Source organism: Boleophthalmus pectinirostris, unplaced genomic scaffold, assembly GCF_026225935.1.
Source record: "Boleophthalmus pectinirostris isolate CB_2022bp ecotype Guang Dong unplaced genomic scaffold, ASM2622593v1 HiC_scaffold_16, whole genome shotgun sequence".
NCBI lineage: Eukaryota > Metazoa > Chordata > Actinopteri > Gobiiformes > Gobiidae > Boleophthalmus > Boleophthalmus pectinirostris.
In genome coordinates, this window is record NW_026571095.1 from 5,424,426 (window position 1) to 5,496,514 (window position 72,089).

Here is a 72,089-nt window from a genome sequence, read left to right on the forward strand (position 1 = left end):
ACAGATGCTCGAAGTGGAGTGGAAGGAAATAAGATTTATTTGTAGCGTTGGCAAAGTTTGTAAAAAGTGAGTCACACGTCTTTGCCCAAATTACTGTTAAATCGTTCGCCTTATGATAAAAGCTAGAAGTTACAGGCCTGTGTGACTATTTAATCTTACTCTAACAGGGTCAAACTGCAAATGTTTTTATTTGTATTTAATATTTATTGCACTGAAAATGTATTTTTTATATTTGACTATGTGACACGATCAACAGTTGATTTAAATTACAATATTTCCCCAGAATATGAAGTTAAAGATGCAGTGGAGCTTTTAAGGTGGAGCGTCCGCTGTTTGCTTTTCTCCATGGAGATGTTAGTTCTTAGCAGGAAATGTTCCACAGTACGGCATTAAACATATCTGCCTTGCTTTTATTCAATTACAGGTGTTTTATAGCTCAAAGTTACCTTGAAAAAACATGAATTATTTACTTTGTGCAGGCTTGCTTCTCCACAGATCTGACCATTAACTTCTGCGTTGTGATAACCAATTTATTTTCATGTTGTGGAATAATCAAATCAAAGCTGTAACATCTCCATGGAGACAAGCAGGCAGTAGAGCCTCGCCCAGAAAAGTTACACAATGCACTTTTAAGTTGTGATAAAGTTAATAAATTATCTTTTCACTTTTGTAAAAAATAATTACAAATGTCTTTTATTTATATAATATTTTAAAGGGACAGTTCAGAATTTTGGACATAGGGCCTCATTTCCTCATGAATCCAGAGTGTTGGAGACGTGTGGAGACACTTTTTGAAATCTTCCATCCAGTCCTTGTATTTGCAGAGGTCACTGGTGTTAGACTAGTGCATGTCAATGGTCATAGTTCTCCTGCCACTAAAAACAGTCTTACCCACTCCACAAAACACCCCAAACAAATCTATTATTACACCAGACTGTCCATGTCAATGTCTGTGTCCATAGAATAATGTTTGAAATAAAACTAACCTTGCATCACATGAATCGTCGCATGTTGAGGGACTATTTTCTCATATATCAGTCCGCCGCTGTCGAGATTTCTATCAGGAAGAACAACTCACTGCTGCTCAGACAGAAATCCTTCAAATACAAAGTTAGTTTTATTTCAAACATTATTCTATCAACACAGACATTCACATGGACAGTCTGGTGTAATAATAGATTTTCCTCTGGTGATTTGTGGACAGTGTTGGGGAGTAACAGATTACATGTACCGGAGTTACGTAATCAGAGTACAAATTATGAGTAACTGTATTCAGTTACAGTTACTGTTTCAATGAGTGGTAATTGGATTACAGTTACTTTGTTGAAATAAATGGATTACATGGCAGTATTTTCCTGTTTTCACATTTTGGGATAAACCAGGACTAAACTAGAACAAAAGCAGGTCTAAACAATATGACACTAACAGTAGGTGGACATCATTTAAGGCAGCAGTGATCTCATATAAAAATCATTTTTCTATCAATAATATTTTTAATCTGGTTAAGGAAAGACTGGGCTTTTTATTTTCTTTTAGCAGATAAAACTTTTTGTGTTAAGATCTTAGTCTTTGCTTCTCTACAGTAAACACAGGTCTGTTCATGGAGACTTGGGCTCAACAGACAATTTGAAGAAAACAATCAAGAATTTTCAGGATGTGGTTGGTGCATAAAAAAAAAAAAAAAAAAAAGACATTACAATATCAAGTAATCCAAAGTATTCAGATTACGTTACTCACTGTAAGTAATTTAATGGATTATGTTACAAACTACATTTTGGGATATGTAATCTGTAATCTGTAGGGGAATACATTTTAAAAGTCAACCTTCCCAACACTGATTGTGGAGTGGGTAAGAGTGTTTTTAGCAGCAGGAGAACTATGACCATTGACATGCACTAGTCTAACACCAGTGACCTCTGCAAATACAAGGACTGGATGGAATATTTCAAAAAGTGTCTCCACACGTCTCCAACACTCTGGATCACGAGGAAATGAGGCCCTATGTCCAAAATTCTGAACTGTCCCTTTAATGTTCTTGAATGTGAACACAGTTTCCTTTTGAGATTCACGGCTTTTCTTTTGTCATTGGAAGTAGAACAAAAACATTAAAAGCCCAGTATCAGTGATCAGTGATTTTCTGATAACAGTTTAAGAAAATGTATCACCATTCTACTTCAGTTATAGTAAATAAATACAAAAAAAACATATACTTTTTCATTTCTGTTTTGTGCAACTCAGACAAGAACACAGGCTGAAAATATTCCCACTAGTGTTTTGGATTCATCACGTGGCCTTATTGCGTGTACAGTATATACATATATTTACTGAGTACTTCTGGAGGACAGTTTGGACTTGAACTTGCTCAGCTCCAAATTTCTGATGTACAAAAGGAAACCAGCTTCTCCCTCTCCACAAGACGGCCTTGCAGAGGAGAAAATATAACACAGCACTTCTAAAATATTGTGTTTTGTTTTGTGAAAATCAGTCGCTGTTACTTTTCTCTGTGGTGTGTTTTTGTGTGTTTTTTGTGTTTCCTCTGCAGTTGTTCAAGAGGAGAGTTGAACTAAAATAAAATACTGTCCTTTTATATTTAGTCTTTGATTCGAAATAAACTTTTTGTAAAAATGCTCATGTTGTTTATTGGAAAGTAGTTTCTTCACGATACTGAAATAGACTCGATACTCAATACTGATTTTGATAACGCTATGATAATAAAAACTTTCTTTAACCAACAGAATGTGGTTTTGAGCATTAGATAAAAGTACTTTAGTCTTTATCATTCCCATGTGGTCTTATATTTAAACTGGAAATCACACATAAATAAAATTTGAAAAAAGTTATCCAAAGTGATCGCAATTCTATACAAATATAGATATATTCTAGATTTTAAAAAAGTATTTTTATTATATACAACTCGCTGGTAATGCCCTACATAACCTACGGTATTGAGATTTGGGCCAATACATATAAGACTAACACAAATCCAGTCTTTACCTTGCAAAAAAAGGCAATAAGAGCTTCACATTATCATCTTAAAATGAGCCAACAATGCATTATTTATAAACCTTCAAACTCTGACATTTTATGATTTAGTCGACCTTTATACTCTGAAAATCATGTTCAAAGTAAACAACAATCTCCTGTCAAAATCTTTACAGAACATGTTCAAAATCCGAAAGAGCCAATATGAGCTCAGAGGCACGACCATGTTTATCAAAAAGAAAATTAGAACAAACATTATGAAATTTAGTAAATCTGTTAAAGGGCTGGAGCTCTGGAAGAATGTATAGAAAACCTCAAATTGTGCACCAGTCTCTTCCATTTTATAAAGAAGTTTAAATGTTTATCTCTGGACAGATACATGAATTATGAGACTTAGTTTGTGCTGTAGTACTTTGTTGTTCTGTTTCTGGTTTGTTTTGTTTGCTCTCACTGTATTTATGAAGATGAACTGGTGTCAAGACGCTCTGATAAAGGAATAAAGGGTAAAAGGCAGCCTCCACCCTTTCGGTCTGTGTATGTTAAATATGACTAATGTCAAAATATACCTGTGACCAAAATAAATAAATAAATAAATAATAATTGTGTAATCCCTCAATCATTCTTGGGTGAAAAGCTGTTCACGAAAGGCTCATCTCTGTCCTGGGAACGTGACTTTTTTAGTGTTGATACTTTGATATTAGTATCAGTATCGATTAGCAGCTGATTTTTGATACTGTTGACAACCCTTTTAGAACAAGAAAGAGAATAACTGCAAAATAAAACACACATTTAAATATTTATTCAGCTCCGCCCATTTTTGCCTCTAAAAAATTTAAGCTGCAGTGTGTAACTTTTCTGGTGGAGGGTCTGTCAAATGCTTGTCTCCATGGAGATGTTCTTGCTTTGTCTGGAATGTTCCACAGTATGGTATTAAACCTTTCTATCTTCATGTTGACCAGACCAGACAGTTAGAGGTCAGATCTGTGGAGAGGCGACCCTGCTCACAGCCAGAATCCCTGTTTTTGTAAGTATTTTGAGCTATAAAACCACCTATAATTGAATAAATGTAGGTAGAGGTGTTTAATGTCACACTGTGGAACATTCCAGACAGAGCAATGACATCTCCATGGAAACAAGCAGGTGATGGACCCCTAATAAAACGTTACACAGTGAACCTTTAAAATTGAATATGAACTGAGTTGATTTGTGTAAAATGAACTGAAAGGTTTTCATTCTGCACTCTTCTCTCTCATTTAATGCCTCTCTCTTTTTTATTTTAATTTTATGATGATCATTATTATTTCTGTTTTGATGTGTTTGTGTTCAGATTTGAATAATGTCTTTCTTATTCTGTAAAACACTTTGAATCAAATAAAACTGTCTTGCCTTAAAATGCACATGAACAAGTCTGCAACGCACTGATTCTCTGGGACGCTTTAAAAGAGCTGTGCAGTCTGTATTCTTCTTATTCTGGAAAGAAGCTGCTGTGGATTGCACCATTATATTATTATTTTGCATGGGGCTGCTGATCTCGACAGACAGTAAGTTCTATATCAGGGTGGGCAGTTCTTTTTTTCCATGGGGCCACATGCGAAACACAAAATACTGTGGAGGCCAAAATGCTTCACTCAGTTCTGAATATTAATAGTATTTCTTTATAAAAAGCAGTAAATATCAATGTTTAGATGAGCTGCTCAGACTGATAAGAGCTTATGTTCTGACTAAGCAACATGACCTTGCTCAGATTGTGACCTTACAAACATGTCATTAAAAAAAAAACACCTTTAAAATAAAAGCAATGCAGCTTTAGTCCATGCATGAGGTAAAATGATAAAATATGTTTATTTGTAATTCCAAATGATCTTAAACGGGCCGGTCAGAGTCAGTGTCGACCAAAGGGCCGTATGTGGCCCAGGAGCTGGATAATCTCCAGGTCTGCTCTATATGGACTAACCTCCTGCAGATGTTTTACCTGGAATGTTCCAATCCATAGCAAAGCAAAACTAAAGATGAGATCTTATTTATGTCACATTTACATCTCCTAGATATAATTGAGCACTACCCAAGACCAAAGTGGTTTTCTCATTCTTCTCAAATGTCTCTGCTGAGAAATAAGTAAGTCTCTCAGTGAGCGTTGTATGAGTCTCTAAATTCTCTCACAGCGTCTCTGTTCTTGAGCTCAGCTAAGAGAAAAATCTAATATATTGTGCTGCTTTCAAATATGTCTCAATTTGATATCCTTATTTTTTTTGTCTCATAATGACACGGTCGATAGGTGTCTCGCACTCATGCCTCTCAGCAGGAAAGTTCTGGGTTTGATCCTGGGTTGGGCCTTTCTGTGTGAAGTTTGCATGTTTCTGCCCAGGTGTGTGTGGGTTTCCTGTGCTCCGGTTTCCCCCATCAACCCAAAACATGCTACAGGTCTCCAGAAAGAAGAGCTGAACACTAAGGTCAATTAAAAACAATTAATCAATGAACCTGCCCAGGGACGACAGGTACAAAGCATCTCTCTTGTTAGTGTATATTATATATACGTACATATATTGTGCATTGTCTCTGTCTCATTAAATAAATAAACATATACTGTAATAATAAAAGTCTCAGATTCATCTTCATGTTATTCTCTTTAATTCTCCTTCAAAATAACCAAGACATAACTGAGATCAGGAGCAAATAATGATGAGATCTGCTCTGTTTCCTCTCACTTCTCAAGTGTTGCTCACCTGATGATCTCAGCTCAGCCTCCTTTGTCTTAGTGATGTCTTCTTTCTTTTTATCTTATCCCTTGCTCCTCAGGGACCCTTAGAAGAAGTAACCCAGAAACAAAAGATCACAGAATGATACGAATATGAAAAGCTCTAAGTGATCTCAAGAGATTAAACAGCAAATGAGCAACACATTTTTCCTCTGGGAAAATGTCAAAAGACTTTAAATCTCCACAACTATCTGACTTTTACTGGAATCCAAAACTTTGCATGTAATTCAAAAGCTTCTATGGAGTATTCAGACAAAGCAATACCATCATGAGACCAGCAGGTGGCGCACCCTCCAACAGAAAAGTGTCACAGTGCAACTTTAGAGGTACACTGTGTAACTTTCTAGTGGAGGGTCCATCACCTGCTTGTCTTCATGGACATGATATTGTTCCACCATAGCAAAGAAACGGAACTATCTAAAGGGACGCAACTACAGGCTACACAGTGTTGGGGAGTAACAGATTACATGTACCAGAGTTACGTAATCAGAGTACAAATGATGAGTAACTGTATTCAGTTACAGTTACTGTGTCAGTGAGTAGTAATTGGATTACAGTTACTTTGTTGAAATAAATGGATTACATGGCGGTATTTTCCTGTTTTCACATTTTGGGCTAAAGCAGGACTAAACTAGAACTAAAACCAGGACTAAACCAGGACTAAACCAGGTCTAAACCAGGTCTAAACCAGGACTAAACCAGGACTAAACCAAGGACTAAACCAGGACTAAACCAGGACTCAACCAGGACTAAACCAGAACTAAAACCAGGACTAAACCAGGTCTAAACCAGGACTAAACCAGGACTCAACCAGGTCTAAACCAGGTCTAAACCAGGACTAAACCAGGACTAAAACCAGGACTAAACCAGGACTAAACCACAACTAAACCAGGTCTAAACCAAGTCTAGAAGCAGGTCTAAACCAGATCTAAACCAGGACTAAACCAGGACTAAACCAGGACTAAACCAGAACTAAACCAGGACTAAACCAGGACTAAACCAGGACTAAACCAGGTCTAAACCAGGACTAAACCAGGTCTAAACCAGGACTAAACCAGGTCTAAACCAGGACTAAACCAGGTCTAAACCAAGTCTAGAAGCAGGTCTAAACCAGAACTAAACCAGGACTAAACCAGGTCTAAACCAGGACTAAAACCAGGACTAAACCAGGTCTAGACCAAGTCTAGAAGCAGGTCTAAACCAGGTCTAAACCAGGACTAAACCAGGACTCAACCAGGACTAAACCAGAACTAAAACCAGGACTAAACCAGGTCTAAACCACAACTAAACCAGGTCTAAACCAGGACTAAACCAGGACTAAACCAGGTCTAAACCAGGACTAAACCAGAACTAAACCAGGACTAAACCAAGTCTAAACCAGGTCTAAACCAGGACTAAACCAGGAGACCTAACAGTAGGTGAACATAATTTCAGGCAGCAGTGTCTCATATAAAAATAATTTCTCTATCAATAATATTTTTAATATGGTTAAAGTAAAGTCTGGGCTTTTTATTTTCTTTTATCAGATAAAACAAAACTTCTTATGTTCAGATCCTCGTCTTTGCTTCTCTACAGTAAAACAAAAGTCTGTTCATGGAGACTTGGGCTCAACAGACAATTTGAAGAAAACAAACATGAATTTTCAGGATGTGGTTGTTACATTCATGTAGTTTTAAAAAACATGACAATATCAAGTAATCCAAAGTATTCAGATTACATTACTCACTTTAAGTACTTTAATGGATTATGTTACAAACTACATTGTGGGGGATGTAATCTGTAATCTGTAGGGGATTACATTTTAAAAGTCACCTTCCCAACACTGATTACAGGTCAGACCTGTGAAGAGGCGACCCTCTTCACAGAGAGAATGATTGTATTTCTGAGCAATAGAAAAGCCCATAATGAATAAATACTAGACAGATGTGTTTAATATGAAGAGTGTTTGAAGAGCAGACAATCAAACCAAGACTCCTCGTGGTGAGTTCAAGTGCGTTTAATTGCATCGTCCCAGTACATTCTACCACCGATTCATGTAGTAAAATAATTCAATAGAAAAAACTGAAAATTTAAGAAAAATAGATTCTTTTCATGGTCACAGTGCGTATATATATTTGGACCTATTGCAGAAGAATTAAAATGGCTTCCTAAAAGTGCAAAGATAAAGATAACAAGATGGACAGGAGATAACATGCAGAGACCACATGCACCACCACTGAACTCAGCCAGCCTCGAAGCACGACTCTCATCACTGCTGACGCTCTCACACTTTTACCCATACTGTGGTCTGGAAACGTTATTTGGAAATGGAAGAAGCTTTAGGATGCTGCATTTTCCCAACTTTTTCTGGGTTGCTGTTCCTTTTGCCTTTGTACCTCTACCTTGAATTTGGTGTGTGTTTTCTTTCAGAGTTTTCACAAAAACACTGTTAAGATTGTTAGATTTAAGATTTAACTAAAAATATGACTTTTCTTTTCCCAATTTGGCCATTTTTTAGGTTTAAAATGCTGCTTCCTAGTTGGAAATCGTGACATGACTCTTGGGAATTCCATAACTTTAACCTAACAACCATACTGTAATGTACACTGAGCCAAAACTGCTCTAAAGTGCACAGATATTATTATTTAATGAATAAAAATGCAACAAAACACCTTTATTTTGTTGAAATTGTGTTTAAAGTAACTGAAAGCTGAAAAGTGATTCTTATGTGTACACTGTGCCGAATTTTTGTATAAAATTGTTCAGATTTTTCAACATCTTTTTCAACTTTTCTTCGCAAATTGCTTCTTGACTTGTGTAAAACTATCATTTTTATTTGCATATATTTATATTCATATTATTCAACCAAATGAAGTAGAACTGAGAGAATCATAAACATCTGTAATACACATTTTAAAGCCTATTTAATGTTCAGTTTGGGAAACTGATGTGTTTTTCACAATTAAAGACCCTGTACCAGATTTTTTTTCATGTATTTGAGCAAAATTTGTCTCGCTGCAGTATAGAAGTGGTGGATGAAGTAAAAGTATAACATGAAAAATCTACTAATCTAAAAGTATTGAAGTACATGTTTAAAAATGTACTTTAGGAGTAAAAAGTAAAAGTATTTTGTACTTGTATTTTTTAGAACAATTAAAGCATCAAATATAATGATTTTGATAAAGAATTTGGCACATTTTAAGGGATTCAATTGATTTCTTAATTGTTTTTAGATGTTTTTAGATGTTTTTGTGTTTTTGTGCGTTTGATTTGCTCAAAGTTGGGACGTTAACTCAGATTAAATGCACTAAAACTCCCTCTCAAATATAAATGTGCTAAAACTCTCTCTAAAGTCTCAGCCTTTTCAGCAGGTCTCACGTCATAAAGAAAAGTACCAGATCTAAAATGTAGTGGAGAAAGTACAGATACTTGTTTTCAAATGTAGTGAAGTAAACATAAGTATCCACTGTAAAATGTACTTAAGTAAAGCACAGATATCTAAAAATTGCACATAAGTATTATACTTTTACTTTTGTACTGGCTACATTCCCTCTATTGTATGAGCAGCTCTCGAGATCAAAACAAATCTGCTGTGTGCTGTCTACATCTAGTCAAAAAGCTTTTTATTGTCCGATAATCAGGAAGGGCGTGTTAGCATGCTCAGAGATCTCATCAAGGTGAATAATTTTTTAAAGTTTTTCACATTTCAAATCATATACAGAGACTTTAAAGGCGCCATATTATGTAAAACACACTTCAGAGTCACTTTTAAACAAGAAATCTATGGACCTGTTTCAATTATTAAGCCGTTTTAGATCAATATTAGAATTCAAAATGACCAAAACATATAGTAATGACCTATGTGTGTTATATTTGAAAACTAAATACCCCAGGAAATGCATTATTATGTTTTTATGTCTTATCCGCTTTTTACTACAAGGAACTCAATACTATAGTACATTTGGTTTGTTTAAGTTTCATTCTGTTATTAAGTCTTTAAACAAAACATGACCATTTCCAAATCAGCACTGCAAATTGTGTTAAATGTTAGTTTTTGTTATTACAATTTTGCAGTGTAACTCTATTATCAAGTAAAAAAATATAATAATCCAGCTGAAGAAATCGAAATGTCTGAAGATCTTAAAGTGTGACAGTCGTGCTTCGAGGCTAACACATGTAAAACAACCACATGAGAAGCAGTTTTCTACGTAAAAACATGGTAAAAACGTGACATTCGTCGGAGAAGCCTGCAGGGGGCGTCATGCAGCGTTCCATTCAGACGTACACTTTCTGTAGCTGTAACTGTACACGAGTGAGAGCGGTGAGCACAGAGCAGGAGATGGGGAGAGTTCTTTTCACACATTTGACAGTGTTTTTGCTCTCTGTCAGGAAGTATTAGAGGAAAAAGGTCGGCTTGTGTTTGCGATATGTTTAAATCAAATAATAAATAAAAGATTCTGTTCAGAGTGCACATTGTTAACAACTCCCAAAGTGTTAACTGAAGTGAATAACAAGTCTAAACTACAAGTACTGGTGGAGCGTCCGTCAGCTTCTTGTTTCTATAGATACAAATATATTTCCCTTCTTTGAATGTTCCACAGTGTGACATTAAATAAATCTACTTTACATTCATTCTATTAAAAGTTGTTTTATAGCTCAAAATACCTAGAAAAACAAACATTGTTACTGTGAGTGGGGTTGCCTCTCCACAGATCTGACCTGTAGCTTGGTCTGATTTGGTCTCCATGATGATAGAAGCATTAATGCCATACTGTGAAACATTTCAGACAAAGCAATTGAGGATTTGCGTGTGATGTGGCAGTCATGTGATTTAATGTTTTGGCGGTCATGCTGGAGGTCAGGATTTGGGTTGATCCGGACGGTGTTATTCAGTTTATTTCAAGATGATCATGTCGACTTTAAACAGCGCAAACGACATAAAACTGTCCAAAATCTCCAGCTCGTTAGATCAGCGTCATTAGAAAAGTATAAAGCTAAAGTCGTCCTCCTGGGTTGTGGAATAGATCCTGATCTAAATCCGATGGACGCTTTGCTAGTTTAATGAACACTCGCTCTGTGTCCAATCTCCAGTATGTGTTTTTTCATGTTAGATCTTCTTTCATATGAAATAAGCCAACGTGTTGCTTTGTCATTCACTGGCGATGGATCTACAAGAATAATGATGGGACGTCCATCCATTCATCCATTTTTTTCGCTTTACCTGGGCCGGGTAGCGGAGGCAGCAGTCTAAGCAGGGACTCCCAGACTTCCCTTTCCACACACACGTCCTCCAGCTCTTCTGGGGGTTCCCCGAGGTGTTCCCAGGCCAGCCCAGAGACACAGTCCCTCCAGTGTGTCCTGGGTCTTCCCCGGGGCCTCCTCCCTGTGGGACATGCCCAGAACACCTCCCGAGGGAGGCGTCCAGGAGGCATCCGGAACAGATGCCCGAGCCACAACTGGCTCCTCTCGACGTGAAGGAGCAGTGGCTCTACTCCGAGCTCCTCCCGTGTGACTGAGCTCCTCACCCTATCGGGAGCGCCCAGACACCTTGCGGAGGAAACTCATTTCGAGCGCTTGTATCCACGATCTCGTCCTTTCGGTCATTACCCAAAGCTCATGATCATAGGTGAGGGGAGGAACGTAGATGGTCGTATGGTCATGATGGGACGTAATCTGGTGAAAGTGGGTTATCATTCTTCATGCCTACGAGAGAAAAGCTTTTGGTATATATCATTTCATTTAGTGTAAATCCCTTCTTCGTTTGTGTGGAGCTGGTCCCTCACCAGAAATGAAATGTTGACTGCACAGACGACTGAACTCAGTGGCTCCATCCCTCTGTTTTTATGTCCACGATCTTTATCAGCCAGGATCTGACAGAAAGATACTTTGACCTCCTTCTTTTGTTATTCCTCCTTCCATTGTTATTCGATTCAAATGTTATCGCACACAAATACTACGCGTTGGTCCAAATGGATAGTTTGACTCCAATATGACGACATCAACACCAGCTCACGTGGTTTTGTGATGTAGACGCAAAACCTTAATAACATGAGAGATGGAGAAAAGCATTTGACGGACGCTCCACCAGAAAGTTACACAATGCACCTTAAAAAAAAACAACAAAAAATAAATAAGTACATCAAAAACACGACATTTGTTAAAACTTTCAATTGTGTTTTAAGTGTGCAGCCCTGTTTCAGTCATTTCAGCTCGTGTCTACATCCAGTCCTCTGTCAGTAAAAGCAGACGTTAGAGGAAGACTTTTGTGGTTTGTTTGTTTTGTGGCCACGATTCAAATCTGCAGTGTTTATGTTCAGGAATTATACGCTCAAAGCCATTTGATCTGTTTCTAATGATAAAACTGAATCCAAAATCGTGACCAGCCAATACAAAGAAAAAAGTTTTGATGTACCTTTTTTGTCATAGCTCCTGATTCTACAACGAGGCAACAAAATGCACAACATAAAGAACAATAAGAAACAGTCTAGTAAAGTAAAGTATATTTGTATCAGTAAATAAAGACGCACTATAAGCGGGAACTCACATTATGTAAAAAAATATCCGCTGTAATCAGTTTGTGTACAGGAAATCAGACCTTAGATATTTTGATTTTCATTTTTTTGATTATCTATAATGTAGGGCTGCAGGCTTTTATTCGATTAGTCAATTAATCGGTTGAATATTAGTCAACCAAAATGTATTAGACTAATCAAAGAAGTTATATGTGACAACAGCAGAACGAGAAGGTAGTGTATGGAAGATAATTTGTTCCATCAGATTTTGAATTTCAAATACCACTGAATTTCTCACTTTGATTTTTTTTACTCTGAAAAAAGATGTTTGAATTATTTTTATTCTGAATTTTAGTGGCTGAAATTTGAAGTTTACTTTCAATAAAAAAAACAACAAACAAAAAAACAAACAAACAAAACAATCACTACAGATATTTTCAAGCCCTCAAATTCAACATTTGAAATTCAGAATGGAAAAATTACACAGCAAAAATCCAAGATGCCAAGGCAGAAGCAATTGATCATGTGAGTTAGGAGGACAGAGGCTGCTTCCTATAGGCGAGTTTTAGCTGACATCATTGTTATTAAAAGCCCGCGTTGCATGCTGGGAAATATTTTGTCAGAGGCAAGAAACACGGTAGTGGTCAAACACAGTGCGTAACCTCGCGTATTTATCCCTGATAATGGTAAATTCCTGCTGCATTATCGGATGCACAAATAGAAGCACGGAAGAAGGAAAATGTCTTTTTCATATTCTGAGTGAAAAGAACCACTAACGGTGAATTAAACGACTTTCAAACATCCGCAGAGCAAACGTAGAAGATCCTAACAAACTGTGGACTCCAACAAGTTCAACAACACATCGAGACTCTTGGAGGTTTTCATCTTTTCTGCTGTGAATGGCCCAGGAGTTTCCACCAAGTCATTGTGGATATCGCCCAAGTGAATATTTGTCCAGGTAGTTGGTGATTCTGACCAGAAATTTGGTTTGGTCCACCTTTTGTCGGGGTTGAAAAGGGTGATTTGGCGTCCGTCGATGCTTATGACCAATTTCTGGTCAAATGGTCTTGGGTCCTCTGCCGTTAGAGTGGATAAATAACTGGGATCAATATTCTTTACGTGCTTTCTCATTCCGTCCGTCATGTTGAATTAGTGTTTCTTGCCGCCGACCAAAATAATTCCCAGCATGCAACGCGCGCTTTTGTCAACAATGAAACTCGCCTATTGGCTGTTCTCATCTGTGGGCGGGGTTTACACTTAAGAAATCAAAAGATGAAGTTACGATGAGGCGAATTCTGACCAATCAGATCGCTTCACTGCACCATTTCCTGTTTGTTACTAAGTTAGATCGGATCACTTTGGATCGATTGCTTCTGCCTTGGCATCTTGGATCTTTGCTGTGAATTTTACACTCTGAATTTTGACAGTTGAATTTGAGGTTTTGAAAATATTTGTGCTGAATATTTAAATGGTGATTTTTTTGTATTGAATTTTACACACTTTGAAAATGTACACAACTAAAATTCATAGTAAAAATAATTCAAACATGTTTTTCAGAGTAAAACATTTCAAAGTGAGAATTTCAACAGCATTTAAAATTCAAAATCTAATGAAACAAATTATTTTCCATAGTTGTGAGTGTGTGAGTTGAAGATTTAGTATTTTTTGGTAGATTAAACTCATGATTCTTTATATAAATACATAAATTTTTTCAACATAAATAGTAGTTTTTGCATGAGCTCCCCCTGCAGGTGTAGTTTTGTGAGTGCAGTCTGGGTCAGATACACAGAGATGGAAGTTTTTGCATTCCCCCTTTTAGAACGAGAATCCCTTTAGTCGACTACAGCCCCACTCTGCTGTATTTTTTATTGCTCTTCGCTGCTGCTTTTCTTAAATATAAGCTTTCAAAACCGTTTGGGAAGTCTTCATGGAGAAGCTGGAAGTTTGCACGTTTACAATCATCAGGACAAAGAACGCACTGGTAACCGGTCAGACTTGGCACACACTTTTTTTGTTTTCAAACCTGTGGAGAGTGTAAACGCACTATTGGAGCGAAACCAAACCGCCAGTCCTTGCGCCCCCTGCTGGCGACCACATTGGACATAGGGCCTCATTTCCTTGTGATCCAGAGTGTTGGAGACATGTGGAGACACTTTTTGAATTATTCCATCCAGTCCTTGTATTTGCAGAGGTCACTGGTGCATGTCAATGGTCATAGTTCTCCTGCCACTAAAAACAGTCTTACCCACTCCACAAAACACCCCAAACAAATCTATTATTACACCAGACTGTCCATGTGCAGGTCTGTGTTGATAGAATCATTTTAGAAGTAAAACCTAAAACCAAGGCTGTAGTACATTTGGTTCGTCTTTAAGTCTTTAAACAAAAACATGACCATTTCCAAATCAGCACTGCAAATTGTGTTAAATGTTAGTTTTTGTTATTACAATTTTCCAAAGTAACTCTCTATGATCAAGTAAAACATTTAATAACACAGATGAAGAAATAGAAATGATTGAAAAAGTGTGACACTAAACACAAACCACCCGAAACAAATCGATCTGTCGATAGAATCATTTCAGAAGTAAAACCAATCTTGCATTTGAAGGATTTGTGTGTGAGCAGCAGCAGTGAGTTGTTCTTCCTGATAGAAATCTCAGCAGCGGTGGACTGATATCACCCAAAACCTATCTTACTGGCAAAGTAAAATTTAACTGTTGCTGAGAAAATAGTCCCTCAACATGCGATGATTCATGTGATGCAAGGTTAGTTTTATTTCAAACATTATTCTATCGACACATTGACATTTAATAATGCCTCAGTTTTATATAGCGCTTTTTTGGACACTCAAAGACTTTACAGAGCATTATTCATTCACTCCAGACCTGGTCGTGGTAAACTACTACTACTACTACAGGTCCCTCTGACCACCACCATCACACACACACACACCACTTTCATACTAAGCACTGAGGGTGAAGTGTCTTGCCTAAGGACACAATGACCGTTTTTACGACTGGTGCCCCCTGGTGGCTCCTGATTTTCCCAGTGTCTCCATCCAAGTACTAACCAGACCACTGAGCTCTGCCGGGATCAGACTTTGACCAACAGGTATGGCCACATACATGGACAGTCTGGTGTAATAATAGATTTGTTTGGTGTGTTTTGTGGAGTGGGTAAGACTGTTTTTAGAGGCAGGAGAACTATGACCATTGACATGCACTAGTCTAACACCAGTGACCTCTGCAAATACAAGGACTGGATGGAAGATTTCAAAAAGTGTCTCCACACGTCTCCAACACTCTGGATCACTAGAAAATGAGGCCCTATGTCCAAAATTCTGACTGTCCCTTTAAAGGTGTAATATGTAACTTTTTCTGGCGAGGTTTCACCATCATGCTTATTTACAAGTCAGATTTATGGAGAAGCTACCCTTTTGTTGCCAACAAAATGTATGAAATTTTGCAATTAATAAACGCAAGATACACTTAAAGTTATTTGTGCATGTGTTTGTTCCTTCAATTACATGCACTTTAAATTTTAATGAAGGTAGCACGCTCTGACAGTTACTTTTTAAGTTACTCTTAGTAGTAGTAGTAGTAGTAGTAGTAGTAGTAGTAGTAGTAGTAGTAGTTTTCCCAAATATTTTCTCTTGTACCACCAATTTGAGTAAAGTTATTTTGAAGTCACATGTAATCTTTGGCTTTGTTCGTGGAACATTCTATGAAATCATGCGTTCACTTCTACATGGAGTTAAGTTGGTGTCAGATTCCCCCACCAGAAAAGTGACACAGTGCACCTTTATGTCTCCAAACGTTCAAAACTACTGACAGTGCCCCATCTTCTGCTCTGTCTGTGTTTGTGGTGAGGATGAGTTTGTGCGCAGCGTTTGCATCCCGAGCGTCTCTTACATACAAGCTTCTATTAACTCTTAGTCCCCGTGCTGTCTGTGTCTGCTCCTCTGTCCGACTCGTTGGACGGCAGCTCCTCTTGAGTCTGGCCCTGCCCCTGCGCGCCCCCGTTCGCGCACACCACGCTCCCCTCGGACTTGCTAAAGCTGAACAGTTTCCCCGGGCTAAATGTCCTGTTGGGAGACTGCGACCTCTCCTGGCTGGACGAAGGAAATGTGGAACTGGACGAGGAGCTTGGACACGCCCCCGTCGCTGTTGCCGTTGATGATGCTACCGCTGGCTCTTTCTTCACTTCTGGAGATTTTAGGAACTTCAAAAACCCCGGGAGCTTCGCCTCTCCTCCCGTGGGCGACTGGGCGGGAGACTTGGAGCCGCTGGAGGAGAACTTGCCCTGCAGCGGGATGATCTGTTTGAGTTTCATGACGTTGTTGTTGCCCAGGAGGGAGCTGGGTCTCTTGGGCTTGTCTCCGGACTTGCCCCCCGTGCTCTTGTCGTGGTGGTGGGGGTGAGAGGAGTCGTTTCGGGGGCAGTCGGGGTCGTGGGCGCGGGCTTCGGCCTGGAGTTCCGCCTGCCGTTGAAGCTCTTCCTCCTCGCGGCGTCGTCGGAGCTGCTGCTGGAAGTGCTGCTGGGCCTGGAGCTCGTGTTTCTGAGAGGAGAGAGAGGAGCAGGTCAGGACGAGAAGAAATCATTGCAAAAGAAGAACATAAAAGCATGTTGTTTGTTATTTCATTTTGGTTGCAGGCTTGCATTTCCACAAACCTCAATCGTATTTGACCTAGAGGAGGGCCTGTTTATTTCCATGTAGTTCTTTGGGTTATAATGATCCACAGTATGATGTAAAACTTATCTATCTCCATGGAGAATGTTTTAAAGTATGATTTGAACCTTGTGTTTGTTTATCTGATGATTATTTCATGAACACTGCCCCCTGCCCTTCAGGTCCTGCTTACACAGATCTATCCATGACTTTTAAAATAAAAACACATTGTGAACATTGAATATTTAAACAATATATCATAGATTAAAAACAATATTTGAATGGTCAAAATGGCACACAGTTTTATATATAAGCTTTATAAAGACAACAGCCAAATCTCAGTGGCACCACAGCTCCAGTTGTTTGTTGAAGTGTATGATGGTTTTTCATCCCTCCAAAGTAAAAAACTTAAAACATAATAAGAGAAAGAAATCTTCTGAATGGCCAAAAGTCATAATAACATCGGCTCTAAACAACAACCTGAAGCCCATGTAGTGTTATATCGTCATGGTTACCTTGAAGGCCTCTCTGCGTCGATATTCCAGCTTGGCCATCTCGTCTGCCACCCAGCCCGGGATATCCGGGATGGCCACATGGATCACGTACTTTAGCAGGATGGCAAAGTGCTGAGAGGCACAAACAAGTACAAAGTATCATGTACCATTTTTATTCACTGTCAAATCAGTGAAGCATGAGGAGCTTTCATTGTAGAAGCACTGAAAATGTGTTTTTGAAAATGTTTAAAGATAACGACACACTGTTTTGTGTTGTTTAAAAAGTCCCATACCTCGAGCAGGACAATGGAGATGATGGTCATCTCGGGGCTGAGCCATGGGAAGAGCCTCTGCAGCTGCCCACACTGACCAATCAGGTAACAGTTCACTATAATGGCGATCAGACCCATGGCCTCCATCGCTGTCTGCACACAAAAGAACAGAGCACAGCAAAGAGTACAGCAGCTCACACCAGAGGAAGGCCGGAAATGATGTTACTGGACAAATGTTACAGGATCAGTTAGATTACATAAAATATCAGGTTTAACATCTGTATATTTTTATTTTAGAGGATAGAGAACATTGCAGTTGTCATATAACACATGATTTTCACACCACAGAAAAAGGCAGCAGGTGTTTACATCTGTCTAATTCATCTGTAGCTCAGGTGGAAGCTTATTGGAGGCTCTGCTCTGTCTGAAGCCCTGTTACTTAAATTAAACTTTAATCTGACCTTTGTTTTAACATATTCTGACCAGATAGAAGTGACTCAGGTACTACAGCAGGTGAACTGATTCATGATGTTAAACAAGCCTCTGTTAAAAAACACTTAAACACCTGAAAAGTTTGAGTTTTTGGAGTTTGGTGACACAAGGCTAATGTGTGCATTGTGTCACCATGATAACTGCTGTAACCTTCCGTCATAGACATACAGGCAGAACTTCCCAGCATGATGTCACTTTTTTTGAGCAGTTTTCCCCTCCTGTGTCGTACCTGCCACTGCCCAATGTTCTCCACCCTCTGTCCGAAGGGCCTCTGGAGCCCCGTGCAGAGCTTCAGAGCGTCAGAGCGGATCTCGATGATGTTGTTGACGAGGGCGCACATGGCGGCCAATGGGAACGCCGAGGAGAACAGGACCACGTACCCAAACTGGATAAACATCTCCTGGTAGTCCTGCAGAGTGTCCTGGAAGCATACACATAAAAGATCATCAGTCAGTAGTGTGTAAAAGAGTTGGCCTGATTCATCAGACGCTTTCACTTCCTACAAACCGTTTGACCATTTGAATTGGTTCACTTGAAGGTAGGCAGGTACTTTTTATCATTTAACCAGTCGCTGCTATTTGGTCATGACGTATGTAATGCTCCGCTAACGGGGTTAACTACTATTATTATCGGATAATATATATTAACTAATATAGCTTTTCCCAAATCTCATAGGAAGAAGGACAATGACGTCTTTCCCCGTGATAAAATTCACCAAACATTTTCTTTGTTCCAGCTTTAAATCCTCAATCTCGGGAACTCTTGCCAACACAGAATGTCTGGCTCTTCGTTGATTGGCTGGTGCCCGAACTCACACTTCTGGGGGTTTTGCGAACCATCTAGTGTATTCTGATTCCTGACCTAGTCACTGGAGAGAAATTAAATTGAGTGAAGGCACTAGGTGGTTAGTCTGATTCATCAACCGGTTTCACTTCATAGAAACCGTCTAACCTCTCAGTGTTAGAATTCATCTGCTCGACGGTAGGCGGCTACATTTTTTTAATTTAACCAATCGCTGCTGTTTGGTCGTGACGTATGTAATGCACCACTAACGGGGTTAACTGGTATATTAAACTTTTCCCAAATCCTGTAGGAAGAAGAACAATAACGTCTTTCCCCTTGATAAAATTCACCAAACATTCTCTTTGTTCCAGCTTTAAATCCTCAATCTCGGGAACTCTTGCCAACACAGAATGTCTGACTCTTCGCTGATTGGCTGGTGCCCGAACCTGCACTTCTGCCGTTTTTGTGAACCGTCTAGTGTATTCTGATTCCTGACCTAGTCACTGCAGAGAAATGAAATTGAGCGGAGGCACTAGGGGAAGCCAACCTGACTATAGAAGAGTTAAGATGTTAGGAAACTGTGATAAGGTGCCTAGTCCAGTTTACTACTGTTGAAGTGAGCAGACTAGGAGAGGCACTCAACTGCACAAGGTAAGAAATAGTGTTGTTATTATTCTGAAATTTTAAACTCAATTTCAATACTATGGAATAGACTCACAACTCGATACTGATTCCGATACTATATTGATCATTTCTTTTCTATTCCCATGTGGTGTTATATCTGTGTAATCTCAGGTAGGTTCATGTTGGTCCATGTGTGTGTACTAGTCTCTGTGCTCTTCTACTTGTTCTGATACAGCTCAACATCATTCTAAAACTGTTCAGGAAATCTTCTGCTCTGTCCTGTGAATGTGACTTTTTTTTTAGTATCGATACCTGCTCAAATGTATCTAGTTTTAATATTAGTTTTAGTATCGATTAGTGTCTATATTTCGATACGTTTGACAGCCCTAGTTCAGCCCCACCTCGTACGTCTGCATGCAGCTCTCGATCTCGGCCTGGGTCAGGGTCACAGTCTTGGGTTCCTCTGGAGGGTCCATCCAGGACTTCTTCTCTCCTTTGTCGGCTGTGTTTTTCCTCTTATGACAAACTGGATCTGAGCCCTTGGACGCTGTGGCATTCTCCTTGGTCTCCTGGAGGTGGGAGAGTTCATTTTAGTAATTAACTGGCACCGAGCATTTCTTACATTTAGAGATTGGATGGCTTTGAAAGATAATATATGCACTTATGTAATGTTATGTGTACGTTTTGATTGATTGTCACAGTAGAGATCAGGAGCAGTTTTTTATGCAGTATATTTGGTTGTTTGTGGAGAATATTAGGGTACTTCAAAAACTGCATTCTTGAAAAATCCATGTGTCATTCGTTCATTTGTTTTTCAATATAAAACCAAAAATAAGAACACGAAAAAACAACTGTTTTCTTCATTATTTGTCTCCAAAACCAAAATGGAAAAAAAAAAAACAACAACAACAAAAAAAAAAAAATCAATTTGTGTTTAAATGAATAATGGAAAAAACGGATAACGGCCATTTCCCATTTACATGACTTCCATGACTGCGATGCTGAACTTCTGCTCCGAATACGAACTGAACCAGGACTGATCCAAGACTGAATCAGGTCCGGCACCAGACAAGGCACCAGAGCGGGACCAGAGCGGACTCCGAGCTTTGACTCCGAGCCTCTGAAGGGTCCGAGCCTCAGCTTTGAGCTCCGGCCCTGCTGTGGGCTCTGAACCTCCGGTCTGGTCCCGGTCTGGCCTCGGTCTCAGTCCCTCTCTGGTCCCGGTCTGGTCTCAGGCTCGGTCTGGTCCCGGTCTCAGTTCTGATCTCAGTCTTGGTCTCAGTCCCACTCTGGTCCTGGTCTGGTCCCGGTCTTAGTCCTGCTCTGGTCCCGGTCTTAGTCCTGCTCTGGTCCCGGTCTCAGTCCTGGTCTAGTTCCGGTCTGGTTCCGGACCTGGATCAGTCCTGGTTCAGTCCGGCATCGCAGTTTAAGTCACGTAAACAGGAAACGGTCATTATCTGTTTTTTCCATTTTTCATTTAAACACAAAATCAAAAAATAAAAAATGAATCGATTATCCATTTTTTAATTTTGGTTTTGGAGACAAATAATGAAGAAAACAGTAGTTTTTTCTCTTTCTTATGTTTGGTTTTATATTGAAAAATGAATGAACGAATGACACACGGATTCTTGGAAGATGCATTGTGTAACTTTTCTAGTATAAGGTCTGTCAAATGCTTTTCTCCATGGAGATGTTATTGCTTTGTCTGGAATGTTTCACAGTATGGCATTAAACCTTTCTATCTTCATGGAGACCAAACCAGACCAAGTTACAGCTCAGATCAATTACATTTAATCTTGCGACGCTAAATATAAACACATATTTCCAGTTTATTATTTACTTCACAGAGCGTTTTCCCTCTCACAATGTCACTTTTCACTGTTTTGCAGATGACATTCAAATATATCTGCCAGTGACCAGCCAGGGCTCGATCAAAGCTCTGCAGGACTGTCTCAGGGATGTACAGACCTGGCTGAGTGCAAACTTCCTGAATTTAAACCATAAAAAAAATTAGATTGTGGTGTTTGGGCAAACTAACCCACTGCTTGGGCAGGACAGTGTGATTGTTCCTCTGTCCTCCTGTTGTCTCCTGCAGTGAGGAATCTTGGGGTGATTGTGGACTCCATGTTCAAACTGGACAAGCACATTAGCTCTGTGATAAAGTCCAGCTTCTTTCAGTTGAGGCTCCTCACTAAAGTAAAGCCAGAATCTCTCACAGGCGGAGTTCGAAAGAGTGATACATGCTTTCATAACATCACGCCTGGACTATTGTAATTCTTTGTATGCTGGGTTAGACCAGTATGGAAAGCGACAACATAACAAAAAGCCACAACACACCAAAAAAAGCCACAACACACCAAAAACTACAATGTGAAAAGTAAAGGAACGGAGAAGTTGGAAACGTAAGTAAAAGTAATTTATTGTTTTATCATTATTCGTTTCACGTTGTAGTTCTTCTTCTTCACTTGCCGCTTGATCGGTTCCGTCGGAAAATTTCGGTCATTTCCGTTGTGGCTTTTTAATGTGCTAAGGCTTTTTGTTGTGTTGTTGCATTTGTATTTGTTGTGGTGTTTGCGTTTGTTGTGACCCCTCTGGGCTTCCGTAGATCAGGGCTCCTGCAGCGCTTACAACACGTCCAGAACGCTGCAGCTCGTCTGCTGACAAATACTAAGAAATGAGAACACATCACACCTGTTCTGTGTGACCTGCTCTGGCTCCTGTCTCATATCAGGTGCAGTTTAAAATGTTATTAATTGTTTTCAAATGTTTGCTCTCTATGGGTCCAGTCTGTTTGAGGGAGTTACTGCAGCCCTGTCCTCCACCCAGAGCCCTGAGATCAGCCGACCAGCTCCTGTCAGTCGAGCCCAAAACTAGACTCAAGACAAGAGGTGACAGAGACTTTCCTGTGGCAGCGCCCAGACTGTGGAACAACCTTCCTCTTCCTGTCAGATCCTCTCAGTCTGTAACACAGTTTAAGACCTCTTCTCCCTGGCATTTTGTACAAGCTCGTCAGGTTATCTTGGTGTTTTTATTGTAGTTTTCACATGTTTTCTGTATATATGTTGTTGTGGCAAAAATTATATATCACTTGAAAATAAATAATGAATCCATTTGCGAATCCCGATGAGTTTTTGGAATACAGACCAAAGTTTTTTCTTGTTACAGCAGATATGGACAGGGCCTAGTCCTGCCCTGACCACAGACCAACTGCCTCTCTCCACCAGCAGTGTGTCCCTACCACATCTTGCCCCATCTTCCAAGTCTCTCCCCAGTATCTGCCCCAGTATCTGCCCATGTATCTCCCCAGAGCATTTGAGCTCTGAGTATTTATACAGAAATACAAGTTACATATATATCAAAGCAGAGTGACTTTGGTTTCAGAGGCTAAATGAACATACAGTTGAGGACAACAAAGGGTTTCCTAAAGTAGGAGACAGTTGTGTCTGATGAACCTTTACACATGTTAATGACTGCTCTCATTTTCAGGTAGAAATCACTTTAACTTACACAAGACAGAATGAGAGAAATCTTTCCACAATCTAAGTTTCTATCACAATGTACTGTTTCTTCTGTTTTGTTGACTTGTATGTGAAGCACTTTGGTCAGCTGATGTTGTTTTAAACGTGCTATAGAAATAAACTTGAATTGAATTGTCTGGAATATTTCATAGTATGGCATTAAACCTTTCTGTCTCCATGGAGACCAAACCAGACCAAGTTACAGCTCAGATCAATTACATTTAATCCTTCAACCCTAAATAAAAACACTTATTTCCAGTTTATTATTTACTTCACAGATCTTTTTCCCTCTCACCTGAGCAGCTGCTTCTCCGTCGCTGTCGTCATCACAGCTGTCGGACATACAGGCTGCGTCCATGACCTCGTCCCCCAGAGTCGGGCTGTCCTCCCTGGGCTCGTCCTCGGCCCCGCGCCCCTCTGCTCTGGCGCTCTGGTAGTCCACTCTCTCTGTGAAGCTCACCTTTCTGTTCTTCAGCGCGTTCTCCGTCAGGTCCCACTCCTCCTCGGACAGTCTGAACCCGGCCTTCAAGTGCACACGTCACCACATCAGAGTTTAGTGTTATGGTCATTGTGAGAAAACCACCATGATTTAATGACTATTCACTAGAGAAAGGATGAGATAGAAACATGAGATTGGAGCCACGAGAATGAGACAAGATGAGATTTTAACAGAATTTCTAATATGTCAATTTCACAATTCAGTTTCCAATTTTGGGCTCACAAATTTTCATTTCTTTGATTTCATATCTTCTGACAATTTTATCTCATGAGATCTTATTGACACCATGACCAAGAGAAATACATAAAGGTTGATATGTTACACAAAACTGACTCATGTGAGCTTTTAGTCGTGTTTTAATGCTGTTACTTATTCAAAAACATGCATGTGTTTTGTTTCACTGACAAATGTTAGGTGTAATCCTGGATTATTTGGCTCTCTGCATTCCCAAAGCTCTAAATGCTCCATTCAACCTTGTGATGTCATTCATTTTAAGGTCATCAGCTATTTTTAGCCTCATTTGAACTGCTTTACTCTTCAATGCTCTAGAAAAATCTTTATTTTATTTTATTTATCTATTTTATATTTTACTTTTTGTTCATTTAAGATTGTCAGACTGAGACTGGTGCTTCAAGGACCTGATGGCATGGTGGCTGAGTGGTTAGCACTCATGCCTCACAGCAAGAAGGTTCTGTTTTAGTTGTATGTTTCTCCCCGTGTCTGGATGGGTTTCCTCCACCCAAAATGTGCTACATATGTCTCCAAGAACAGTTGATAGTCAAGGTCAGTTAATGCAATCAATCTATGAACCTGCCAGGTTCCACTGGAAATTTGCATTGATGCTACAACCTGATGTACAATACATCTCTCCTGTTAAGGTTAATGTAAAAATTGTGTGCTGTCCCTGTCTCACATAAATAAAAAAATAAATGAGGTTAAAACACTGTAGTTATAAAATGATTCTAGTGAAGGTGCATGGAGTTTAAATAACATTGCAGCACTTCCTTTATTACAACATGACATCACAAGGTGGAAGTGAGTATTTTCTCACAGCCTAAGTATTCAGGATTTGTGTGTTAAACATGTGAATGAAACAAAACAAAACACAACTCCAGCTGTGTTTGTGACAAGGAAACAACATTATAACATTAGAGAACAGCATAGTAAGGGCCCTTTAACCTAATAATCTCGACATGTCTACCTTGAGATCTCCGCGGCGCTTTGGGGCCTCGCTGTGGTTGACGCTGATGCCTCTGGGGCCCAGGAAGGAGTAGGCCGTGATGGAAGCCTGGGCCTTTCCTAGCACCAGGCGGCCGTACTTGAGTCCGATGGCCTGGAGCAGCTCCCACAGCACCTTGGGGGTGAAGACGCCCAGCTTGTTCTGCTCGTACAGGTACGGCTGCAGAACCTCCTTAATGTTCTGGAGAAACTGGCGGAAGATCAGGAGCGTGGCCAGCATCTGGGACCAGAGGACAGAGTGTGATACTGTGTGTGTGGATTTGAAGTGACTCACTAGACATGCTTCTCTGTGCTTTCACTTTACATTTCATCTGTTAGAACTTTATACAGTCTTAAAAGTAAATGTGAAAAACAGAACTAGTTTGCAGTGGTCTAAAATGTATCCTCACTTACTTTATGCATTCAGAGCATCCTAATTATTCACCACAATGACTTTATAGGCACATTTCACAACTCACATTTCACATTTCACAACTCACAACTGTTTTGACCAATTTAATCCTTGCCAACAGTAAAGAGGAACATAAATTATCATTTGTTTGCAAATGACAACAAAGCAAAAAAAAAAAAAAAAGCAGCGTCAGAAGTTCCTCAGATTATGACTGACGCAAGAATCCACAATTGTTACACGCTCCGGTCACTGTTTTATTTATACCAACCATCCCGGGGGTGTCCTAGTTTTGAATTTTGAAAATCTGCTCACCTTAGCTTTGCCATGACTGTGAAACTAACAACAACTAGCATGCTAACGTGCACTGATGATCGAACAATATAATTCTTACTGATTAGATGCAGACAGAACACGGTGGACTTATTTTGACCTCAACACTTGTACATACAATAGGCCTGTATTTGACGGCTGTTGTACTTTGTTGCTCAGTGTCTGCTTCCTGCCAAACCATTGGTGCAGGTGGACGAATCCCTTCAACAAGCTCGCTCCTGATTGGCTCTGCTATAACTGCTAGCCTCAGTTGGCTTTATTAGGCTACAGTCAAACACTGGTGACATCACACTCCCTTAATCCAATTCTATATTTATTTTAATGTTTTTTGTTGAGGGAACAATGTTAAAAGCTCAAAAAAGCCAAAACTGCATAAAAATGTTCCTTTATCTCCTGTAGATGTTAATGTTGCCGTGTGTAACTCTTCTGTTCACATCCACGTGCTGTAGTGTTGTTTGTTATTTATGTGAGAACAGATTTTAGAGACACTCCCTCCGTCCTCTGAGCACTAAAAGTTTGATGCTTCTATAAAAGGAGCAGCACCTCTTTGAGTCGCTCCATGTCCTTGAGGTAGAAGGCGATGTAAAAAAGGCTCAGGTATGAGTTGATGAATTCAAACTGCAAAAAGAAAGAGAAGAGGAGAGACAGTTTGTACATAAATGTGAGTAGAAGGATCTGATGAGAGCAGCAGGAGAGGAGGGACTCACAAAAACCATCTTGATGATAAGATTGTTCTCGTAGGCACTCTGGAGTCTGTAGTTCTCTGCAAGAAACACAAGACAATGAAAAACAGAACTTTTCTTAATATTTCTGTGCCAAACTTTCAACATCTTTACCAATGCAACACTGATTTACACTTAGATTTGAAGTTTTTGGACTTTCTTTTTAAGGGACTGTTGGATTGTGTGAAATAAACGGTTTGTTTTTCCCAGATTCATGGAGACGATGCAATTACAGAAATGCACTGCTCTACTTTTATTTTATAATCAGCTGTAAATGGTAAATTAAATGGTCACATTTTTATATAGCTCTATTCCACCTTCAAGGCACTGAAACTCTTTATATTAAATACCACTCACACACTCACACACACATTCACACACCAGGGTGCACACACACTGGGGCGAGGTGGGTTACGTGTCTTGGCCAATTTATTTTATGAAAGATTTAAAAGCCTTTAAAAGTCTGCATCAGTCTGTTAGCTGCAGTAAAATGTGCTCTCCAGCTCTCTGCATCACTGATTTTCAAACTGCCAACACAAAGTTTTTCTAACATAACTCCACAGTCCTGTCAGGCCCTCGCTCACCCATGTCGTTGAGCCAGTAGGCGATCTTCTTGTACACCTCGTCACAGATGGTCACAGTGATGGCCAGCAGGATTTTGGGGATAAATCTGGTGATGCTGGGCAGCTCCTGGATCTCCATCACTACCTCCTGCTCCAACAAAAACATCAAACTTTAATGGACTCGTTTCAGAACTGGATGAAGGCCCACTGCTATTTTTACGCTGGTGTAATGATCCTTACAAATGAGAGAAGAGCTGCTTAAAGGGGACAGACTATGATTTACTCATATTTTTGGACTCCACTTCAGTTTCACAGAAAATGCCTAAATGATGTTTCTGAGTTAGCAGCACGATGATAACAACTAGATGCACTGTACTGATGGAAGTTAAAGTACTTTAATGAAGGACAACTTAACGTGTGTATAGTAGAAATAATTAGAATGAGACTGTTTGTGTACACAGATACATAGAGGAACATGGGACTACCACCTAGTGATGTCACAAGGTGGAATTGACTTTCCAAATGTTTTGATCTTGAGATAAGGAAACCTAAATAAATATGAAGTTTTAGTCAGACACAACTGTATGTTTGTTTTTTATGATGAAATCATATTGGTCAGTGTAACTGCCACGCTGTTCAAAGATGATTCATCAGGATAATACCAAACTTTTATTGCGTTATAAAACATGTGTTGTGTTTCTTGACACCTGTAGCTCCAGACAGAGCAGCATGGCGAGGAAGACAAAGCAGAGGCAGAGGAGGCAGACGGGGAGGCTGACCAGCCACTGGAACAGCGCCCTCTTCCAGGGGGGGTAATAAAACTCCTCACAGCCTGTGATGGGGCTGCAGCGCTTCACCCCCTGAAAAGAACAATACTGCACTTTAGTATTTACTATGTACTACAGACACATTCTTGTTTTGGTTTGTTTTAAAGATCCTATATTATGCAAAATGTGTGTTTTTTTGTTTCATTCACACAGACTGAGTAACTCTTTATTATTAGTCTAAAGTTCAAAATGCTCTGTTCCATCTTATGATGTCATGAAAAAGTAGAAAACAGCTCTTTTTACATTTTGCTCAGTAGACATCGGCAATTCCAGAGCTGAAATGCTCCAAATGATTGTAGTGAAGGTTTATGGAATTTAAAAACACAGTGGAGCACTGTGTATTGCCACATGACATCATATGGTGGAACAGAATGTTTTCTGTTTAAGAGATGAACTCAGACTAAATTTGCAGTTTTGTGATAAAATGTGTAAATGAAACAAAACAGAACATACAATATTACTCTTTAACTTATTCAATAAACCACATTACTTTTGTAACACATTTTGTGTTAAGCTCATTTTGAAAAGTTTAGCGCCCAACGTGGGGCTCGAACCCACGACCCTGAGATTAAGAGTCTCATGCTCTACCGACTGAGCTAGCCGGGCTTGAAAACTTAGTTTCCTGTGAGTCTTTTCAAAGACCCTCTGCCCCTCCTTCTGTCTATTCATATTCACACAGCGGGGGAGGAGTGAGCTGCCTCCCCTCCACTCAGAGCGAGGGGTCAGGGGTCAGAGGAAGCGCGCCAAACAGGAGATCTCATTTCCCTGTATTCATGGAGGAGCCAATCAGGTTACAGAGAGATGACGCAACGAGCCAAAGTGTAGAGCGACCTGCAGCAGCAGGCACACTGCTCTGAACAAACTACACACAACAACTGAAAACAGACGTCCTGTTACTGACGTCTGTGTGTGCTTTACAACTAATGTCATCAACATTCAAACTGTGTGATGCTAACCGTAGGCACTGCTCTGTCAGAAGCTCTATTAGATTTTAATCTGATCTTTATTTCAACACAATGTGAGCAGAAAGAGCTGAGTCAGCTGGAAGTACAACAGTTGATCTGAAGTGTCTCACACACAGTTACAGAACAAGCTACAGCATTACAGTCACTCTCAGCTTTTTGTTGAAACTGAAATGGCTGAAGGGAACCATGAACACTTGCATTTATCACAATGAAAATGTGTTGTTTAAATGAATTTTACATTTCTTGAGTTTTCAGACAATGTTCATATTTAAGACAGTATTTGCTCATGTGTGCATTGTCTGAATGAAACAAAACTCAACGCCTGGTATGTTTTTTTGTTGTTGTTGTTGTTGTTTTTTAATGAGGAAAAACTTAGTTTGATCATAGATCAAAACATTGGGTAATATGAAGCTGATTTAGAATGAGCCCAAAGTGTAACCTGTAACTTTTATAAATGACTACAAATGAAAAGTAGATATCATATAGATTTATTATTGTGCTCACTCTGAACTGCGGCCGTGGCTCCTCCAGTGACTCTGCGGGGGTGTCCAGAGTCCCCCACCTGTAGGCCAACTCTGCCTCTCTCCTCTTCCACCTCTCCAGGAACAACGTGGCCCACACCACATTAAACAGAGCGAAGACGACGCAGCAGATGTCCTGACTCGTCTGACAAGCAATATGCAGAAAAAAAACACATACAAATATTTGATATAGTTTGAAGTGTGATTATAAATTAAATTATTTTCTCTCTAGCTATTTTATGTCTTCTTAAACTTGAATCTTTATCTTATCATAGATAGAATAGAATTACTACTATGAACTTTGTTCACTGACAATGGCAACAAAACTTATTCTGATTCTGAACTTGAATCTATTGGACTTAAGCTTTTTCATTGGTTTAACATCTTATCAATCAAATCATTTTATTCATCCTCAGGGGCAACTTCAAAATAAAGCATAGTATAAAAGTAATTATATAAATAAATATAAAAGTATCTGTTGCAATAATAATAAATAAACATCTAATAATAAAATAAAATAAAATGTAATTTAATTTAATTTAAAACATCAATTGTAACACCTAATTTAATACTTGATAGCACAGGACAGTAGATATAAAGACGAAAGCTTAATACCTGCAAGGCTACGGCAGTTCCATTTTTAGCTCTGAGAAGTTCACACTGACAGAGGAACACCTGGAAACACTCTGTTTTCTGCCTGTTCTGCACTTAGTGTACGTCACACACACAGAGGCCGCTCGGAGCGACCTAAACCTAAAAAAGGAATTCTCCTCTGTTTTACTATTGCCAGTAATGTTATTTAAGAAGCCATCTTGTGCTTTTGTCTGCTTTAGAGTTACAACATGACACCAGTGGATCATTGTGTTATATTCTGGACATTTTAAATCACAATATTCATCTTAAACAATTTCATTGCTCTGCCTGGAATGTTCCACAGTGTGGCATTATACATCTCTACTTCACATTTATTCAATTACAGGTGGTTTTATAGCTCTGAATTACCAAGAAAAACAGGGATTGTGACTGTGAGTGGGGTCGCCTCTCCACAGATCTGACCTGTGACATGGTCTGGTTTGGTCTCCATGAAGATAGAAAGGTTTAATGCCATACTGTGAAACATTCCAGACAAATCAATTACATCTCCATGGAGAAAAGGATTTGAAGGACCCTGCACCAGAAAAGTTACACAATGCATCTTTAATAAAAGAAACACGTCTGCTGAGTTGTGTGTTAGAAAACTGCAGTGCCCAATAGGAGCTGATATTACCGTATATTTCTTCTTATTTTTCTTTTTATTTTATTTTATTTTTTATTTTGGTTGCATTTTGTACCTGATCAGCCTCGGCCAGGATCCACAGCAGGAAGCCGATGACCGCAGGGTACAGCATGGAGTTGGTGTAGAAGCCCAACCAGGCAAAATACATGGAGATCTTCACCCCAAAGTAGTCACAGATGTCATCTACAAAAGATCACAGGAAGTCAACAGTTACGACGGTAAATAGTCACATTTTTTTCCACCTTCAAAGTGCTCAAAGAGTTTTACATCAAGGAACCACTTCCTCATTCACACACCAGTGTACACAGACACTGTGGGCAAGGTGGGTGAAGTGTCTTGCGCAAGGACACAACAACTTTCATCCATGGGACCTGGCATCATACCACCAACCTAATACTTTCATAGTTTCATATTTGTTGGACAAAACCATGCACGCCTACCCTGCCACGCCACGCCTCTGTAGTCAGTTGTCTTGTAAGCAGAACTTCCCATCTCATAGTGACAATATCTATAAAAACCTGCCTGCTCCACCTCAGCTCGTTCCGGAGCGGCCAGGTGCTCCACAATATTAAATGTATATGACGCCCTCTGGGAGGCGCTACTGTGCCCCCAGTAGGATTTACTAACTCCTTTATTCCCTCTGTCTCTCAGCTCCTGAACACAGGTCAAATAGGTTGAGCCGAGTGCCTTTTTTATCCTTTGTTTACACTTCTAATGTTGTTGTTCTGTTTTGTATCTGCCCTTTGCACTTTCTGCCACATCTACACTGATGCTCAGCTCTGATGCCCATCACATTATATGAGCACCTCACCTGAGTGGCATGTATGTGTGTGTGTTTATGCTGTAGTCTGTGACTGCAAACACTTTTATAAACTAAACTAAACTAAACTAAACTAAAAGAAGTTGGACCTATTCTTTCATGTGATCATTTAAAATGAGTTGTGCCCTCGTACACAGGCCATCCATCCATCCATTTTCGTCCGCTTATCCGGGGCCGGGTCGCGGGGGGAGCAGCCTAAGCAGGGACTCCCAGACTTCCTTCACCCCAGACACGTCCTCCAGCTCCTCCAGGGGGACCCCGAGGCGTTCCCAGGCCAGCCGAGAGACATAGTCCCTCCAGCGTGTCCTGGGTCTTCCCCGGGGCCTCCTCCCGGCGGGACATGCCCGGAACACCTCCCGAGGGAGGCGCCCAGGAGGCATCCGGAACAGATGCCCGAGCCACCTCAACTGGCTCCTCTCGACGTGGAGGAGCAGCGGCTCTACTCTGAGCTCCTCCCGTGTGACTGAGCTCCTCACCCTATCTCTAAGGGAGCGCCCAGCCACCCTGCGGAGGAAACTCATTTCGAGCGCTTGTATCCGCGATCTCGTCCTTTCGGTCACTACCCAGAGCTCATGACCATAGGTGAGAGTAGGAACGAAGACTGACCGGTAAATCGAGAGCTTCGCCTTTCGACTCAGCTCCCTCTTCACCACAACGGTCCGATACAGCGACCGCATCACTGCCGAAGCTGCACCGATCCGCCTGTCAATCTCACGTTCCGTCCTTCCCTCACTCGTGAACAAGACCCCGAGATACTTGAACTCCTCCACTTGAGGCAAAGACTCCCCACCCACCCGGAGAGGGCAAGCCACCTTTTTCCGGTCGAGAACCATGGCCTCGGACTTGGAAGAGCTGATCCTCATCCCAGCCGCTTCACACTCGGCTGCAAACCGCCCCAGTGCACATTGCAGGTCCTGGTTCGATGAAGCCAACAGGACAACATTGTCCGCAAACAGCAGAGATGAAATCCTGTGGTCCCCAAACCGGACCCCCTCCGGCCCCTGACTGCGCCTAGAAATTCTGTCCATAAATACAATGAACAGAACCGGTGACAAAGGGCAGCCCTGGCGGAGTCCAACATGCACCGGGAACAGGTCTGACTTACTGCCGGCAATGCGAACACAGCTCCTGCTCCGGTCATACAGGGACCGGACAGCCCTTAGCAAAGGGCCCCGGACCCCATACTCCCAGAGCACCCCCCACAGGACACCACGAGGGACACGGTCGAATGCCTTCTCCAGATCCACAAACACATGTGGACTGGTTGGGCAAACTCCCATGAACCCTCGAGCACCCGATGGAGAGTGTAGAGCTGGTCCAGTGTTCCACGGCCAGGACGAAAACCACACTGCTCCTCCTGAATCCGAGGTTCGACTATCGGCCGGATTCTCCTCTCCAGTACCCTGGCATAGACCTTACCGGGAAGGCTGAGAAGTGTGATCCCCCTATAGTTGGAACACACCCTCCGGTCCCCCTTCTTATACAGAGGGACCACCACCCCGGTTTGCCAGTCCAGAGGTACTGTCCCCGACCGCCACGCGATGTTGAAGAGGCGTGTCAGCCAAGACAGCCCACAACATCCAGAGACTTCAGGTACTCAGGACGGATCTCATCCAACCCCGGAGCCTTGCCACCAAGGAGCTTGCCAACCACCTCAGTGACTTCGGCCAGGGTGATGGATGAGTCCGCCTCCGAGTCCCCAGCCTCGGCCTCCTCCTCGGAGGACGTGACGGTGGGATTGAGGAGATCCTCAAAGTATTCCTTCCACCGCCGGACAACGTCCCCAGTCGAGGTCAACAGCTCTCCCCCGCACTGTAAACAGTGTTGGTGAAGAACTGCTTCCCCCTCCTGAGGCGCCGGACGGTTTGCCAGAATCTCTTTGAGGCCGTCCGATAGTCCTTCTCCATGGCCTCCCCGAACTCCTCCCAGCTCCGAGTTTTTGCCTCCGCGACCACACGGGCTGCAGCACGCTTGGCCCGCCGGTACCCGTCAGCTGCCTCAGGAGTCCCCCGAGCCAGCAAGGCCCGATAGGACTCCTTCTTCAGCTTGACAGCATCCCTTACTTCCGGTGTCCACCACCGGGTTCTGGGGTTGCCGCCGCGACAGGCACCACAGACCTTACGCCCACAGCTCCGAGCAGCTGCATTGACAAATAGAGGCCGAGAATGAAGCCCACTCGGACTCCATATCTCCAGCCTCCCCGGAAATCCGGGAGAAGTCCTCCCGGAGGTGCGAGTTGAAGGTCCCTCTGACAGAGGCTCCGCCAGACGTTCCCAACAGACCCTCACTACACGCTTGGGTCTGCCAGGTCTTTCCGGCTTCCTCCTCCGCCAGCGAACCCAACTCACGACCAGGTGGTGATCAGTTGACAGCTCAGCCCCTCTCTTCACCCGAGTGTCCAAGACACGCGGCCGGAGATCAGATGACACGACGACAAAGTCGATCATCGACCTCCGGCCTAGGGTGTCCTGGTGCCACGTGCACTTATGAACACCCTTGTGCTCGAACATGGTGTTGGTTATGGACAAACTGTGACTAGCACAGAAGTCCAATAACAAACACCACTCGGGTTCAGATCGGGGAGGCCGTTCCTCCCAATCACCCCTCTCCAAGTGTCACTGTCGTTGCCCACGTGGGCGTTGAAGTCCCCCAGGAGAACAACGGAGTCCCCGGTCGGTGCACTGTCTAGTACCCCTCCCAAGGACTCCAAGAAGGCCGGGTACTCTGCACTGCTGTTCGGCCCGTAGGCCGACACCACAGTGAGAGACCTGTCCCCGACCCGAAGGCGCAGGGACGCGACCCTCTCGTTCACCGGGGTGAACTCCAACACACAGCGACTGAGCTGTGGGGCAATGAGCCCACACCAGCTCGCCGCCGCTCCCCGCGGCCAACGCCAGAGAAATGGAGAGTCCAGCCCCTCTCAAGGAGTTGGGTTCCAGAGCCCAAACTGTGCGTGGAGGTGAGGCCGACTATATCTAGTCGGTAACGCTCAACCTCCCGTACACAGGCCTATATAGTAAAAGTAGCTCTTAAGGTTAAAATGAGACCTCTGTGTGTTGTCTGCATCTCAATATAAAGATACTGTATCATTCATGGAGCAGTGACTGAGGCTGAGGTGCTGTTAGCATGATAGTAGTTGTCAGCATTTGCACCACAGCAAACCTCCACACTGACAGTGAAAGTGCTTATAAACTCTCTGTGGTGAATAATCAGGCTGCTCTGGATGCCTTAGGAAAGTGAGGAACAACTCTGGAGCACTGCAAACCTGCACAACACTGAGCAACATTTCCACTACCTGCTCGTCTCCATGGAGATGTTATTGCTTTACCTGGAATGTTCCATGGTGTGACTTTAAACATATTCATCTAAGCATTATACATTACAGGTGTTTCTATTGCTCAAAAAATTGCTCAAAAGCGTAGTGCTGCTTGTCTCCTCCTTGATAAACAGGTTTAATCTATACTGTGGAACATTCTAAGTAAAGCAATAATGTTTCCATGGACACAAGCAGGTGGATGGTAAATATTACACAGTGCACCTTTACATTTGTTGTAGTAAATGATTGTTGTTGTTGCTTGGAGGAGGCCGTACCTAAAGGCTGACGCTCACACACCGCTTGGACCCAGGAGGTCATGAGCTGGTTCAGGATCCTCTGTTCATGAAGAGGGAACATCTGATGGATCACTCCTCTGGCCACCAGCTCTGGAACTGGACAACCACAACTTCAGATTACAAAATGTCTTATAATATTTCCTTAACAATGAGAATTTCGATGGACGGTGTTTTCAGAGTGTGCGTAAGTGAAGTCTGAAGAGGAGCGTACTGATTGGCTGTCCCTCCAGGAAGTTGATGTTGTGAAGCACCTCCCCCTGCTTGGCTCTCAGGTTGTCCAGCCAGTATTTAATGATGCTTTGACGCTCCTGAAGACAAAACAAAATCAAATAAAAAGCAAAGAATGCATTTTTGTATGGGCTGAGTTTGTTTAGTTAGTGAACTTAAAGGGCCCACGTGACGCTATTTCCTGATCTATGTCATAATGTTGTTTCCTCATCACAAACAGACCTGGAGTTGTGTTTTGCTTCATTCACACACAAACCCTGCACACTCTGTTCCACCTTGTGATGTCCTGGCATAATATAGGAAGTGCTCCACTATGTTTTTAAACTCCATACACCTTCAATAGAATCATGTGGATTAGGGATGGGCATTCAATGAAATTTTCTTAATCGATCGTTGGAAGAATTAACGATCGATTATTGATTAATCATTAACGTTTTTATATTAAAATGATCATCATTATTATTACTATCTGCACTAATCTGCATAAATAAATTCAACTTTACGACATATAAACCGTAACGACTCTATAGCCACATCAGTCCGTTTGACATTATAATGTGTTTAATTCAGTTTTGTTCAACTCTCACAGAAACAAAACTTAAAACCCCATCGCTAATTTGCATAAACTAAGCGAAGATAAAACTACAGCTCTTGTGTCGCTGATGCAGTTCAATTTCTGTCGGATTAAAAGACATGACTCAGGTGAATACAGGTTAGTGTGACCAGATTTGTGTTTGTCAAAACCAGGACACCGTAGGGGGGAGGGAGGTGGGGAATCGTCACCTGGTAAAACTTTTTCCCACTGGACACCGAAACATATGTGCTGCTTTATACACTGTGCACATGGACTCACACTTGTCCCGAACGCAACGGAAAGCGTGGAATTTCTTGTACAAGTCAACGTTAAATACACATTTGTGCTTCGGTACGTTGCAGACTGACCCACTGTCTGTGTCTCGCTCCTTCTGATGCAGAGACACATGTACAGACCCTGTTTGGTCACGCTACACACAGCAACCTACATTCGGTTTGTCGATTAAAATTAAAAACGTAATCAATGAAATTCTTAATGATCAATTATCGATTAATCGACTAATCATGCCCATCCCTAATGTGGATCATTTCAGCCCTGGAAGTGCCAATCTCTACTGGACTATGGTTACATTTACACTGAAACGAATCACTGTATCAATGTATCTGAAGCAATTTGCGTCCAGACACGCCATTTCTGTGTCCGCAGTCCTTCTCTATCCACACAGGTTTGAGCATGTTTGTTTACGTTTTACAGAAACAAAAACTTAAAACCACATGACTCATTTGCATAAACTGAGCTAAAAAAAACAGTTCACTATTGTGCACTGATGTGGTTCAGCTTCTGTTGGACTAAAGGACACGACTCAGTGGAATCTGAGTGTTCTTTCTGTGACAGAGGGGTGTTCTGCTGATGGTGAGTCTGTTCTGTGTTTCTGTCGTGTTGGAGATGGTTCATGTGAAACTTTTCAGAGATTATACGTCTGCAGGTCGTACACACAGACACACGTTTATATGAATGGACACATATTCTAGCCTCTTAGTGTTTTGGAGGTGAATTACTTCGCGGTGCACAGACCTACATCAGAGTATCAGTGTTTTCAGGCGTCCACACAGTGCTGGATCAGATCTGTACTCAGGTGAATTTGTGGGAGCTGGAGGCACCAGATCGTTCCCTCTCTGGAGCCATTTTCCATCGGATTAATGTGAACGAACACTGCATCCGCAACGAAAACGACTCAAATGCGTACTAGTGTGGATGGGGCCTAAAGGTAGCTGTTAACATGAAAACTCCGACTACATGACATCACAAGGTGGAACAGAACATTTTGAGCTTTGAAGATGTAGACAGACTAATAATAAAGGATTACTTAAACATGTGTGAATGAAACAAAACACAACTCCAGGACTGTTTTTAATGAGGTAACAGCATTAGAAGAGGCCTTAAACCTCAGTCAATTAGGACCTTCATATTTGTATATTTTCTGTATGTATGAAATGTAGAAAGAAGCAAACATAAAGAAAAACTACATTTGTGATGGTGTGTCCAAACTTTTGACTGATGCTTTTGTTTTTTGTTTTTGTTCCTTTCTGACCTGTGAGGTGAAGAAGCAGAGCTCACTGTCGATGTTCTCGTAGATGTTGTCTTCGTCACAAGAGAAGCGCCTCATGCCTCCTCCAAATTGGGGCTTGACGGCCTTGTGCATCCCCATCTGCTCCGCCCCTCTCAGCAGGCTGGGCCGGAGCACACAAGAGCAGCCGGATTAACAACGGGACAGATGTTCAGGAGATTAAACATAGATCCGTGATAAATGAGATGCAACTACAGAGAGATGAGCTTTTCTACAGCTGATGTGCTCATGTTTATTTCACATTCGCACGTTGTCGGCAAAATGCAAGACAACACAAAATGAAGATATATTGGAATTTCTTAAATTGAGAGATACAGGACTACATTTATGCCATACTCTTTACAGCTGTGCAAAAACTCACCCCTATGTAACAGATAATACTCCCTACAATTATAAAACAACTCACCTTCATGTAACAGATAATACTCCCTACAACTATAAAACAACTCACCTTCATGTAACAGATAATACTCCCTACAACTATAAAACAACTCACCTTCATGTAACAGACAACCCTATGTCCTGTCAATCATCATGTCATTTGTACTGTTTTCCTTACGTATGTCTTAGGTATAATTCACAGGAACACAAAGATCTCAAGCCCGGCTAGCTCAGTCGGTAGAGCATGAGACTCTTAATCTCAGGGTCGTGGGTTCGAGCCCCACGTTGGGCGCTAAGCTTTTCAAAATGAGTTTAACATACAATGTGTGATGAAAGTGATGTGGCTATAGCTCAGGTCCTCTACCAGAGGGCTGGGAGTTCTACGCAGTATCTTTGCTGTTCCCAGTACTGCACCTTTCTGGACTGAGGTGTCTGTTGTAGCCTGTTCCAGCCCCGAGTGCTCCAATCACCACAGGTGCCAATGATGCATTCTCCAGCTCCTCCTTGAGCCCCTGGTATTTCTCTAGTTCCTTTCTGCTTATATTACCATCACTTGGTATTGCGATGTCCACCATCACTATGTCTGGTTGTTTCGCCATCACCATCCTGTCAGTCTGCATCTGGAAGTCCCACAGGATTTTGGCTCAGTCGTTCTCCACAACCTTTGGAAGTCTTTCCCACCTTGACAGATGTTTCTGTCCACTATGCAGGTATTTGACTGTAGCCGCTTTCTTGTGAGATACCACTTGGGTGCCTCTGTACTGTCCTTCAAGCCATTGGTAGGATTTCTTGATATCAGCCACTTACGCTCCGCTGGTAAACAATACCATGGTGGGTATTGTATCTCATGGCTCCCGTGGTTGCTCTTATAGCCCAGCACCTCTAGGTATTGTAATATCCATTTCTCCTACATCCTGTTCATCTCTAACAGAGCACACACTGTAGCACAAAGCGTCTTGCCCAAGGACCCACACTAGTTAGCTCATTGCCCCATCGGGGGGAATTCAAACCCAGGTCAAAAGTCCAGTGAATGAACTAAATGAAAGCCTATTGACTTACTAGCTGAGCTAACCAGCTGCTTGTGAGTGCATGTATATAAATATACACACACAAATGTATATATAATTTTTAATTCTGCCTTATTTGACACCAGTCTCTTGCTATTTTTTACTACTTATTTAGAATTTATTATTACCATTTACATTTTCTACTCTTTGTTATTATATTATATTGTGATGTGTGAGCTCCTGTGTCCAAATCATTCTCCTTGTGGATCAATAAAGTTTGTTTCACTCATAAATATTTTATGTGAACATGGCAACTACAGTTTTGAAATGAACTTATTTCCCCACATTTTTAGACAGTAAAAATCAGATACAGCGCTTTGTCCATGGGTCTTTACTACGTCACTAAAGATTTTATTTGTATTAGCAATATATAAGTTTTATACCAAGAAGTTGTACATGAAGGCTGACGCTCGTATATATTTATATATTTATATTTGAATCGTTGAATGAAGGAAATACGTTTCAAAATAGTTTAATTTCTCAAAGATTGTGATGAACAGAGGTAGGTGATAATGCTTTTGTCCTCTTACTTCTCAAAGGAGGTGGTAATGAAGAAGGCGTTGGCCTGCGTGTGCTTGTGCTGCCGGACCTGGATGTTGACCTGAGGGACGCCCACTCGGATCTGATTCAACAGCCACAGCAGTGTGTGGTCGTCAATACTATCTGCAACAACAACACAGGAAGAATCAGTGAGTACAATCAGCTTACACCAGTCGTCTCAAAACATTTTTGACCAAGGACACTGTAGGAGCCAAAATTGAAAAAAAAAAAAAAAGTAATAATAATCCAAATAATAATAACTAGGTGACATGTGCAGTTTATGTGCTGTATCCATTTCCTTATATTTTTACAGTGATTTGTGCAGACCTGCACTGGGGAAAACCAAAAAACTAAGCAGTCAGGAGGCAGACAGCAGTGGGTCATCTTCACCTCTACAATTCTGTATTGGTAGAATTATTTCAATTTGCCATAAAAAAGGGCCAGAGAGCCAACAGAAGCATGTCCAGTTCTGAACAATCCTATCTTACACACACTGTCTGGTGTCTTTTTATGTCCACAGCACATTAAACTAAATTTGACTAAGGAAAAAAAGAATAATACTTTAATTGCAAACACCAAAACTTTATGGTAACCCTCCCCTTCTCTTGCACACCTGCTCTGTTTTATTTGAGAATTTTCAAAGCCATCCTCCTTTGGGTTACAGATTGTAACGAAGCAGTCAGATAGTCTGGACATATAGTGATCTCTGTGATGTGTTTGTACCTGGGAAGGTCATGAGGATGTCACAGTTCTCGGTGGGCACCATCTTGAGCCAGGACTTACGGGACATGATGTAATGACGAGCCTGCAGCAGACGCTTCCCAAACAGTTTATCTGAAAACACATGAAGCACACAGAGAGACAGTCACAAACAGAGATGTGTAAAAATATCAATATACCGTGATATTAAATTTGGTAATACAGTATGGATATCGTGGGCTGCTGTATCGATATATCGCAGGGAGTAGTTTTGATATCTTTTAGTATGTTTTTGTGTTGGAAGGAAACTTGTTTCTGCAATACACTTGACATATTCACTTTTAAAATAGATATATTTTATATTAAAGGTACATTGTACTTTTCTGGTGTAACGTCCATTACATGTTTGTTTCTAGAGGTCAGAGGTCAGTGTGTGGCCAGCTGAGGTGTTTGACTCTGTCTCTGTCTCTGGAAACGGGACGTTTCCACTCGCAATGCATTTTCTGTCTGACTGTATCATGACCTGCACTGTCAGTTGTTGTCTAATGTATCTTATAGTTTGTTGCTGTGTCTTATGAGGAGAGACTGGAGAATTTGTTTAAATGTAATGTTTTCAAGTTGGCTCAGTTTGTGTTGAAAGCCTGGGACCTCCGTAACATCACACTTTATGTTTGATGAGTGATCTGTCTGCTTATTGTTTAATGTGTCTTAAGCTCATGCAGGCTCGGCACCAACTAAATGCTGCATGAACTAAATAACTCAAATAAATTAAACTAAACTAAAACTCTATGGACATGTCATTGCTCTGTCTGGAATGTTCCATGGTATGACATTAAATAGCTCTACTTTACATTTATTCAATTACAGGTGGTTTATAGCTCAAAAAAACTTAGAAAAACACAGTAGAAACCTACTGTGAGTGGGGTCGTCTCTCCACAGATCTGACCTGTAACTTGGTCTGGTTTGTCTTCATGAAGATAGAAATGTTTAATGCCACACTGTGAAACATTGCAGACAAAACAGTAACATGTCCATGGAGAAAAGATCTGACAGATCCTCCACCAGAAAAGTTACACAATGCACATTTAACTTTGCACAAGTAGTGTCTTAACAAAGAAATTGTTGCTAAAATGTGTTTGGTTCATTCATTATATCAGAGTATCATGTGTAATATATATTGAGTATGACATGTATATATTGTGTATTCTTAATCTGTAAAAAAAAAAAGCTGAAATTGTGTCACCTTTGAAATGTGAACTTTTTTGTCAACAAGCAACTGTCACTTGTACCAAAATGTATTGACCAAAATGCTTTATGACATTAATAAGTCTCAACGTGAAAATCCTGCAAGTCCAAGTCCACAAGCCTTAAATATAGTTTCAATCTGAGTTGAAAATAGCCTAAAACAATATATAATATTTATTTTTTGCAATCAAAACTCAAAATTAAAGTATGATCCTGAATTTTGTGGTTAAAAAGAGTCTAACACACAAGTTAAGCCCATTTCCACTTTCACAGCACTCAAAGCACTTCATATTAAAGAGGCCATATTACACTAATGTTTATTACACGAGGATGTATTTATTTATTTGTTTATTTCATTCATAAAGTATAAAAAGACATTAACAGTGTCCTAATACAAGAAATGAATGAAAAGGAGCAGAAAGAAGAGTCATCTTATGATATCTGTCCTCTCTTCCCTTTTCCAAACATTCAATATATTAACACTGACAGTTACTATAAACATTTCAAAACAATACATTTCATTTCAATCACAAATATTAATCAGCTGCTTAGTTTTCTTTTTCATACTGCATATTTTCATATTGCACTGGATTTGATATATTTTTAAAATGTCACTTGATTCTTTTATTTCTTTGTCAAGACAATTCCATAAATGAACTCCTTTCACAGCGATGCTTCGCTCCATAACCTTAGTTCTGAATTTGTTTTTTTAAACATGTAGGTTCCTTTTAAATAAGAACCTAGATGAATACAAAAGGTAGCTTGTTCTCCTCTCTTTGAATATTTACAGGTAGTACATTGCACTTTGCTTAGTATGAACCATGCAGCTCATAGCCTGACACAGAAGTTCTCCACATGCTTCCATCTGAACCATCAGCTCGTTTTATGGATCAGTTTCCTCGCTAATAGATTGCACAGTTTTGATAAACAATACAGTGTCGGATGTTGCCCACACGTCTGCGGGCCTCCCCCAGGGGTGTCTTTTATCTCCACTTCTGTTTATCTTACACTTTGATAAATGCAGATCAACTCAGCCAAACTATTATTTGGGTAAGTTTGTTGACGATATTATTCTGCTGTCTCTGGTCTCTGCTCCATCTTCGTGCCATGGCCCTGGTCTGTGAGAGTTCACATGATGTGTGTGAAGCTCCTGTTTAGAGCTCTACATAAACAAAACAAAGCACATGACTCTGGCATTTTCAAACATGCAGAGACAGCTCGCAGAGGCCGTCGCTTCCACCATCAGGGGGAGTGTAAATGTCTCTGAACTATTTCTGATGCATTGTGAAAACTTTCATCAAACACAGAAGAGCTCTTGAAAAAATGTGACCAGAGACGGCACCTTTTAAGGACAATAAGGTCATGTGATGTCAGTAAATGTTGTCAGTAAATGATGTTGACCTTTTACCGAGTCTTTGCCGAGAAATTCAGATCTGAAATTTAACAAAGGCTTATTTTGATATTCTAACAAATGACAAAAGTGAACTACTGTTAGCTTCAACTCACAAGATAGGAGGGATTACTAATATCGAAACTAGATACTCATTTGAGCACGTATTGATACTACAAAGTCATGTTCACAGGACAGAAATGAACCTTTCCTGAAAAAGTTTAGAATGATCTTGAGCTATTTCAGAACAAGTATAAGAGCACCAGTGTTGGGAAGGTGACTTTTAAAATGTATTCCCCTACAGATTACAGATTACATACCCCAAAATGTAGTTTGTAACATAATCCATTAAATTACTTAAAATGAGTAACGTAATACTGAATACTTTGGATTACTTGATTTGTTGTAGAGAAGCAAAGACGAGGAAATGTTAAAATAAGATGTTTTGTCTGCTAAAAGACAATAAAAAAGTCCAGTCTTTACCTAGCCAAATTAAAAATATTATTGATAGAAGAGGAGGAAACATGGTCCATGCAGCATGATTTAGTCCTGTTAAATCCTGATTTAGACCTGGTTTAGTCCTGGTTTAAACCTGGTTTTAGTCCTGGTTTAAACCTGGTTTTAGTCCTGGTTTAAACCTGGTTTTAGTCCTGGTTTAGTCTTGGTTTAGACCTGGTTTAGAGCTAGTTTAGACCTGGTTTTAGTCCTGGTTTTAGTCCTGGTTTTAGACCTGGTTTGGACCTGGTTTGGACCTGGTTTAGGGTCCGGCAATGAGTGGAATTACCGGGGGGAAAAAAAAAGAAAGAAAAGGGATATAGCCCGAAATGTGAAAACAGGAAAATACCTCTGTGTAATCCATTTATTTCAACAAAGTAACTGTAATCCAATTACCACTCACTGAAACAGTAACTGTAACTGAATACAGTTACTTATAATTTGTACTCTGATTACGTAACTCTGGTACATGTAATCTGTTACTCCCCAACACTGAAGAGCACATATGGACCTCACTGAGGAACTACCGGACTACATAGTAATACAAAAGAAAGTACTATGATTTAATGTTGAAAATCCCACTGTATTATCTAAATGATCGTGGTATCAGAATCACCACAACACCACGATGACAAAGCAACTCCTAATGTTTTCCAAAGGCTGACTGTTCCTTGAGTTAGTGAAAGTGCTGCTAGTCCTCAGGGACATTTAACCGAAAGAAGCCAAATATAAAAGCTTCATGGAGGCTATCTGAGCCACTTCACTCACTGCGTTTTGCCAAAAATAGTACACAATTGAACACTGCTTCAAAACTACATGGCAACAGGCCTAGTGTAGCTCAGACTAGTGTTACATCGCCTCATTGTCAGTTTTGGAGTTGTATTTGCAGTGTTGGTTTCTTCCTGTTTCACACATGGGGAGTTTGTGGACGCTGACCAAGTCTCACTGTCTGAGCCACAAAGGACTGGTCTTTTTACATTCACACCAACACAATTAAACCCCATTTTAAAAGCAGAAAACATGTCTGCAACTCAGCATCACCTCTTATAGCTGTCATTTTGTGTATAGTGAAGTATGCTGTGTTCCCGTAGCCCTTCTATCTCTGAATACATGGCAGATAAAGTTTGATATCTGAACATGTAAAGGTCCTATATTATGCTAAATTAACTCCTGTGAGCTTTTAGCCATGTTAGAATGTTGTTACCTCAACAAAAACATATCTGGAATTGTGTTTTGTTTCATTCACACATCTTTCCAAACCTCAAAATGCTCCAAATGTTCCACCTTGTGATGTCATGAAGCCATTACACTGTCACCACTAGTACATATCTGAGTCATATTCGAGTTGTTTTGGTTGTGGATGCAATATTCATTCACACTAATCTGATGGAAAACGGCTCCAATCTGGTGCCTCCAGCTCCCACAAATTCATCTGAGTACAGATCTGATCTGGTACTGTGTGAACGCCTGAAAACACTGATACTCTGATGTAGGTCTGTGCACCGCGAAGTAATTCACCACCAAAACACTAAGAGGCTAGAATATGTGTCCATTCATATAAACGTGTGTGTGTGTGTACGACCTGCAGACGTATAATCTCTGAAAAGTTTCACATGAACCATCTCCAACACGACAGAAACACAGAACAGACTCACCATCAGCAGAACACCCCTCTGTCACAGAAAGAACACTCAGATTCCACTGAGTCGTGTCCTTTAGTCCGACAGAAACTGAACCACATCAGCGCACAATAACAAGCTGTTTTTTTTGAGCGCTTAGTTGATACAAATGAGCCATGCGGTTTTAAGTTTCATTTCTGTAAAACATAAACAAATATGCTCAAAGTTGTGTGGATAGGGAAGGACTGCGGCCACAGAAACGGCATGTCTGGACGCAAATCATTTCTGATACGGTGACACGGTGATTTGTGTCAGTGTAAACATAGTCTTAGTTTAGTTTGGCAATTCCAGGTCTGAAATTATCCAAATGATGCGAGTGTAGGTGTATGGGATTTAAAAGCACAGTGGAGCACTTCCTGTCTTATCACATCACCACACAGAGGAACAGAGTGCTTTGAGTTTGAGAGAAGAACTCAGCCTAAATTTGCAGGATTTGTCTGTTAAAATGTGTGAATGAAACAAAACACAACTCAACTGAGGAAACAGACATATAACAGAAAATAGCGTAACATGGGCCCTTTAATAAAGATTTGAACTGCATCATTCACCACTATCGGAAAAGTTGTAGGTTTGAGGAAAACACACTTCACTCTTCTCTTGGTAAATAATTGGTGTCATAAATCTGATCTTATGACAGTACCTGAGTTCTGTTAAGTGGTTTTAATAAAATGGTTATGAATGTACAGTAGATCACATGTCCCAGTAGACCTGATGCCTAATACACACATCCATCTCCCATTTCATCGCAGCCAGTGAAGGTGAAGTCATTATAATGTTCCCATCACATTCAGGTGGGTTTGTCCTTGGAAGAATATGAACCTGAGCCTGAGCGCTGCGTATTACACTGTTTTCTCATCTAAGTTATAATGTTGTTTCCTCAGCAAAAACACACCTGGAGCTGTTTTTTTTTGTTTCATTCACACACGTTTAACACACAAACCCTGCACATTTCAGCATATTTAGTTCTACATTGTGATGTCATGTGGTACTACAGGAAAGCTCCACTCATAATTTCACTAGAATCATTTATTTATTTATTTAATAGGGACATAGTGCATATTAATGAACATCTACAACATTGCAGTGTAAATATGCCAGATTATAGCAAGACTGCTAATTTCCATCTGTAGTCCCATATTTGGATCATTTCAGATCTGGAACTGCTATTTTCTACTGAACAAAAGGTAAAAGGTAACTATTAGTATTATTATTTTGACCACTTCATCAAAGTCCAAAGGTAGCTTTATTGACAGTTTCTTCACATGTACTGGACATACAAAGGAACTGAAATTACGTTTCCCTCTACCCCATATGTAGACATGACAGGACAAACATTAAAGTGCAAGACAGGACGACATTTATGTGCACAGACACAACAAATAACATCATCTCAACCACTACAGTAACCATAAATAAATAAATAAAGTTAAAACACCAGTGTACAGTACAATGCAGTTCAAGTCACATCAGGTATTAACAGCAGGAATAAAAACAGCAGATGGTTTAGTACAGTTTCTTCTGTGAGTCTAGTGCAAATGGTAAATAGTGCAAAAGGTATAAAATGCAAGGTACAAGACAAGAGGCAAAGACTCTCAAGTCTTTTTGGGGGGGTTGGGGGGGTCTGAGTAGTCAGGCTGGTGCCACCTAGTGCCTCCGCTCAATTTAATTTCTCTCCAGCGACTAGGTCAGGAATCAGAATACACTAGATGATTGCAAAAACCCTGTTCAGGCACCAGCCAGTCAGCAAAGAGACAGATATTTGATTCCTGAGATCGAGGATTTTAAGATGGAAAAAAGTGAATGTTTGGTGTATTTTATCAAGGGGAAAGTCGTCATTGTCCTTCTTCCTGTGGGATTTGGGAAAAGCTTAATATACCAGTTAACCCCGTTAGCGGCTCATTCCACATGTGTTAGTGGTCCGGCAAAGCTGAGAGATTGATGATTTCCACTGATCCTTGGTTTATTACACATTTAGAAACCATACGATGTCCAGGTCTCCACAGCGCTAAGTCTGAATCATACATGAAATAGAAATTAGTCCGTTTAATACCGGTAACCGCACATGACTTGAGTTGTAGAGCACAGAGGTGTGTGTCCATTACACAGCACTGCAACAAACGAGTGACCTGTGACCTTACAGTATAATAAAAATAAAAGGGTGCCGCCACATGGCAAAATCAAGTACTGCAACAAAATATAAATGAAATACTGACTGTTACAACGTCGACCAAATAGCAGCGATTGGTTGAATAAAAAAAAGTACCCGCCTACTGTCGAGTGTTAAATTCCAATGCTGTGAGGCCAGATGGTTTCTACGAAGTGAAACCGGCTGATGAATCAGGCTAGAGTCTGAGTCCGAGTGTTCTACTTCTGTTCCCACATAGACTAACAAGAAAAACATTCAGACAAACACATTTTTGAAAAACAAACCACTGCACGATCAGGAGAGTGAGAGGCCTCTACACCCGCTGCCATGTTTAACTAACTATATCACTCCTCTCTCTGTAACCGCTGCAGTGAACCTCCTCATTTTGGTCTTAAACTGTTCATATTAACCTGCTCTACATGATCTTGGTGTTTTATTTCTCCATTTTGCCCATAAATCTACTCCATTTCACGCCTATAACTGCCAGCCTGATGAGCTTCATTTGACTGGAGCTTCACGTTATGGGTGACCTCACATTCCCTTAAACCACTTGTTCATTCAGTCTGTGCTGCAGTCCACACACACTGGTCTGATACAGTTTTGTCGCAGTGGTTGTGGATTAGTTAAAAATCACTGAGCCCTTCCCACCAGGATGCTCTGGACTTCCCTGTTGTTCACTTTATATTTGCATAGTAAAGGAATATGGGTCTGTCAAATATTGTCTTAAGCGTTCAGCCATAAAGAGCACAGGGCTGTTTGAACACTCCTTTGTTTTAAATGTATTGTCAGGTGCTATTTGACAAATAAAAGTCATAGAGCCATTTGAGCTCATTTAAAACTCCTACAGAAAAATGCACAATTCAGACGACATAACAGAAGTGTTTTCAGATGTCGTCTCATGTCTATAGACTCTATTCATGCTGGTGTTTTTCCTTACACTGGGCGCAACAACCGACTGTGATCAAACCCACAGAAGTGAGTGCGTATACATGCATATGAGTATCCCGGTTATGATCGGGTTTTTGGAGTATCTTGGTTTCAGTATCCCCAATAAGACTGTATCCTTGTTATGAGAAACCGGGATACTGTACCTGGTATATTCTGATGGTAACCGGGATACTGTGGCATGTACATGCAGTATCCCGGTTACTGCAACATAAAGTTGAGTGCCCAAGCATCCAAAAGACAAACACTTTCACAGTCTTTTCATCACAATAGTAGTGACATAGATAAAGTGACCAACATAAATAAAGTGACCATACATGAGTGAAATAACTTAGCTAAACCTGTACAATCTGAACTCGTATGACCTGCACACGTACGATCACTGAAAAGTTAAACATGAACCAACTCCTATACGATATACACAGAACAGACTCACCATCATCAACACCTCCTCTGTTAGAGCGAACACACATAATCACACATAATAACTGAGTCGTGTTCTTTAGTCCGACCGAAGCTGAACCGCATCAGGAGTTTTTTATCAGCACTAACAGTTTAACGAAATGAAACACGAAATGTGAGCAAAGCTGAATTATATTATCAAACAAGCTCTATAGAGGTTAGGGTTTATGTGTTGTAAAACTGAGTTTATTTATGCAGAATATTTGAATTAAGAATCTGCTGTCTGGAAACGTTGGGTTTGATCTGCACAGTGGATCATAACCCCTTACCACTGGTTAGGAACCTCCCGAGCTTCCTATGCTAAAGGAGTTTATGGTTGTTTTTATTTTTTCTAGTATATTAAATTCATGATTAAATAAAATTAAGCTCATTTTTGTGCTTGCACATTTGTAAGATTATGCCAAGACACCGGGATACTCCATTTGATCATGTTCACAGGGATATGAGTATCCCGGTTTCTCAGCACACATGTATACGCAGTATCTCGAATACTGTCATAACCAGGATATGGATGATAACCGGAATACTAATGTGCATGTAGACACTCATACACTCATGTGCTCAGCAGTAAAATGAAGACTGCAGATGTATGTGCTGTTTGGAATCATCTAGAATTTGGCCTCATCTCTTCTAATCACATGTACCAGTGCACTTGGAGTTGTGTGTCAGTGGGGAAATGATGAAAACTGAGGGATGGTTGGAATTGTTGATTATCCAAACATAACGGAACACTACAATGACATGGAGATGAAGAAAACTGGGACATTTTCTCATTTTTCCGCGATTTTGTCAGACTTTGTCAGACTAAGTTGTCATTGCATGTTTCCGAACGTCTTCCAGGTTTGTAGCATAAGCTTGAATAGAGCCTATACAACAATATAATACAGTTTGCAATGAGTGACATCAACATTCCCTGTGCGTGTGAAGCTAACTGTAGACACTACTATGTCTGAAACTCTGTTAGACTTTAATCTGAGCTTTATTTTTAACACAGTCTAACCAGAAAGAGCTGGTGTAGTTGGAGCTATAACAGGTGAGCTGATTTTTGTTGTTAAGCAAGTCCCTCTCAAATCAAATTACACTCACAAGTTAGTCACTCTCAGTATTTTTGGTGAAATTCAAACACCTAACAAGACAATGAGCACTTGTTTTAATCACATGCTTTTGCAAATGTACCGCTTAAATCCGTTTTGTAGTTTTTCAGGCAATCTTAAAACTTATTTGGCTTCGTTTGGTAATGTGTGCATTGTGTCGCCATAGTAACCGCTGAACATTCCACCACAGGGTTACATGTAGATGATATTAAAAAAATGTGGTGTAATCTGATAGTGTAAAATATTTGATAACTTTTACCAATACATGATCTGATAACATCTTTAGCTCTCTCCTGTAAAAATACAAACATCCAGTGACATTTTTAATATCAGCTTTCATAATGTAATACAGTTAAGTAGGTCCCAGCTGCCAGCGTGCCCCCCTCCATATTTCATCTCTCTATTAAATTACAGAAAACGTGGTGACTACAATGAAAGACAGTGTCAGTGTCAGTGGGTGTAAAATGTAAAAACGTTTTGAACAATTTGGGGGAAAAAAATCTAATTGCAATGTTTCTGACCAACATTTTGATTTTAATAATAGGATTCTGTTCAAAGTTCACATTTCTGGGGGTCCGGCGTCTGCTTGTTTCTATGGATACGTCATTGTTCTGCCTGGAATGTTCCACAGTGTGACATTAAACAGCTCTACTTTACATTTATTCAATTCCAAGTGGTTTTATAGCTCAAAAATACTTAGAAAAACAGACATTCTGACTGTGAACGGGGTCGCCTCGCCACAGATCTGAACTGTAACTTGGTCTGGTTAGCATTAAAAGGCTCATATTAACACTAGTTTCTAATCTGTGGTTTAATGTAGTTTCCTCATCACAAACAGACCTGGAGTTGTGTTTTGTTTCGTTCAAGTTTAACACACAAACCTTTCATGTTCACGCTGATTTCTTCTGTGTGGTTATACAGAAACTGCTCCTCTGTGTTTTCAAACTCCACACACCATCACTAAAATCATTTGGATGATTTCAGTTTTGGAATTATCTCCGCTGAGCTAAAAACAGCTGTGAACTTGAAAACTATTACTACATGACATCACAACGTAGAACAGAGCATGTGTGAATGAAACAAAACACAACTCAAGGTACGTTTTTGATGAGATAACTATTATAACATGGTTTAAAGCTCACAAGAACCCTATTTGTGTAATATGGGACTTTTAATCCAAATCCAAAATCCACTTTATTTCTAGAGCAGATTTTTACAAACAAAGCAGTTTCCAAAGTGCTGCACAGAGATCAGAAAATGAAGACAAAAAAAGTTAAATTGCTCAAATGTGGTCATACCAATGAAGATAGAAAGGCTTAATGCCATACTGTGAAACATTCCAGACAAAGAAATAACATCTCCACAGTGAAAAGCATTTGACAGACCCTCCAGCAGAAAAGTGACCCAATGCACCTTTAAACTTATCCAGAAGAATAAAAAAATAAATAAATAATGGACAAACTAGAATCACATTTGAGAACATGTTTGTACACATCTAAACTTCTGGGTTAGATTTTATGTAAAAAAAAAACAAAAAAAAAACAGGAGATTTTGTTGTTTGTGGAGAAATGATTGAAATGACGGTACTTCAAAACTTGAAACCTTTGTGATTTGCCGATAGGGGATTATCACGCTTTTCGGTCGGTTTTGTGCACTTCCACTTCCAACGCAACAACAACAACAACAACAACAACAACAACAAAGGCTCAAACGACGGCTAGATGTCACTGCTCTGTTCCTCTCTGTTTTTCAAATACACAACGACAACCATATTTAAGCTTTCATGGATTTCCGACTGATGCGTGTATCAGAAAGAGGTGGGTTATAGAGATTTGCAGAGATGAAGGGCCAAGCTTTAAAACTAAGCACTGGAGCCCACACTTTAGCGAATCCGATTACGTTACAGGTAGTGGTAGCAGGTTAGCGTTATGTTGATTGAAGTGTCTGAAAAAGCGTCCATTCAAATTGCGATTTTGATGTTTTGATTATGATTAATCCTGCAAATCTAGTATTGAAACTACACACTTTTGAGCAGGTATCCATCCATCCATTTTCTTCTGCTTATCCAGGGCCGGGTCGCGGGGGCAGCAGTCTAAGCAGATAGGTATTTGATAGGTATCTGACCAGGTATCTGACCAGGTATCTGACCAGGTATCTGACCAGGTATCTGACCAGGTATCGATACTAAAAAGTCACACTTACAGAAGCCTTTCCTGAGTAACATTAGAATGATGTTGAGTTGTATCAGAACAAGTGTCAGAGCACATAGACTAGTACACACACATGGACCAACATGAACCTACTGCACCACTGACCATTACACACATATAACACACATGGTATTATGGAGCTACTGTGACCCTGCTGCCACTCTCTCAGGGTGTGAAAAGAAACAGATAATACTCCCTACAACTGTACAACAATTCACCCTTATGTAACAGTTGCCTGATTCATCAGCTGGTTTCACTTTGTAGAAACCGTGTGACCTCGCAGCATTAGGATTCCTTCGTTCGACAGTAGGTGGGTACTTTTTTTATTTAACCAGTCGCTGCTGTTTGGTCGTGACGTATGTAATGCGCCGCTAACAGGACTAACTGGTATATTAAGCTTTTTCCAAATCCTGTAGGAAGAAGGACAATAACGTCTTTCCCCTTGATGAACTTCAACAAACATTCTCTTTGTTCCGACTTTAAATCCTCGATCTCGGGAATCGTTGACAACACAGAATGTCTGACTCTTCACTGATTGGCTGATGCCTGAACTCGCACTTCCAGGGTTTTTGTGAACTGTCTAGTGTATTCTGATTCCTGACCTAGTCACTGGAGAGAAATGAAATTGAGCAAAGGCACTAGGTGGCACCAGTCTGACTAATATAACGGATAACTCTATCATCTTCTGTGACCTCTTGTATAAAGCTGAGATTTTATATTTTATTACTTATTTTTCTATTTTATTTTGACTTGTACATTTACATTTGTATAATTATGTCATTTTTGACACCTGTCTCTTGCTATCTTTTTTTTTGCTACTTATTTATGTACTTATTACCATTTATATTTTTTTCTTCTTTGTTATTCTATTATATTGTGACATGTGAGCTCCGGTGTCCAAATAATTCTAATAATGGATCACTAAAGTTTGTTTAAGTCTAATATAAAAGAAAGTACGATGATTTAATGTTGAAAATGACATTCTATTCTGTAAAAGAAGAGTGTTATTTATTATTTATTATTATCATGATATTGGATCAGTATTGAGTTCCTTAGTATCAAAATCGAGTTTGAAATCTTAGTATCGTGACAACACAACACGCAGTAATAGAAATCATCTGAGTGCCAGTCTTTGTGTTAATGAGGAGGTGTGGATCTGCCTCTTGACGGGCTATAACTTGTTAACTGCCTCCAAGCATGTATTTTTATTAGAATCTTTTTCCAGATCAAACTTTACTTTGTTTTCATACCTGACAGTTTTTGACGGTTCACTCATAGTCTTCCTCACAGTGATCCACACAATTACCATGTAAAGAATCAAATAATATAATATAACTGTAGAATAAAATAAATTATCAGAAGACCACATGAACTTCATTGGACTGTCTTCAAGTGGCTATGACAACTAACTTTGGGGTGGTAGCGATTGTTTTGAACTTGATTTAAAGGTGTAACGTTTCTGCTGGAGGGTCTGTCAGACTGTGGAGACTTGTGAAAGTCAAATTACAGTAAGTAAGAATGTTTTTTTAAAAGATATTTTTAAAGAATAAAAACATCTGTAGGTGCAAAACAGAAATGCAAGACAGATCAGTTTAATGCCATACTGTGGACAATATCACGAATTTCAGACTTCTAATGCATACTGGGACCATATCACTTTTGTTTCTGGTTCTGATATTGTCATATTTTAGTTTTGGGATTCGGACATGGTAATTGTGTGGTTGTTGGATCCTAACAGCGGAAAACGGGCTTTGGAAGTTTGCCTTGTCTTGGTCTCTTTGCAGTGGAAGGTGTTTCTTGGTGAACAGCTGGTGTCTTTCGCTTTGGCGTTGGCTTTTTAAATTCGTAACCAAGGTTGATCGAGGGATCGGGATTTTGTTTTGATGGCGCTCCACATACAAAATGTTCACTGTAAACTCGGGATGATTTCTTAGGCAGCCAAAAATTTCCTTTTTGGTCCTTCCTATGGATCAATCCTGCCCATCGCCTTCACCTTTCACTATTTTTCAATTCCGCTGGGAAGAGAAACAGTTTGAACGGAGGTTTGCAGTCACACACATCTGATTCTGTTTTGCAGTTATAGAGTTTGCAAACTTCCAAAACCCGTTTTCCGCTGTTAGGATCCAACAGCCACACAATTAACGATGTCTGAATCCCGAAACTGAAATATTACAAAATTTAAACCAGAAACAAAAGTGATATGGTTCAAAAGACTTGAAAAGATCAACTTTGTCAATAGACACATCCCACTGGGAAAACAAACATGTAGGTTTGATGCTCACTTTTTCAGAAAATCCTTCCCAGTATGAATTGTGCAATGACCAGAAAACCAAAATCTGTGATGCATGTATCCAAACCAAAGCATGAACATCTCCATGGAGACAAACAGGTTGCAGACCCTCTGCAGAAAAATGACACAGTGCACCTTCAAAAATACTTCGACGTCATACTATTTATTTAACATTTAGTATGAGCCTTTTGCTGTGGATGTGCTCCGTAGTACTCTGTGTGTAACATAGAAGCTGAGGGTTCAATTCCCATGTGGTAAACCCCCTCAGGAAAAGCAGCTGCCGGAGATAACTGTACTGTACTCTTTTACTGTACTGTACTCTTTTACTGTACTGTACTCTTTTACTGTACTGTACTCTTTTACTGTACATGTTGTAGCTCAAGTTAGTTCGAAGGGAGTTGAAATACCGGTCTACCTCAGCCAGTATTTTTTAAAATAATAACTTGACTTAGCCTAATTAAGAAAAGCACACAATGTACTTTTTACGGTCCACTGCCTGCTGGTTTCCATAGAGATGTTCCTGCTCTTCTTACACAATGTAGCATTAAAAAGCTCATATTAACACTAGTTTCTAATCTGTGGTATAAAGTAGTTTCCTCATCACAAACAGACCTGGAGTTGTGTTTTGTTTCGTTCAAGTTTAACACACAAACCTTTCATGTTCACGCTGATTTCTTGTTATACAGAAACTGCTCCTCTGTGTTTTCAAACTCCGCACACCATCACTAAAATCATTTGGATGATTTTAGCTTTGGAATTGTCTGTCGGCTCAGCTAAAAGGAGCTGTGAAGTTGAAAACTATTACTACATGACATCACAACGTAGAACAGAGCATGTGTGAATGAAACAAAACACAACTCAAGGTAAGTTTTTGATGCGATAACAATTACAACATGATTTAAAGCTCACAAGAACCCTTTTTGTGTAATATGGGACCTTTAATCCAAATCAAAAATCCATAAAATGAAGACAAAAAAAAGGTAAATTGCTAAAATGTGATCATACCAATCCTAAAACAATAAAACCAGTAAAAATCTAACAAAAGCAGAACCATAAAATCATAAAATAGCAGTAAATAATTCAAATAAATCAAATAAATGAAAGACACAGAGGAGCCCACAACTCACACAGTGTTAAAAATCATAGAGTAAAAGGGTTTTAAAATGAGACTTCTACTGTGTTTAATCTTCTATCTATTGTGTCTCCATGAAAACAAGCACAACCGGGCCAAGTTACAGATCAGGTCTATGAAGAGGCCGCCCTGTTCTCAGTGGGGATGCATGTTTTTCAGGGCAATAAATACACCTGTAATTGAATAAACACTTACAGAGAACTTTAAAGCCATAGAATCTCCATCGTGATATTCCTTCACCCGAAAACTCCACATCACGTCACTTTAAATCACCTCATAAAGCTGTTTGCTAAATGGAGAATGGTCACTTTTTTCCACTTTCAAAGCTTTCAAAGCACTTCACATCAACAAACCACTCACCCATTCACACACACACACACTCAGACACTCACACACACTCACACACCGGTGTACGCAGACACTGGGGGCAAGGTGGGTTATGTTAGGGTGACCAGATTTTCAAAATAAAGACCTGGAACATCCCTGGCTTGTGGTGGTTGGTAATAATAAACTTGTGAAAAGAGTGAGGAATTACCGAAAATTGTTCTGCACTCGGCACTAATGTGAGTCAGTATAGTCACATTTTCTTTGTGTTTTGGTCATTTTTAAGCAGATTTTCTGTATTTGACCAAAACAAATGACAGTTTATGTTTCTTTTTACTGTTGCGGGCATCAAATTGGTCAAAAATAGGGACACCTGGGATGTTTCTTGTATAAAACTTGGACAAATCAGTGGTTTTGGATAAATCTGCTGGGACAGGGGACACAAGGCTCAGAACTGGGACTGTTCCAGGTAAATACTTTGATTTGATTTGATTTGATTCAGATCCCCATTAGCTGATGTCTGTGACACCAGCTGCTCTTCCTGGGGTCCACATATAACACACAACAACAACAAATAAGACACTTACAAACAAAACAGCTACACAAAGATTAAAATCAGTTCAAAACTCATTTCTTAATAGAATTCATTACTGATTACTGATAGTGAAGGGCTATAAAATAGTTCTCACTAGTTCACTTATTTTTTTTTACACCTGGTCACACTAGGTTAAGTGTCATGCCCATGGACACAACGGTAGCATTCGTCCGTGGGGCCAGGAATCGCACCACAGCGGATCTGACCTCACAATCGATGATGTTTATGTCAAGAGCGGGATTTGAACCATGGACAAAAACCCTACAAACTACACTCAGATACATGATAGTTATTTTAAAGTGGGTGGGTTAAGTTAGAGTGACCAGATTTTCAAAATAAAAACCTGGAACATCCCTGGTTTGTGGTGGTTGGTAATAATAAAACTGTGAAAAGAGTGTGACAATACCAAAAAATTGTCCTGCACTCGGCAATAATGTCACATTTTCTTTGTGTTTTGGTCATTTTAAAGCAGATTTTCTGTATTTTACCTAATCAAATGACAATTTATGACTCTCTTTACTGTTGCAGGGATCAAATTGGTCAAAAATAGTGACACCTTAAACATTTCTTTTATAAAACTGAGACAAATCAGTGTCTCAAAGTATAAATCTGCTGGGACAGGGGACACAAGGCTCAAAACTGCAACTGTCCCGGGTAAATACAACAACAACAACAAATAAGACACTTACAAACAAAAACACTCACACAAAGATTAAAATCAATTCAAAAATCATTTCTTAATAGAATTCATTACTGATTACTAATTGTGATGGGCTATGAAATAGTTCTTCACGTCTTTTTTTTAACGTCTGCTCACCCTAGGTTAAGTGTCTTGCCCATGGACACAACGGCAGCATTCATCCACAGCGGATCTGACCTCACAACTGATGATGTTTATGTCAAGAGCGGGATTCGAACCATGGACAAAGACCCTACAAACTACACGCAGATACATGATAGTTATTTTAAAGTGGGTGGGTTAAGTTAGAGTGACCAGATTTTCAAAATAAAAACCTGGAACATCCCTGGTTTGTGGTGGAGTGCGTAATTACCAAAAATTGTTCTGCACTCGGCACTAATGTGAGTCAGTATAGTCACATTGTCTTTGTGTGTTGGTCATTTTTAAGCAGATTTTCTATATTTGACCTAAACAAATGACAATTTATGTCTCTTTTTACTGTTGCAGGATCAGATTAGTCAAAAATAGTGACACCTGGGACATTTCTTGTATAAAACTGGGACAAATCACTGGTTTTGGATAAATCTGCTGGGACAGGGGACACAGTTCTTCACTTCTTTGTTTTTTTTTTTTTTTTTTGCGCCTGGTCACACTAGGTTAAGTGTCTTGCCCATGGACACAACGGCAGCATTCATCCACAGCGGATCTGACCTCACAACCGATGATGTTTATGTCAAGAGCGGGATTCGAACCGTGGACAAAGACCCTACAAACTACACTCAGATACATGATAGTTATTTTAAAGTTACTATAAACTTATTTTAATATAACGTAGCCTAATATAACGTCATATTTTTGCATATAACTTGCATTTTTTGACATGTTCTCCTCTTTCTTTGAATAGGTTACCATCCACTGTCCACTGCTACAACTAATCGACACATAAAACGCATTTACTACGTTTTTGCTGTACCGTATTTAACAACGACGCATGCTCCCGGTCACATTCCTTTACCGTCCCGTGAGCAAACGTGCCCTTCACCTGTGGACCGTAAACCAAGACGCATACGTGACGCACACTTTGTTAACTCCACGCTAGCCTAGTTGCATTTTTTTAATTGTCTGAAAACACGAAAAACACTAGAGGGGATATGTTATTAATGAATGCAGCGGTGCTCGGAACGCGACTCCACCGGGCCTGGCAGCGTCGGAATGCGTAAAGCTCACGTTAAACCGCACGCCCGTAAACGATAAATGCCAAATCGTTATCGCTCATCATACGCTATTACGACCACGCATAGAGTACGACTAATGTTTGGATCTATTTCGCGATCATGCTGCAGGCGCGCTGTGATATGCGTCTGCGCTTCACTTACCGAGAACGCCGTACGATGCCGATGCCGAGGACGTCTGCGGGGCTCGCTGGTGCTGCTGGCTACTGCTGCTTTCCGATTGCTCACTTGGCACCGTCCTGGAAGTGTCCATCCTGCCCGCTGCCCCCTCCGTGTCTTCCGCGGAGCTCGTAGCGGTGGAGCTGGTGGAGGTGCTGGTGGAGGTGGAGGTACCGCTGCTGGTGATGTCGCTCTCCGCTCCCGTTTGCATCGCGGTGGGCTCGTGAGGATGAGGGTGATGGTTTGGGGAGGTAAAGGCTGGTTTGTTGTTGGCACAGGTGGGAGACGGTGAGACGCAGAGGGGGGTCGGTAGGTGGCGGTAGGTGGCGGTGGTTGTAGTTGGACCGTGGATGTGTCCTGGATCACGGCATCTTCGCGTCGGTTCCCCGCGCGCAGAGGCACCAGTCGTGACCGGGCTGTGACGACACGGAGCGGGGAGACACCACGAGACACCACAACAGGTCCCTTACATGCGCTGACGTCACAGAGGGAGAGCACATGTGTGAACAGGGAACATGTGTGAACAGGGAACATGTGTGAACAGGGAACATGTGTGAACAGGCATGTCAATCAACACAAACAAGACCAATACTACAAACACTACTGCGAATACTACTACTACTACAAACAAGACTACTACTACTACTACTACAACTACTACTACTACTACTACTACTACTAAACACTACTACTAATACTACTACTATGAACACTACTGCTAATACTACTACTACTACAAACAAGACTACTACTACTACTACAACTACTACTACTACTACTACTACAAACACTACTACTAATACTACTACTACAAACACTACTGCTAATACTACTACTACTACAAACAAGACTACTACTACTACTACTACTACAACTACTACTACTACTACTACAAACACTACTGCTAATACTACTGCTACTACAAACAAGACTAGTACTACTAGAAATACTACTACTAATACTGGTCTACTACTACAGACAAGACTACTACTACTACAAAACCTACTGCTAATACTACTGCTACTACAAACAAGACTACTACTACAAACACTACTGCTAATACTACTACTACTACAAACAAGACTACTACTACTACTACCACTACTACTACTACTACTACTACTACAAAACCTACTGCTAATACTACTGCTACTACAAACAAGACTACTACTACAAACACTACTGCTAATACTACTACTACTACTACAAACAAGACGACTACTACAAACACTACTGCTAATACTACTACTACTACTACTACAAACAAGACGACTACTACAAACACTACTGCTAATACTACTACTACTACTACAAACAAGATGACTACTACTAGAAATACTACTACTAATACTGGTCTACTACTACAAACAAGACTACTACAAACACTACTACTAATATTACTACTACTACAAACAATACTACTGCAACCATTACTACTCATACTACTACTACTACTACTACTACTACTACAATTAAGACTACTACTAATACTACAAACACTACTAACTACTACTACTACTACTACTACAAACACTACTGCTAAAACTACTACTGCTACAAACAAGACTACTACTACTACTACAAACACTACTACTAATACTGGTCTACTGCTACAAACAATACTACTGCAACCATTACTACTAATACTACTACTACTATTACTACAACCACTACTAATACTACTACTACAACCACTATTGCTAATACTACTACTACTACAAACAAGACTACTACTACTACTACAACCACTAATACTAATACTACTACTACTACAAACAAGACTACTACTACTACAACCACTACTACTAACACTAGTCTACTCCTACAAACAAGACAAACAGAGGGTAGAGTAAGTGGCCAAAAACTGTACTCATCAAACTAGTATTACTCAAGTACACAGCAAAAACTGGATGGTTAAAATTTCAGGGTAAAATATTTCAGAGTTGTTTTTTAACACAAAAAAGTGTTATTTTTAATTTGAAAGTCAAATGTGGGTTGGGGTTGGGGTAATTTGCCAGAGTTAAGTTAATTCAATTTAGTGTTAATTTGGCACCAGTTTGAACCAGTTTTGTTCATAATTTCATCTTAAATTAACTCTAATAAAGTGTAAAAATAAAACACCTCTGTGTGTTGTTTAGATAAAACAGGATAACCCTACAAAGTGTTATCTGTTTACTCTCAAAACATTAATATAACTCTTGATTTCAGGGTTAAACAGGAACTTTGGTCCAGTGCTACTTAATTTAACATTTCCAAAAATGTAAATTAACTGTTCCAAACTTTTCAAATTGATTCTCTGAAAGTCAATTTTAACACTTCACTTTTTGCTGTGTAGAAGTACAAAGTAGTGGTCCAAGAAAGAGTAACTTAAAGAGTAACTGTCAGGACGTAACAAGTTAATTTGTAATGTAATCTGAAATACAAAACATTACATGATACACTGTTATTTTCAAAGGACAGACACACAGAGAGAGAGAAAAAAAACACATTATATCTGAAGGAATGGTGCAAGAAACACAAATGTTCACATCATTTCATATTGTCACATGAAGCTTTTGTCACTTTAGTTTAGACTCACTCACAGTGGGAAGAGTAAGCAGACATTTTACTCGAGTAAGAATACTAATACCTAAAAACTAAATAAAGTAAAAGTATGCTGCTAGAAAAGTACTCGTAAAAGAACAATTTCTGCAAAAAGTTACTAAATATAACAGAGCACTACCCAGGTCTGACTACAGGCACTAAACTGAAAACATTTGCTCTAATCGTCTCTGTGCACAGGGGCGGGCGGTAGCTCACTGTTACTTCCTGTCTAATCTGAGCTCTATGGCCTCGTTTTTTAGGTTGAGGTTTTCGCTGAGTTGTGCTACAGTGAATGAACAACATGTTAAAAAGTTCAAAAACAAAAGGAATACTTGTAGAGGATACTTCTGTGTTTAGAAAGAGAGATGTTTGTGTCTGTGAAGTACTCTGCATCTACAAATAACTCTTTATTTTAATCTGTTTGAATTTGAATAGATTGTTTATTTTATATTTTTTGATTTTAATAAAAGTGACTGTTAGCTTTGAGACACACCATCAACACCACTGCTACTACTATATATTAATACTTGGCTACACTGCTACTCTGCACAAAGTCCATATGTAAATAAGTCTGTTGCAACACCGTCGACTGGTTCATGGACTACTGAAAATGAGTTCTCAAACATTTAGCCTGATTAAATAAAGGTTACAAAAATAAGACTAAACTTACAGTCCTATAGTGCACTTAAAGATGCACTGTGTCACTTTTCAAATGCTTTTCTTCATAGAAATGTTATTAGTTTTGTCTGGAGATCATGATATCTTCAGCCTTAAAGTGTGGTGATATATATGGCATCTTCTAGGGAGTGTAGACCTTTTGATGAAAGCCAAGAAGGTGCATTCAATAAAAATAAAAGAGCAGCACTAAATCACATATGTGAAGCCCTGGAGAGAGTGGAGGGAGTCACTTTCCCCTCTGCTGCAGGCGTCACAGCAGGAGCTCTCCTGTGCAGCCTCGACTGTCTCCTGATGGAGTTGGAGGTCAAAGTACTCTGATGATTCAGAGGGAGTCATTATTGGCTTTTATTGTTCATTTTATTTATGGGGCTCATGGAAAAGCTCCAGATCAGATATTATTAAGCCCAAAAAGTCTTCTCCACAAACTGTTCCAGTTTATGAGCACAGTTCAAGTGAGTCAGTCGGATTCTTCAGGCAGTCAAACAGATGCAGATGATTTTGATGCTTAACTTATTCCTTGTGGTTTACATCTTGCAAGAAGTTTAATTGTAATTTTTTAGATATTGAAAACCTAGTTGATTTAAATATCAGTGCGCCAACTCTGGGAGATCCAGTCTCATGGAAGGAATCTGGCCTCGACTTAACACTTGCATCCCCATGTTTAACACGAGTGGGTGAGTGGAACCAGACACACTGGGTAGTGACCACTTTGCAGAGCTCAGTGATTCTGGGAAGTCACTGGTTGAAGATAACAGAGAAAGAAACAGCAGGTTTAATTTTTCCTTAGCTGACTGGAGTAAGTTCAGTGAGTGTGGGTATGTAGGGTTAGAAGATGTTAGTGGTAGTTCAATAGAGTAGAGTAGTAGAGTATTGTGAGTCTCTAACAGCACTGATTATGAAGGCTGTGTCTGACTTTCTCCTTCTTCCTGGGGAATGTTGTATTGTCCCTGGTGGAATAAGGAGTGTAATATTGCTGCAAAGTTTCCTACTCTGGATAATGTTATTGAGTATAAGAAGTGCAGAGCAGCGGCAAGGAAAATCATTAAGGCTGGAAGGGGAAAAAAATGGAGGAACTTCTGTGGCACCTTAAGACCAGATACTCTGTCAGTTCAGCTGTGGAGAAGGACACGCCGAATGACTGGAAAAGGGTCAGTTCTAAAACACCTGTGCTGTCTGATGGTCAAAAGGAGGATATTAACAGTACAGAAAAAGCTGACATGTTTTTAAGGAGGTCCATAATTCAAGGCACTTGGGTGAGGAAATTTTAAGGTTAAGACATGGTACTCGAAGTAAGAATAGCTCAAAGTTAGATGGAGACGTGGTTACTAATAGATAGTATAACTTATTCTTTTCTTTAGAAGAGTTGGAAGAGGTAACACAGACTGGAGTGAACACCACACCAGGACAAGAAGTTGTTGCAGCACTTGGGTGAGGATGTTTTATATGACATTTTGGCCTTGTTTAATTATATGTGGGAGTCTGGTAACCTGCCAAAATCATGAAAACACGCAATTGTGGCCAAAGTCTCGAAGCCAGGAAAGGACCTGTCCTCTTCATCGTCTTATAGACCTATAGCCGAACATCTGCGCTCTGTAATGTGATAAAGAGGATGTTATTTTGTGAATTATCGACACAGCTTTTGAAAAGGGAGAAGCACTATGGATTCAGCAGTGGTATTGGTCAGAGATGTGAGAAAAGTGAGAATTAATATATAAACAGTTTCAGCAGTCTTTTTGATTATTGAAAGGGCTTTTGACAGTTTGTGTCTCCTTAAACTTTATGATGCAGGTGTTAATGATTAGATGTTCAGTTGGATAAATATATATTTTTTGTGGGAAGGTAACACTATCAGAAATAGAGACAGAAAATGGTACAGCCCAAGGTGCAGTTATTAGCCCCATTTTATTTAACATTATGGTTAATGATATATTTTACTGTGTCGATAATAGATTTGGTAAGTCATTATTTGCTGATGAAGGTGCCAGTGGGAGTGGGAGGAATGTTAATTATGTTTTCACAGAAACTCAGAAGACTCTTAACAAAGTTATTCAGTGGGGAAATAAATGGGGATTTAAATTGTCAGTTAAGAAAAGCAAGTGTATGATATTTGGTTTGAAAAGGAAAATTCCTTCATGTATAATTTACCTATTGAGAGTTAAAGTTAAAGTATTTATATTTTTAGACTTATACTGTTTGATGAGAAGTCGACCAGGAAAAGGTTCACTCTCCAACTGATCTCCAGAGCCGTGGTCAGACCTGTTCTTGAGTATGAGTGTGTAGTTTTTGGGGCTGCTTCACAGTGTGTTAAAAAGACTGGACGGGGTACAGTCAAAAGCACTTCAGGTCTGCTGTGGTGTCTTCAGTTCAACCTCCATCCCAGCTTTACTGGTGGAAATGAGTGAATGTCCTCTGAGGCTTCGACGGGACAAGTTGGGGTCCAGTATTGGGCAGGGTTCAGGATCACACAGCAATTTAGCACCAAAGTGTCTGTTTGATCATTGTTGGGAGTTTGAAAAGAAGCTGAAGAAAGCCGTTTTTTTTGTCCACAGTGTGAATGTGGCTGCAGAAAGCTGAGGTAGTGGGTCTGATGTGGCCTCCTCTACCTTTGTGGAACCTACCGGAGCCAGAAGGCAGCACTGAATTACTCGCTCTTGACAAAAGAACAGCTTGTGTCCGCTTTAAGGAATTTTTGAGCAATCAGAGTGAAGCTGTTCATATTTTTATGACGGGACTAAGAAGGGGCATCAGGAGGGTTTTGGAATGTATGTCTGAGTGTGTGTACGTCAGATGATCGTTCTGTCTTTTCAGCTGAGCTTCTTGCTATTTGTGGTAGAGCTTCTTGCGTTACAGTGGATTCAAAAACTTCCCCCTGTGTATTATATAATGTGTTCTGATTCATTGTCTGCCTTTAGTCTCAGGTCGTCTGAGACCCGCCCTGATTTAATCATCGAGATCCTGTGTTGTCTAAATCAAATTGATGATTTGGGGTCAAGTGTTGTTTGTCTGGATCCTGGGGCAGGCTGGGATTTTGAGGAATGAGGAAGTTCATGTAGTTCAATATATAGATCTGGTTTTATCACTGGAAAAGCAGGAACAATATCTAAATGACAAAAAGAGTGAGACGGGGAAGGGCAGGGCAGGCACTATTCTTCCTGTCAGCCGTCAACAACAGGCTCTATTCACACTTACGTCACAAAACCAGAAGACTTTTGGAAACATGTGGATGAAGACTTCCTTTGGGCTCTGTTGGTGACAGGAACTCTGACAAAATCTGGGAAAACTGAGAAAATGCCCTGGTTTTCATCATCTAGATGTCATTGTATTCTCTGTTTTTTCCTTTTATAAATTGCCTATTTGTGTGTTATAATTTGTCTAATTAAAAAAATAAATAAAATAAAAATATTGTAGATCAGGGGTGTCAAACATACGGCCCAGGGGTTGGATCCGGCCCTCCAAGACCTTTAATCTGGTCCTCGGCTGATTTTCTACTAAAATATTTGAATTATAATTTTCTATTAAAATCTTGTTAATTTTCTGTGGTGTTTATCACAGCAGCGTCTCCAGCGTCTCTGTACGTGGCCCCTCCCACCAGAGCAGCACAAATGAAGACTTGTCTCTTTCCAAACGCTCTTAAAGGACGATCGTTTTGACTGTTGACCGTGACACCCTCATCAGAAAAATGTCCAACATGAGAAAAGTGGAGCCGAGTGCAGGATTTTACAACAAAAATGGACTTATTCCTATTTACATAAAAGTTCATGTTAAAACATTGTGTTGAAATTGTATTTTTCTTCAAGTTTCAGGTTGTTCATAATATTATAATATTTTGTAAAAGAAAGAGTTCATCAGTTAAAAAAGATTTCTGTAATAGATTTGTGTTTCTCTGCACAAATATTTGAATTTATTGTTATTTTTGGGGTTTATATGACATGAGTTTTCTGATCCAGGCCCTTTGGGATCAAAGTAGGTTGGATACGGACCCCCGGACCAAAATGAGTTTGACACTCCTGTTGTAGATCATTGTAGTGTTCCGTTGTGTTCAGCAGATCAACAGTTACAACCAGCTGCCTGTCAGTGATACTGAAGACATGATTAGAGTCCTGTCCTTCTTGAAAAACTCTGTCAGGTTGTGAAGACGCTGCTGCTGAATCCATGCTTTTATCACATGTCCAGTGTTGGGTTCTACACCGGAAGTCGCCATCCACGTTTCAAAACATCTTCTGGTCAGCACGCATAGAGCTTATAGAAATTCTGGGTCCCGTTGCCAAAGAGATGAAGTTGTCTTAACTAGGTTGAGACATTGTGGTTTGGCTGTTTGTCTATTTAAAACTGGGAGGTACCCCAGTGGCCTCTGCAACTGTAGCAGTTTGTCATGCACTGGTGTCACGCACACTTACAGTAGAGAGGAGGCAACTCGAGAAGGAGCTAACTGACCTCGGAACTGTAACCTTCTCCATTAAATGTATACTTTCCTTTGACAATAATCAAGCGGAATTAGATTTACTAAATTTTCTCTGTTACTCCGGCCTCTATCTGAAAATATAATGTCCTTTAACAATGGTGGGGGGCAGCAGTGCACATCGTAATGTATATCCTGCTGGAATTCATTAGAAGAAGAAGAAGACGACAGTTGGGGAGAGACTTCTGTGTAGTAGGTTGCACTTGGTTGTTGCATTTGATTAAGTTAGTTATTTTTTGTTTACCTGACAGTTCATGAGTAATTAATTTAGTTTAGTTTAACACTGGAAGTTGTTTTTAATACATTTAGTTGAAGTTTGCCTCCTACTTCAACCACATCAGACCTGCTTCCCCACACCTCTCCACAGATCTGACCTGTAACTTGGTCTGGTTTGGTCTCCATGAAGATAGAAAGGTTTAATGTCATACTGTGAAACATTCCAGACAAAGCAATACAATAACATCTCTATGAAGAAAAGCATTTGATGGACCCTCCACCAGAAAAGTTACACAATGCACCTTTTAAAGTTATAATAGCTTATAGTTGGATATTTTTACATCAAAATATTCAACTGTCAGAATTTTGTAGAGGGTACAATACCAGCAACTGGAGTCTATATCTGTGCCAAGATTATCCAAATGTGCAGAATCCAACAGTGAGTCAGGATGAAAAAAGGCTGCTCCTCTCTGTATCTCAGTGTGTAACCTGCAGACTTCTGGGTAAACATTTGGAGGACACACGACTACAGCGCAAAACCAGGTCATGCTTCTTGTCCCCAACCTGTCCACAAATAAACACTTTTCAAATGACACTCCTCACATGGCGCACGCAAAACATTTCAGTTAAAATAGAGCCAAACCCAAGGACACGGCCTGATCCTCTTCTCTGAGCGGACGCCGTGGAGAGTTTCACACGTTCACATGTCAGAGCGTCTATGTCTGGTATTTGCATTGATTTTCTTTGGAGACATGGAGAGCTTCAGTCACTCATCCATCACCAGTGTCAGGAAGTAACTGAATACCAAAAGTACTGCATTCTGGTCCAGTTACTTTTACATTTGATGTTTTTTGGTATACAGTAACTTCACTAAAATTAAAAGAATACATAGTGATGGGGTCTGATCAAGTCATTTTGGCTTCAGACTGCACTGTTTTATTAAAGAAAATAGGTAACAAAGCTGTTGTGGTGAGTGCATGTGTGATTTCTCTTTCTCTAATTGTGATAAAAAAGATGCAGAACAAATATAAAGTTGACTTAGTCCTCTGTTTACTTTGGGTAATCAATATTCTCTAACTAAATAAACTATTCTTCCCATCACCGTCCATCAGCATCAGTAGTTCTGGTGTGATCCTGGTTTAGTCTGGGTTTAATTTGAATGTGGTTTAACCCTCTCATCCATCCATCCATTTTCCTCCTCTTATCCGGGGCCGGGTCGTGGGGGCATCAGTTTAAGCAAGGACTCCCAGACTTACTTCACCCCAGACACGTCCTCCAGCTCCTCCAGGGGGACCCCGAGGTGCTCCCAGGCCAGTCCAGAGACATAATCCCTCCAGCGTGTCCTGGGTCTTCCCGGGGTCTCCTCCCGGTGGGACATGCCCAGAACACCTCCCAAGAGATGTGCCCAGGAGGCATCGAGGAACAGATGCCTGAGCACCTCAGCTGGCTCCTCTTGACGTGGAGGAGCAGCGGCTCTACTCCAAGCTCCTCCCGTGTGACCGAGCTCCTCACCCTATCTCTAAGGGAGCACCCAGCCACCCTGCGGAGGAAACTCATTTCGATCGCTTGTATCATGGATCTCGTCCTTTTGGTCATTACCCAGAGCTCATGACCATAGGTGAGAGGAGGAACGAAGACTGACGGTAAAATCTAGAGCTTCACCTTTCAGCTCAGCTCCCTCTTCACCACAACAATACATCGACCGCATCACTGCCAACACTGCACCGATCCACCTGTCAATCTCACGCTCCATCCTCCCCTCACTCGTGAACAAGACCCCAAGATACTTGAACTCCTCCACTTGAGGCAGAGACTCTCCACCCACCCGGAGACGACAAGACACCTTTTTCCGGTCGAGAACCACAGCCTTGGACTTGGAGGAGCTGATCCTCATCCCTAACCCTGTCTTAGATCTCTGAAAACACAAATGTCATGAAGCTTATGTACAAATGCAAAGGTTCTGATCATCAAGAGCTGTTTCACAATATGTCTGTGCTGGTGCAAAAAGAAACGTACTTTAATACAAGAAAGAAATATGGTACAGACTCTTTAATCCTGCTTTGGGGTTTGTTTGATCCTGTGTTTGTTTTATATTCTGGTTGATTTCCACACTTGTGCGCCTCATATCAGAGTCTCTCGTGTGAGTGGTGCAGTGCATTGATCTCAGGTCTAAATAATTCTGTCGATACGTCGTCATGAAGTGGACTCAGGGGACTTTCGCTGAACTCACATGTCAATCCTTCAGCCCACAGTCTCAAAGCAAACCTGTGTTATAGATCTGAAAACCACGTGTCAATAAACAAGGAAATATGACAAATATGGGTGTATTTATTTTGTGCAGCACGGCCCCCTCCCCCCTCATGCTCCCCTGTGCGTCCTGTATGTCCTGTGTTCATTCAGTTCATTCAGTATATTATTCATTGCATTTATATAGTGTTTTTTAAGACCCCAGAGAGCTTCACAGATCATTATTCATTCACTCCACACTCGGTGGTGGTAAACTAAGATGAGGCTGTCGATCTGCACCATTGGCCTCTCCCACCATCACTCACGCACACACAAGATGGAAAAAATGTATAAATAAAGTAATAATGTAATAAACATGATTGTAAAATGTAGACTAACAAAAGTGGTTTAAAATATATACACAAAATAACCTAATGTAACACCTGGAATTTACAGGTAGTTTTACTAACAAAGCAAGCCAGTCAGTGTGTGTGTGTCGAACAGCTACACGGCAGCTTTTATTTAAAGAAAACAAAATGTTAAAGGTTCTTTTGACAGGTGAGGATGCCACTGCAGGTGTGAGGCTCCACCCTAAAGCTGGGGTGAAGGAGACAAGCTATAAGTGAAAAACAAACAAGATTAATACAAAGAAAACCATTACCACAACTGAAAACGCCCAATTACAAGTGCCACCATCACCAAGAACTATAAATAAGGTCTCCCTCTACGTGAGCCCCTCCACACCCAGACACCTCCAGCCCACACCCCCTGCAGAGCTGGAACAAACTGACAATAACCAACTCAAACTAAAAACTCAAAAACACAAGGCACTCTAGTACATTTATTCTGGGAATGTGAATATATTCAACAATTCTGGAGAGATGTACATGCTGTTACCCAACAGATTACGGGAAAAACTTTTGTCATGTCACCATCATTGTATTTGTTAAATCTTTGTCCTGACAAACTTTTTGATAATGTTACCCAGTCTATGTTAATGATCATGATGTCTTTGGCAAGAAAATGTGTTCTTTTGAAGTGAACAACCCCGGACTTACCTCCACTGGACTTATGGTTCACTCAGTTATCATCAACCATTCCCCTGGAAAAAACTGACTTATGAACGAAATGGCAAACAAGATATGTTCTGGAAAATATGGACACCTGTACACATATATTTAATGATGTAATTTATTATTATTATTTTTTGTATTTATTTATGTATTTTTGAATGTATTTGTTATGGGGGAGTGTTTGAGTGTGTGTGTATGTGTGTAAATGTATGTCATTTGTATATATTAATGTAATTATGTTACTTTATTTTTTATTATTATTTTCTGGTCAATATTATTATTATTATTATTATTATTATTTATTTTATTTTCTTCAGCGTCTGTTAAGGGTGGGTGTGGGGAGGGTGAATTGGGGTTTGGGAATGGGGAGGAGGGGGTTTAAATGTGGCATTTGTACACTTGTATATTTTGTGGCATTATTGTGTGGCCATAAGACCACAATATAGGAAAAAAAAACTAAAATTAAATAAAATATATATGAAAAAAAAAAAAAAAAAAAACTCAAAAAAGGCAACCAGCACTGAGCCTGTAAACACAGTGCAGTTAATAAAATACATAAAATTAAACAATAAGATAAAAGTTAAAAGCACCTCTCTGATCTGGACTGTTAAAACCCTTCAAATTATATTTACAAAAATTACCAATTTGTTTTTTAGCAAGATTAAAATGTACAAACATTACAACATTTGTTTGACTCACCAGAAATACCCATGTGTTTGTCCTGCTCTGGAAGAGGAAGTCACCTGGTTCCCCTCTGATCTTTATAGGTGTCACATGGCAGAGACCACATCAGCTACCTTGTCACGCTAAACTGAGAAACAAAATAACCGATTAACATATAACGACCTTTGTGCCAGAAAACAGGTCATGTAGGTCTGTACAAAAAATGAGTGACTGAACTAAGGGACACATAAAAGAAAACTAAATCATGAGTGTCCCAAAATAAAGTCACATAAACCCACAAACAGAAAGAAGTGAAACTAAAAAGACACAAAACAGAACTACACTAAACCAACAGAAACTGAGGGTCTCAACACAAAGTCACACACATACAGCACAAAACAAAGTGACTGACACAAGAGACACACAGACACTATATGGCATATGGCCACAAAGACCAGCGGCCCTGAACAGGTGTGTCTGATCTTCTTGAACAGGGTGAGGTGGCTGCAGGTGAAGCGGGACTGACCTGGTGCAGAAGAGCCCCACCACCCAGGGACCAGGGCTCACAGCAGGAGTCAGGAGGGACACAGAAGAAATGAAAACACTCACAAAACAAGTCAGAGAACTGGAGAACTAGAGGTCTGGGGCTGTAACACTAGGCAATGTGGTGAAGTGTCTTGCCTAAGGATACAACAACAGTTTTTTCCACTGGTACCCCAATGTGCCACCTGGTGTTCTCAGCGGTCCCCATCCAAGTCCTACCAAGGCCCGGCCCTGCCCAGCTTCTGACGGACAAGGTCAAGGTTTGACAAGGAACTGCAGCTAATCAAACTTTTATTTTATTTTTTTACATTTTCCTTTATGTTGCCAGATAACAGATGTCTGAAAACGAACTTGGAATTATGAAACCAGAGCATTTGCACAAAACACTAAAATGTAAAAAAAAAAAAAAGGTGCAATCTGCAGTTCATCAAGGGTTTCTGATCTATGTTCTAATGTTGTTTCCTCGTCAAAAACAGACCTCGAAATGTGTTTTGTTTCATTCACACACGTTGAACACACAAACCCTGCATATTTAGGCCTTGTGATGTGATTAAGTGGTAATACAAGAAGTGCTCCACTGTGTTTTTAAACTCCATACACCTTCACTAGAATCATCCGGATCTTTTCAGCCCAGGAAATTCCATTCTCTGCTGAATAAATTGTGAAAGGTAAATGTTAATTTGAAAATGACCACTTATCACATACACACACATGCACGCACACACACACGCACACACACACGCACACACACACGCACACAGGAGGTAACAACATTGTAACGTGACTTAAAAATCACAATAATCTGTTTTGGGGACTGTAGGACCTTTAAGGAACAGTTTCAATTTGATTTAGAATCAGCACATATTCATTAAGGAAAGATATGTTATAGTTCTTGTTTAGTGCAAAAGGAAGTTTCCATCACCTCGTTCTCATGGTGATTCTTTGATCCACTGCATAAAGGGCAGAGATGAACTCCATGTAACAGCTGTACACTTGAGAGCAGTGACAGAACCTCGTGCAGCCTGGAGCTGTTCACCTGATCTCCAGCAGCAACACACTCACGCTCAGATCAGGTGTCAACAGGAAAGACGAGCCACCACCAGAGCTTCTCCAGCTGGGGTCTGGGGCTGGTATCATTCTTGCGGTTGTCTTATTAACAATTTATTTATTTTATTATTATTTTTTATTTATTTATTTTGGAAAACCTGGAGTTGTTTCATGCATAATTGACTAATTCTTTGTTTAACTATAATGCATTAATCACTTCAGCATCTTTTACTGCTGATCTTCACCTCATGCTGCACATTTCTCATCTTCTCCTGCTCTCACAAACGCAACAAGAAAATGTGATCCCAATAATACACAAGCAATACCTGACCACGGCCACTAGAGGGAGGTGTTTAACTGTGATGTGAATTGGACGCGCTGTTAAATAAAAAATATTTAAAGTGATACAGTCAAGGTTTGTTATTGGCAGTAATCAAGACCAACACATTACAAACTTCTTTTTGGTCAGTTGCTGTTTATTTTCTTGCTTATACATATGCTTATATATGCTTATGCTTATATTGGTGACACCCTCAAGGAAGAATTGTATTGTTTAGTACAGGGGTCTCAGACTCACGGCCAGGGGGCCAACTGCGGCCCTCG

At 40.3% G+C, this 72,089-nt stretch overlaps 1 protein-coding gene and 2 non-coding genes across 3 annotated transcripts; 1 reads left to right on the plus strand and 2 right to left on the minus strand.

Moving 5' to 3' along the window:
• Positions 1-14,497: 14,497 nt before the first annotated feature.
• On the minus strand, positions 14,498-58,413 carry LOC110174809 (anoctamin-8-like). Its single transcript, XM_020940918.2, has 19 exons — positions 57,984-58,413; positions 39,946-40,056; positions 39,213-39,345; positions 37,199-37,337; positions 35,056-35,152; positions 34,824-34,940; positions 30,468-30,595; positions 29,120-29,281; positions 27,531-27,683; positions 26,845-26,971; positions 26,246-26,301; positions 26,082-26,156; positions 24,780-25,037; positions 23,375-23,602; positions 19,963-20,130; positions 18,384-18,575; positions 17,684-17,815; positions 17,412-17,522; positions 14,498-16,785 (listed from the first exon to the last, which is right to left on the minus strand). Exons 1-19 carry the CDS (start codon positions 58,207-58,209, stop codon positions 16,153-16,155), a joined length of 3,246 nt encoding a protein of 1,081 aa, XP_020796577.2. The 5' UTR covers positions 58,210-58,413; the 3' UTR covers positions 14,498-16,152.
• Positions 28,184-28,256, minus strand: trnak-cuu (transfer RNA lysine (anticodon CUU)). The gene has a single exon. It is a non-coding gene; the product is annotated as a tRNA-Lys (tRNA).
• Positions 37,835-37,907, plus strand: trnak-cuu (transfer RNA lysine (anticodon CUU)). Its single transcript has one exon. It is a non-coding gene; the product is annotated as a tRNA-Lys (tRNA).
• Positions 58,414-72,089: the final 13,676 nt, after the last annotated feature.

Bases quoted from the DNA above. Each gene is read 5' to 3' on its own strand.
- LOC110174809 (XM_020940918.2), bottom strand. From the start codon at position 58,209: ATGCAAACGGGAGCGGAGAGCGACATCACCAGCAGCGGTACCTCCACC. The intron at 39,346-39,945 runs GTACAAACACAT...TTGTTGTTGCAG, and splicing joins CATCCTCATGACCTTCCCAG to ATAGTATTGACGACCACACA. The intron at 35,153-37,198 runs GTCAGAAAGGAA...TTTTGTCTTCAG, and splicing joins TCTGCTTCTTCACCTCACAG to GAGCGTCAAAGCATCATTAA.